General features: G+C 54.8%; 1 protein-coding gene across 2 annotated transcripts; it reads left to right on the forward strand.

The window, feature by feature from the left end:
- Positions 1 to 5,138: 5,138 nt before the first annotated feature.
- HTRA3 (HtrA serine peptidase 3) lies at positions 5,139 to 42,491 on the forward strand. Of its 2 annotated transcripts, XM_032135812.2 has the most exons (9): positions 5,139 to 5,740; positions 18,000 to 18,099; positions 22,173 to 22,395; positions 26,859 to 27,053; positions 27,825 to 27,857; positions 29,587 to 29,701; positions 37,897 to 37,945; positions 39,584 to 39,679; positions 41,369 to 42,491. In XM_032135812.2, exons 1-9 carry the CDS (start codon positions 5,356 to 5,358, stop codon positions 41,532 to 41,534), a joined length of 1,362 nt encoding a protein of 453 aa, XP_031991703.1. In that variant the 5' UTR covers positions 5,139 to 5,355; the 3' UTR covers positions 41,535 to 42,491. The 2 variants fall into 2 exon arrangements, with proteins under 2 accessions (XP_031991703.1, XP_031991704.1); XM_032135813.2 differs by lacking the exons at positions 37,897 to 37,945; positions 39,584 to 39,679; positions 41,369 to 42,491 and adding an exon at positions 31,075 to 31,857.
- Positions 42,492 to 70,299: the final 27,808 nt, after the last annotated feature.

Below are 70,299 nucleotides of genomic sequence, written 5' to 3' on the forward strand. Positions count from 1 at the left end.
GAAAGGAGGAGGCTTCGCCCCAGCAGGTAGAACAGCCCCTGTTGCCCATTTGCTCAGCAGAAAGGAGGCCCACATGGCCAGGTAGCATGGGACGGGGTGTGCTGGAAACCGGGGTCTGGGAAGGTGGAGCAGTTTCGGGTGATGCCGGAGCTGGGCGTGGGAGTCAGGACCCGGGAGGGATGGAGGAGGAAGTCCCTGCAGTGGGGGTCCTGGGAACAGGGAGGCCGGATGCACTGCTGTCCCCACCCATGGAGTCTCTAGGACGAGGGTCGGGCTGACTCCCAGGGCTTGGGAGGGAGGGGGTCAGGTTGGGTCAGGGAAGAGACGACAGTGGGTAGAGGTTTGTATATGTTTCAGATAGAGACGGCTGTGCATGGGTGTGAGCTGTTGAGGCATTTTGTCTGAGGGTGTCTTAGAGGTGGCGGCATTTAGGGATGAGGGGTGGGGTGTCGCTTCACCTCTTGGAGCATCTGCGTTCTTCCCTAGGACATGGGAATGGTCACAGTATTCAACTACACCTGGTCAGGGAGCAGCGGGAACGGGCTCAGCACTCGCACTGTGGAGGGGGCGCCTGAGGAGCACCTGTTTCCCCGCAGGAGCCCGACGGTCACCAGAGGCCTCCTTGCCCCTCAGGGCGGAAGCCCCGCCTTCCCGGCCCTCTTCAGTCCCCCAGGCCTCTGTGACCCTACAGAGGCAGCTCAAGCATCTCAACCTTACCCCACAGAGCAGTGTCCCCCCTACTCACCCCGGACAGCTTCCCTATTCCTGACACCCGGGTGGCCAGAACCACAATTTAGGCCATTACCTCACCCCAGCTCCCACTGGAGGATGGAGGCCTCAGATGACCCCTGGCCTGTGGCCCCTCAGAAGGTGGACAGAGGCCAAGCGGCCTCCAGGACAGCAGCACCGTCTGCAGGCAGGTGGGGCTGGCGGTCCTGGGAGAGCCGCCTCCCTGGACAGGACATCCCCTCCCAGGAGGCAGAGGCCATTGTGGTCCAGGGGGCTCACATTCAACCCCTCCTTGCAGGGCTGGGTGGAGTCAGGGTGATTTCCAAGAGGGGTTTGGGCTCCAGAAAGCCGAAGGAGGAGCGCCATGTGAAAAAGAAAGAGGGGACCCATGCCCAGCTGCGGGACCCTGACTCATCATTTCATTTCATCAGCCAGGGCGGGTTCCACGCCCTCGAAGCCATCTCCCCGCTCCTTCCCCCTCCTCCCAGCCTTCCTCCTGTGAGCCCCCACGTCGCTTCTGCACATGATGAGTCCCTCTGCCTGGGTTCCAATCCAGCGCTGCAGGTCACTCACTGTGTGATCTTGGACATAGCGATGAGCTGTTGAGTCTTTCTGTCCTTGCTTTTTTCATCTGTGCAAAGGGCATGGCAATAGTAAGACCTCCTTCAGAGGGTGTGGTAAGGGCTAGACACCTGCACAGTCCCTAGTACACAGTACATCGCAGAGGCTCAATCAATGCGACCTGCCAGTATCAGTTAGCCTGGTTGTCTCAGCCACCCACTTTCCCTTTGTGGGCCTCAGTTTTTCCTTCCATAAAATGGGTATGGAACAGCAGTGTGGCTCTGGGGGAAGAACATACACTTTGGGGTCAGATCCAACTTTTCCTAAGTCTGGGTCTATCACCCAAAGGCTGAGGGGCCTTGGGCAAGTCATTTAAACTCCCCTAGCTCGGCTTTCTGCACCTATAAAATGGCTGTAACTGGCATTCCCCCTTGAGGGGTTGTTCCCAGAGCTTACAGAAGCACCCGAGGACAGCAGAGCTGATGTCAGTGTTGGGAGGTGCAGAAAGGGTAGCCCCTGTCACAACCTACGCCCACCCCCCCACCCATCTGCCTGAGCAGAGCCCACCCTCTGAGTCACCCACTCACAGAGCCACCGCGTCTTATCACAGCTGACGATGGTCTTTGAGGTCCCTGGAGTGGTGTAAGTGGTGACCTCATCTGACACGAAGCCTGGACTTGGGCAGGGGTCAAGCCAAAGGGCCGGGCCTGCCCACAGCTTGGAGGGCTCCTCTGCAGGCCCAGGATGCGCACTGCTGTCCAGCTCTGGGCAGAGGTGGAGGGATGGGATGGGGCCATGGGGTCCTGGCATGGGACACGAGTACCCTGGAGAGAGGCAGACCCTGGCCCAGCCCAGGCCCAGGCTGGAGAGAGTGAATTCCATTCCACTGAGGATAAGCAACATCTCATCTTATGCTTGTTTGTAAAGAACTATCAATATTTCAGGCAGGGTGACATGGGGGAGTAAGTAGAAATGAACGAAGGAGGGGTGTACGTAAATTAAACAAGCTTCCTGGCATTGTTGAAGAACGAGCTGAGATAACACGGGCCAGAGGGCCGGCCCTGCGCCTACACACGTTGAATGTGGAGCTCTGGGCTGACGACAGAGGCGGTCCCGTGCCGGGAAGCCAGAGACTTAGAGGAACCTCCCGGGTGGGTCCCAGGCCCTTGGGGAATCCTCCCCTACTCCTGGCCCCTAAGTCAGGTGTTCAGGGTTGGGGCTGGGAGGCCCCGAGGTTTACTGAGCGAGAGGCAGTGCAGGGCGGGAGCAGCAGGGGGCGCGGCTCTCCTAAGGACAGCCCTGGGCTCCCGCCAAGCTCAAGGCAGCCACTGTGAGCCCTGCCTGCCCATTTCAGGGAAGAGCAAAGGCCACCCCAGGGAACTGCATCCCAGCTGCAGAGCAGAGAAGGGTCTTTTCACTCCGGGCCTCAGTTTCCCTCTCTGTACAAGGGGACTAAATCCCCACTGCAAGGTGGTCAAGAAGGTGACCGTTGGGGGCAGCATGGTCTCCAGGGAGGGGCAAGGACCTGACCTAAGGACAGGCCGAGATCTGAGGCCCACCTGCCAGAAGCTCTGACCTTCCACTTCCCCAGCCCCGTTCTAAGGATCCTAATGCCCACCTCTCAGGGGCCTCCTCGTGAAGACTGAGTCAAGTGTATGCAGAGCGCTCCAACAGCCTCAGGGCCTACACATCGGCATCTGTGGTTCCTTGGAAACGGTGGCAGGCTGCGCAAACTGTGAACTGCTGCAGCAGCCAGTCCTGGACCCTCTCTGAGACTCAGTTTCCCCATTGTAGATGAAAAGCTTAGGGGAAATGAGCTCTTGGACCCTTCCCAGGGACTTAGTTTTCTGCGCACTGGAGGATCCAGGGATGGAAAAGTGTTGATCTTCAGGGCCAGGTGTCTGCAGGAAAGCACAGTCCCCCCAAAAAGCCAGCTCTGGGCCATAGTACCCCATCAAGGCTTGCTCGAGAGGCAGGCATCCTGGGCATGTGAACAATTCTCCTTGCCCCTTAGGCAAGCCCACCCTGCAGAGACATGAACCGGGAGTCCTGGTCAAGGTTGAGGGAGGCTCGGCCCAGTCCTGAGGTCACCAACTCCTAGCATTCTGGGTCATTCCTAGAAATGGCCTGAAATTCTCCACATCTTCAAAGCAAAACGCACTTGAGGTTTGTAGAGGCAGAAATGCAGGTGCTATTGCCCTTTGTCAAAGGGCCTTTCAGGAGGAGAAGCCCCAGGTCCCTTCTCTCCCCATCTCCTGGGACCCTTCAACGTCTCACTCTCTCTGGGTCCTATGGAGGCTCACACTTGGGGCCCCGCCTCCTCCCACCTCGACCTCCCCAGACACCCTGTCTGATGGGGCCACTCCCTGCCCGTCGCCTCGGCAGTGCTCAGGCCTTCGAGGACCCAGGGCTCTCAGGGATCAGGCCCCTCCACCTTCCCATTCCCCGAGGCCCTTTAACCTCCAGCTCCCCCTCCCTCCTCTGGACCAGAGGTACCCCTCCCCATTCTTAACTTGGGTATCTGTGAACCTGGATGGAAAAACATTTTTATTTACCCCAACAACTCCAACTGAAGTCCAGCATTCATTCCTTTGGGGGTGCAGTCGACCCCGGCCAGCAGGGACTGTGGCTCCACGGCCAGTAGAAGCAGTGTTTTCATCCCCATGTCACTGCCCTCACTGAAGGTGTCTCCAGTGGCAGCCCTCTGCCCAGGGCTGCTGCGAAATGTTTTCATCCCCATGTCACCGCCCTCACTGAAGGTGTCTCCAGTGGCAGCCCTCTGCCCAGGGCTGCTGCGAAATGTGTTTTCATCCCCATGTCACCGCCCTCACTGAAGGTGTCTCCAGTGGCAGCCCTCTGCCCAGGGCTGCTGCGAAATGTCCACTGGTATCAGACGACAGACAGACCAGAACCTGTCATTAACATGCTGATAAAGAAGCCCACAGGCCGCACTGTCATGAATTGCTTCATGTATTTTGATAACTGTGTTTTGATAGAGTTGTTCCCCTTTGTGACCCCATGGTCTTTGTTTTACGCATTTAAATGTACTTGACGACATCTTTCTGAAAAGGACTCCCAGGCTTCGCCAGGCAGCCCAGGGGACTAGGGACACACACAGTGTGAAGACCGCAGCTCCAGGCTGTGCATGCGGGGTTGTCTCCTGCTGCCCGGACCTGCTTTTGCTTTCGAGCCTCTGCCGAGGTCACGGCCAGCTCCCCCTTCCTATCCCGCTGCTGCACGTCCAGATCCTCTCCAGGCTTGACATTCACCTCCGAGGGGGGTTCTGCCCTCTCTCCCGACTCCGCAGCCTTCACCCCATCAGCTGACACACTGTCACCAGACTCTGACTCTCGTGACGGGACCTGGGTCTGAAGGGGCCCTGCAGAGAATGCAGGAGCAATGATGAGAATGGAAACAGCTTCCTGTTCCGTGGACAGCGAGGACTGGGGAACATTGCTCAGCCCTGACCTCTGTGGTTCTTCCAAGGACCCTATGAGGTTGAGAAATGCTGTCAATTCCCCTTTCCTGGAGGAGGAAACTGAGGCACAGAGGAGACTGGACCCGGACAGACCCCTCCAGAGCGGGGAAACGCATCCCCCAAGGTTTCTGGGATAGGCTGGGCCCGGGGGTCCTCACCAGAAAGGACCCCTGCGTGTCTGTAGCCTCGGGTTTTCCCAGCCAGGCGGACCAGAGAGTCCCAAGGCCTGCCGGGTGGGTCCAGGCCGGGAAGGCCAGGCGGGGCCCTGTCGGGGCCTGGGCGGGGCTGGCGGAGGGGCCGGGCCGCCCCTTCCAGCGAGGGCGGGCTGGGCGGTCGCCTTTAAAGGCGCGGGGCCAGCCGCCCCCGGACCGTCAGGCTGGAGGGAGCTGAAGCCCGTGCGCTCTCCGCGCCCTGGGGATGCCCCTGCCGCCCCGACGCCCGCCAGCCTGAGCCACCGGCGCATGTGACCGCGCGTCCGCCCCAGTCCCATCCGTAGGCGCCCGGCGCCCGGCCCCGCAGCGGCCTCGTTGTCCCCGCCGGCCCCCGCCCGGTCTCCCGAGCTGCCACCCGCCGCCGGCCTGGCCGCCATGCAAGCGCGAGCGCTGCTCCTGGCCGCGTTGGTCGCGCTGGCGCTGGCCCGGGAGCCCCCTGCGGCACCGTGTCTCGCGCGCTGCGACGTGTCGCGGTGTCCCAGCCCCCGCTGCCCCGGCGGCTACGTGCCCGACCTCTGCAACTGCTGCCTGGTGTGCGCCGCCAGCGAAGGCGAGCCCTGTGGCGGCCCCCTGGACTCGCCTTGCGGGGAGAGCCTGGAGTGCGTGCGCGGCCTGTGCCGCTGCCGCTGGACGCACGCCGTGTGTGGCACCGACGGGCACACCTATGCCAACGTGTGCGCGCTGCAGGCGGCCAGCCGCCGCGCGCTGCAGCTCTCCGGGACGCCCGTGCGCCAGCTGCAGAAGGGCGCCTGCCCGTTGGGTAAGCCCTCGGGGGCCAGGGAGGAAGTGAAGCTTCTTTCTCTTGGGGAAACTAAGGCCGGGAGTTAGGGCCGAGCTCAAGGTCGCCCTTCCCTGGGCACCACCTGGTGGCCCTTCGGAAATCATCCCGCCAGCCCTCTGGTCTTTCAGATGAAGAAACTGATGCCCAGAAAGGTAAACCGCTGTCCCCAGGGTCACAGAGGTAGAGTCAAAAGGGAAACCCAGTGGTCTCCTGGCCACCCGAGGGGCCTCATCTAGGACTGTTTCCAGCTGTGGTCTCTTCAGAACTGTTGTCTCTTGCCCATTCCCTTGGTCCTCGGACCCCTGCTCTGTCCGGGTATTGGGTGAAGGGCACTCTTTCCAGCCTGGCTGCCCTCTTGGGTGATGCTTCTTTCCTTGGGACTGTGGTTAAGTGCATGTCTCCACAGGACTGTGTGGGAAGGGTCCGGGTGCAGGTCCCTGAACTGCTTAGGGCATCCCAGGGAGAGGCTGCTTGGGGGAGAGAATGTCGGGGTCAGACCCTAGAACAGCCTTTCCTGAGGCAATCGGCTCTGGGTTGCATCTCACCTTGCAGGTTGACTCTGTGTGTGGAGGAATATGCTGGAAAACCTGCTGTACCTTTTTCCCTGTTTGGGGTGCCTCTTAGGAAGGCAGACTCTGCTGTGACCGGACAGGGGCTCACTGAAGACCAGAGACGGGCCCCAGGTTCATGGATAGGAGTCAGGGTCCTGCGTGCCATCAGCTTGCAGGTGGCAGGGAGAGACACAGTAGCCGCCAGAACAGGCTCCGTGGAGCCTCAGGAGCACCATGGGGAGCACCAAATGCCTGGGCACCTGGGAAGCCTGCAGAGGGCTTCCTAATTCTTCTGCAGTCCGCCGAACAGAATTCCAAGTGTGTTCATGGTCTAAAAAGGTTGGGAAACTGAGCGCTCTATTCCTGTGGTGGAGACTCACAGGCTGAATCTATCAGAGGTTCTGAGAAAACCTGCAGTGTTCTCAGTTGATAAAACCCAGGGGTTCCCCAGAGAATTTCAACAGAGAGCTCTTCTTTTCTGGCAGAACACATGTGACCTCCTCCCAGCACGCTGGGGTTCCTGGGAGCCCCGTGTGGGAGGCATCACTTGGGATTAGCTAGGATTATGTGGAAGAGCCACCGCAGGGTTTGACAGGGAGTCCCAGTCCACCTCGTGCTGGTACAACACCTGAAACTGGGCAGTTTATACAGGACACAGATGTATTTCTCGCAGCTCTGGAGGCTGGGAAGTTCAAGACCAAGGTGCTAGCAGGCTCGGTTGTCTGGTGAGGGCTGCACTCTGCGGAAGGGAGGAAGCTGCATCTTCACACGGCAGAAGTGCTGGCAGGGACAAGGCAGAAGGCTGCCTGTAGCCTCTCTCATAAGGAGCTTCAACCCATGCTGGAAAGGAGGAACCCTTGTGACCTCATCACCTCCTAATGCCCCACCTTTTCATACCATCACATTGGCAACACCTCTGTTTGGGAGAGAACACATTCAAACCATCATGGGGGTGAGGGTGATGAGGTCCGGCTTGTGTTGAGACTGCCCAGGAGGCTGAGGGGTGGGAGTGTGGGGCTGCGGGGTCTCGGAGACGTTGTCATTGACTCAACGCCTGCTGCACCGTCACGGTGGCTCATCAGTTTGGGGCTTGGTGCTGGGGTACCTTTCTTGGGCCTGCCCATTGCAGCCCAGCTGTGTGGATGGGGGCCGCCTCCGCACGCCGATTCCCATCATGGAAGGCACTATGAGAACAGGGCTGCAGGCTCAGGGCTGGCAGGGAGCTGGAGGCAGCCTGGGTGTTCAGAGACACTCACTGACTCCTGGAGTCCGTGTCATGAGGCGTCTTCTCTGTGTGCCTGGCTGGCCCCAGGCTGGTGACAGGGCACAGCCATGTAGCAGACCCTGTCAGTGCCCTCAAGCCTCACAGACCATCGAGGGGACAGAAGGGAGGGTACGAGGAGGAAAATAGTCTTATCGCCAGAGACAGGTGCATGGGGAGCTCAGAAGGCCAGGAGGTGGCCGCGAGCATGGGGTCATGGGCTGAGGCCTCAGTGCTGTGGGATCTGCGGTCCCAGCGCACCTCTTCCCAGTGAGGTGACCTTAGACCACTTGCTCACCCTGAGTTTCCTCAAATGAGAAGCGGGGGCGACAGCAGCACCTGCAGGAGAGCTGCTGCCAGGCACGAAGGCACACACCCTTTGCCTGATGGGTGACCCCAGACCGCGTTGTTTCATATGTTGTTATCACTGTGGCGACCGACCCACATCTGTCTCACCCAGCAAGGTCAGGAGATGCTCTCCAGAGGAGGTGCCTCTGTGCCAAGCTGTGGAGGAGGACGGGGAGCTGCCCGGGGAAGGATGGGGTGGACGGGGAGGGCATGGGCAAGGCAGAGACCTGCACAGGACCTGAGAGCCCTGTCGCCACCAGAGCCCACGGAGCCAGGAGCCAGGTGGGGAGCTGGGGCCCGGTGGGGAGGGGAGGGGAGGCAGAGAGTTCAGGCGGGAGGCTGCTGGCCATCTCCAGGGCACCGTTCACACTGTGGGCGGTGTGCAGCCCTGCCACTGTAGCCCGGTGCACGGGGACCTTGGACAGCCAGCTTTCGGCAGGGTGACACACAGAGTCCACTCCCTGTGGAGGCCTTGGGTGCCCGGCCTCTCCCCAGCCCTGTCTCATTTCCCATGGCAACCCTGGTCCTTTCCCAGGCACCACAGATGTGCTGCCGGAGGCCAAGAAGGGTGAGGGACTGCTCTGAGGTCACATGGTCAGGAAGTGACCCGGCTGGGCCTGGCCTGGGTCTGGCTGGCTTTGAAGGCTATGCTCTGTGGGGCTCCTGGCTTTTCCTCTGCAAGGGGTGGCAGGGCCCCTGAGGCTGGGAGTCGGGTCAGGCCTGGGCCCCCGGCTCCATCAGGCTCAGCCTCCATGGACTATTCCAGCAGCGTAGCCGGCCTTCCGCCCTCCCGAGGTCCCAGCCAGAAGTTGCTGGGTGCCGGTCACACTTAGCGGTGTGCCAGGCGCTGCCGGGCGTTTCTGGGAGGAAGTCCTGCCTGGTGAGGGCAGCCGCCTGTGGCTGAGCTTCCTTGTGCGCTCCTCTCCCCTCCCCATGTCAGCTCCTCCACCTTCTCCCACCCTCTAGGCAGGAAGGTCTGCTTGATCCCTTCTCGCCTCCCTCCCCTGCCCACCCCCGCCCTGGTGACCTCATCTGCCATTAAGTCCTCCCCAGGTGCTGGGACTTCGGGCCCTATCTCCAGCCCCCGGTCTCTCCTGAGCTAGAGTCACGTGGAGATGCCTGCGGAGCTGCCTCAGGCTTCGCTCTTCCCAGCCCCACTGAAAGGAGCACCAGGATATTCAGTGGGGAGCCTCGATCCCCTCCGTCCCTGCGCCCCTCACTCCCCTCTGCCCCTCACTCCCCTCTGCCCCTCACTCCCCTCTGCCCCTCACTCCCCTCTGCCCCTCACTCCCCTCTGCCCCTCACTCCCCTCTGCCCCTCACTCCCCTCTGCCCCTCACTCCCCTCTGCCCCTCACTCCCCTCTGCCCCTCACTCCCCTCAACGCCTGCCGCACTGTCACGGTGGCTCATCAGTTTGGGGCTTGGTGCTGGGGTACCTTTCCTGGGCCTGCCCGTTGCAGCCCAGCTGTATGGATGGGGACCCTGACTCCTCTGCACCCCTCATTCCCCTCTGCCCCTCACTCCCCTCCACCCCTCATTCTCCTGTGCACCAGGAGTCCTCTCAGCTCATCCACAAAACATCTCCTGGGACGCTCTGTCTTCCCCCCACCATCCTCCCTTCCATCACTTCTCACACAGCAGCCAGGATCACCTTGGTCAATCTGTCCTGCCCGTCACCTGCAGGCTTCCTTGCAAGGCACCCCAACACTTACTTTGACTCACAGGGCCCTGTGCTTGCCACCTGGCCCACACCACCCTCAGTGCCGCCTCCCACTGTCTCCTCATCCCTGTGCTCCGGCCTCACGGCCTCACCGGTCTCTTTCCCACCTCGAGGCCTTTGCATGCACAGTGCCCACTGCCTGGCATTTCCTTCCCTTGCCTTTGCGTGGTGGGTTCCTCATCCTGCCTTCGCCCGGATGTCCCACCGCCCTGAGCCGCCCGCCCTGGCCACTGTGCCCAGGTCATCCTTCATTGCCTGGTGAGCACACCCAGGGTCTCCGGTGGGCCCTGCACACAGCTGTGACTGTGGGTCAACTTCTCTGCACGATTCCCATCTCCTCCAAGCTCGGAGCCTCGCAGGGCAGGGGCCTGGGCCAGTGCGCGGCCTCTGTAGATGACATGAAATGAGACGAGAGCCCATGTGATGTGTGAATCTCCTATAACCCTCCGGGCCCTTGTTGCATACCTCCAGTGACGGAGGCTCACCACTTCTCAAGGGAGCCCTCGCATCTTCTCGGGTCCATGTTAAGGCAGCGCAGTTGCGCAGAGCGGATAAATGTCCATCCACGGGGTGGTAAAAGCGGGGATAAATGCGTTTCTGAGGGCCTGTGTGGAGAAGGGTTTCCCTTTGCGCATGACCAGAGCTCTGAGGCCATGCAGCCTCTCCTCTGGCTGCAGATAAACAGGCCTTGGAACCTGCCATGCGCTCAGAATGTACAGCCCCGGAGCAGTTTACAAGGTGGCATTTAATCACCGGCTTTTATTGTGCAACCCCAAGCAGGTTCTGACGGCATCTCCCGGTTGTATTTATTGAAGAACTTGGGTTGGCTTTTGATTTGTAATCCTCTTAGCAGCTTCCTGGGGCTGCACATGCCTTGGAGTTCAGCATCTGGGACCACTCAGGCAAGATGACGCCTCCCCTCCTGCCCCGCCCACTCCCGCTGGGGCTGCAGGGCTGAGCCACAGCATCTGGCGGCACTGGAGGACTTGGAACTGCCGGCAGAGCTGCTTGGCCAAGAGCCTTCGCCAAGGCCGCCAGGAGCCAGGAGTCCAGCCGGACTGGAGCTGAGACCAGGGCGCTGTGCAGCTGCCCTTCCTGCCAGGGCTTGGCCTACCAAATGCACCCTCACTCCATCTGCCAGCCTGCGGTCTTCCCCCGACAGGCCTCTGCCCTCCCATGCAGCCCCACACAGCGGCCTGAAGGGACTTGGCGAGACCCGGACCTTCCCTGCCGAAAGCTGGGCCATGGCTCCCACGGCCACAGGACTAAGCATAGCCTCCTGGCAGGCTCGCAGGCTTAGTGTCCCGGACCACTGCCTCCTGCCCACATCACCACAGCCACAGACCCCTGTGAAACCCCCATCCTGCATTGTGAGGGACCAATGACAATGCATGGAGCCCAGAAGAGGAAGAAACCACCTTCAGAGTGGAGGGAGGGCTAGATCAGGAGGGCTTTCTGGAAATGGGGGCATCTAGTGGTGGAGAGGCAGGTACAAGGGGGCCTGTGCACCCTTGGCCTCCCACAGGCTCACCAGGGCCTGCCAGGTGGTCTGAATGCCTTCCGCCCAGGCTTGCTTTGAGGGAGGGAGGCCACCAGGTTTTACAAGGTCAAGGGTGTGACACTGGGCTGTGTTCCGGGCCCACAAAGCCTTCAACACATCACTGGGGTATTGATGTCCTGGTTCTGTATGAGAAAGGGTTCAGGGAGCTGTAGGAAGCCGCCCTCTGTCACTCAGGTAGGGTTGGATGGCTCTGCCTTGAGCCCAGGTCCCCCGGTTCCCCAGCCAGTGCTCTGAATACCAGGCAGGCCCCTAGCACCTCGAAGTGTCTGCCTTGCTTCGTTTTGATGAGGGTGTTTGTGGACTAGTGGGTGAGACAGGGATTAAAATCACAGACGCCTGTCCTTGGTGCAGCAAAGACATGGCGAGGACACGTCCATACGTTCCCCAAGCTGAAAGCCAGGTCTAGTGCAGGGGTAGCAGGTGACTCCCTGGAACTGTGCAATGTACAGCCTGCCCCCCTGTTGCATTACCCCGCTCCAGCATGTGATGGGCAGAGCACCAGGACTGGGACCCAGTTCTGTCCCTCATGTCTGGCTGCTCAGGGTGGAGTCCCAGCTCTGCCCCAGAAGTCTCTGAAGCTCTTTGCACTTCAGTTTCTTCATTTGTGAAATGGATAACAGTGGGGCCCTCCTCACTGGTCACTGCACAAACAAGATGATGGACTGAGTGTGCTTTGGACGGTGCGGGACTCATGGAAGTTGATGTGAAGGAAGGATGGCAGGTGGACATGCCTTACAGAAGTGGAGTTAGTGAGAGTGAGGGAGAGGGGTCGAGGAAGGGGAGGAGCTGGAGGGCAGTGTTTGTGGAGGTGCCGCCATGTGCTGGCCCTGCCGGAGGGAGTTTCGTTGGCCCTGGTCAAGGCAGGGAGGGCTTCCTGTAAGAGGAGGGCCAGGGCTGTCTTCCTTGCCTTCAGTGGCATGGATGCTCAGAGGCCTGCCTGACCCATGGCACTGTGCACAAGGACCAGCCTTCTTGGTAACCACAGGCAGGCCGGCGGCAGCGCCTCCTCCTCCTCCCAGGGGCTGGCCGCGGCCCAGCTGGGTGTGGAGTTTCACAGCCAGAGGAGCCAGGCTGGCCCCACATTGAGCTCGGGTCTAGGTTGAGCTCTCCTGGGGCTGGACAGGCTGTCACATTTGCCAAGGGCCAGCACGGAGCAGGGGAAGCACGCAGGTCAGGGCTTGCGGGGCCTGGCTGTGCACCTTGCGCACGTCCCATGACCTCTCTAAGCCTTGTTTCCTTGCCTGTAAAATGGACTCAGTTCCTGTCTTGCAGAATTGCTGCAAGAATTCAATGAGATCACAAACTTCGGAGCCCAGCCTGACGTCCCATGCCCAAATCGGGTCCCGCCTGCGAGGTGTGGCCCATGGAGGGGGAGGCAGCGGGTTGCTCTGAGCCTGGGCTGCAGCCCTCATCCCGCCTGCGTTCCACATGAACAGATCTCTGGGCTTGAGGGTGGCAGATGGCAGCATCCACCCCACGGGGAGCCACAGCTGGACCTGAGGCTTGTGGGGGCACGGTTCACTTGGGGACATGGCTGGGGGGGGGCACAGTTCACTAGGCGACAGGCAAGTTTTCCAGAGGAGGAAAAACAAAGGAAGCTGCCCTGGGAACTAATTAGACCCAGGAGGCAGCCCCTTTAGTGGTAGGCGGGGCTGGGGGCTGTCGAGGGGCCACTGGAATGGCTCCTCTGTCTCTGAAGAGCATTCATTCGCTCCCTCATTCGCTTCCTGCCCACTGCTGCGGGCCAGGTCCAGCCCAGGTGCAGGGGTGCAGGCCACAGGCACACTCCCAAGGGACCAGCTTTGGGAAGGGTACGAGGTGTTGGTGCTGTTGGGCCCAGAAGGAGAGGGGGATCACCGCACTTGCAGAGCCAGGGTAGGCTCCCCAGAGGAGGCACTGCTGGCCTGGGCCCTGAGGAATGACAGGAAGGGCATATTCCTGGAGGAGGGAACCACATGTGCAAAGGCGCAGTGACACTTAGGAGCCTGCATGCGAAGGAACCAGAGCCGAGGTCCACAGGGGAGAGTGGCAGCACGTGAGGCTGCAGATGTCAATGGGACCAGGATACCCCAGGCCTGGAATGCCCTGCTAAGAGGTTGCCATCTGGTCTGTAGACCATGGTCACCATTATGGACAGATGGGCACAGCCTGGGACCCATGGCTATCCACTCATGGCTCCTCCATCCCCAGCTCACAGCTGACCACTGGGTGGCAGAGGGGTCTGCTAATTGCAGAGGGCAATAAAAGAAGGAGCAGGGACCTTAGAGATGGAGGAACAGAACTGGGTGTCGGTCCCACCTCTGCACATTATGTGCTAGAGGGACTGATGCATACAGTTGGGCAGGTTGTACACTGCACAACTGCAGGGAAGCTGGCCACTCTGATATTTGTCAGTAAGGGCCTGGAGTTACGCAGTGTACAAACACAAGGTATCGCCACGGGGTATCTGGGCCTCAGCGTCGCCATCCATTCCACGGCATTTATGACTGTCCAGAGCCAGCACGTGGTCCTCTCTCAGAGTCGGCCACAGTCCCCCAGGACTCCTGGGAGCTCCATCAGGCAGGGCTGTTGGAGCTGGAGCCCTGGCACCCTACTTGTCTCCCCTGCCCTGCTGCGCCCCTTCCTCTCCTGGGAGGTGACACTGGACACCTAGCCTTGGGCCTTGATTGCTTCGCTCTGTGTCAGGGTCTTCCTGACTGAAACTTCCAGGGCCTTTAGATTCCAGTTTATTAAGGGGAAAAAAAAAAAAAAAAGGCTAACGGCTGAATCTGGTTGAGACTGACTGTTGACTTCAGAACTTTGGCTCGAGGATGGGGTGGGGGTGGAGGTTGTCAAAAACCCCCAAATAAACAGAGTCTGCTTCCCAGCCATGGGGCCCACGGTTTTCCTGTGGAAAGAGGCAGTGGGAACCGCGTCCTCCCTTCCCCCTGATTCATGGCTGATTCATCTGCGTGTTGGGAGGAGGAGCTGGGGCACGGGGGCCCCTGCCCCCACCCCACCACCCACCGAGGTCCGCTTAAAGGGACAGGACCTGGTGGGGCCCTGCAGGGGTGCCCCAGGCTCTGGGGTTGCCTAGACCCTGAAATCCAGCAGACCTGGGCCAGTGCCAGGCCTGCCCTCCCTCAGTGATTGATCTTTGCCTCTGAACCTCAGTCTCCTGGGCCATAAAGTGGGCCAGTGCTGCTGCTTTTGTGAGGCTGCTTGGAGACTTGGTTAATCAGCTGACCCACATTCTTTCTTCAGGGTGCTCTTTGCAGATCTACGGTGTGCTGGCTCAGAGAGCATCAAGAAGGGTCCCCTTGAACTTCTCTCCCTTCTCTCTGTCTTCCTCCCCTCCTCTCTCCATCCCTCCTCCCCCTCCATCCCTTCCTTCTGAAATGTCTCAGCGGCTGTCTCACCCTGTGCTGGTTACCACTGGGGTGTGGAGGTGAACCAGATGGTCTCTGTCCCAAAGGAGCCTGGGGTGTGGGGTGGGCACGTGCGGGCTTCTCTTTGGAGACTCTGTGGGAAACAGGCCACCTCCCAGCCCCGCCCCATGGCCCTTCTGTCTCAGGCCTTGCTCTCCCTCCCTGTTTTATTTTCTCTTTGAAAAATGAAAAAAGTCACTGTAACTGTACCCCAACCCCAAATAACCATCATGTAGTAGAATTTTGATGTTTCCTGCAAGGCTTTTCCTTAACGAATATTTTACAGAGGGTTTAAAAACAAATCATCCCGTATAAAATGGAGTGTCACCTACTTTAAGTGACCTCTGGGAGACCACATCGGGGAGAAAGTCCTTCCAGTGGAGGCCGCAGGGCGGTGCAGATCTTCAGGCTGCTGTCTCCGAGCTCAGGGGCCCAGCAGCCCAGGTGCTTGAGGGGGTCCAGGGGCTGGGCTTTGGCCCCAGCTCTGCCACTCCCCGTGGTGAGACCTGGGCCAGGTCAAGCAGGGGGTGGACAGGTTGGGGCCCAGAGAGCTTTCTGGCCCTGGGTGTTGGAGTGTCTGAGTCCAGGATGGAGACACACAGGAAGGCAGCCTTTTCTAATCACCTGCGGGAGGAGAGGCCCTGCCATTCCTCCTTCTGCTGTGTTCACACTGGGCCCAGGTCCCTGTCTGCCGTGGCTGCCTGCACAGGCAATGCGGGCTCAGCCTATGGCTTTCCATGTGCTGTGCCCCTGCCTGTGGGCTCTTCCAGGCCTGGGTCAGGGCACCTCTGCGTTCACCCACCCCACGCCGGGCTCCTCTCTGCCTCATCCCTGATGATGCTGTGCTGTCTCTGGTCAGTCACTGACTTGACCCTTGCCCCCAGCTGAACCACTGTCTCCAGTAGCCGTCACGGGTGGGCACACAGGAGGCACCCTGAACGCATGGCTTGAATAAGGCTGTGAGTAGTGGCAGATTCGGTCCAACTGGGGCTGCTGGGGGGCTGCCTGGAGGGGGCAGGATTAGGGCCGGGCCCAGGACCAACCAGAGCATCTTGGTAGGGAGAGTAGAGATAGGTCGTGCAGGGGGAGATGTAGAGAGGTGGATGATGAGCAGAAACTGGAGTCGGCGGCCCGACAAAGGCCACTCGGTGGGAGAGGTGATACGGTCCCAACTGGGGGCTGTGCCCATGCCCTGGCGCTTCTCCTCAGGCGAGGCACATGGGGCGCCAGCCTCAGGCCCCAGGGCACACAGGGGAGCAGCAGATCCGCTGAGTCTCCTTCCTGGAGGGAGGAGGGCCTGGGCCTGGGGGTTGCCCTGGGATCCCTCTGGGTCGTGGAAATTGTTGGTCTAAGGGCATCTTGTGAGAGCTCCGAACCAGCTCCAAACCTCACCAGGGAAGCAGGCTGTGTGGCTGGTGTCCTTCCTCTCTACTTGGGGGCTAGAAAATGAACTCAGGTTCCCAGGGGCAGGGAGGAGGAGCGGACAGGCCTGGGCTGCCCACTCGGGCCGCACGGCAGCTTCACCTCACCAAGGCAGCCGCCCGCTTTGTAGGTGTTGAGCAGGGCAGCGCATCCCTCATGGAAGCAAACGTGGGCACACAGACAGCCCTGGGCCCACAGCAGGCCCTGCCCCTGGGGTGCTTGTTAATGTGACCTCTGAAGCTGAGACCCCGCTCTGCCACAGTAGTTTGATCTATGAGGAGCCTCGCAGTGGCCGAAGTCTCCCAGCCTGGCTCTAGCCACCCCAGACAGGCGGCCTTTGATTCAGGCTGACTGAAGTGGACGAGGGCTGGTGTGGTTGGTGCCTGCGGGCCGGTTGAGAGGCAGACATCGGAAGTCTGGGAGACCCAACACCAGAGCTCGAGCCAACCCCCCAGGTCCCAGCTCAGGCTAAAGGGCTCTTCAGGGCCTTGGGGAGCCGCAGGTCAGAGGTGGGGGCACCCAGGGAAAGGAGCCCCGCGGCCTGCGTTCAGATCCTGGTTCTCCCCTCCCAGCCGTGAGTCCTTGGGCGGGGGGTTCTTCTTAAGAGCCTCAGTGTCCCCACCTTTGAAATAGAGGAAAAGTTTCCTCCCCCCAGCTGCCCCTGGAGAGTGGGGGGAATGAATTGGGATGTGACTGGGGATTGCGTTTGCCCCGTGATGATTCCTGGAGCACGGGCCGCGGCCCGGGCCCTGCCCCCACAGTGGCATCCACCGTGGTACCTTCGTGCCTTTGGACAGATTTTCCCTCTGTCCCCATGCTCGGCCACTTCCCAGAGATCAAGAGGAACGTGGGCTGCAAAGCTGGACATTATGGACTGAGCCCTCTGCTCCCCATCGCCAAGGTGGCTGGGTGGGTGGGTAGCCCCCCGGGCAGGGATCGAAGTTTGCAGTCCCCCACTGCTCAGTTCCCACAGATGTGGTAGAAGGGCATATTCAGTCCCATTTTTCAGATGAGGAGTTGAGGCCCAGAGAACGTAAGTAATCTGTCTGAGGCTACACAGCTAGAAAGCAGCCAGGCCCAGCCGAACTCCTGGTGTGTGCAGCCCCCAGCCCAGTTGCTCATTGCGGGGCCCGGGAGCCACGAGCGAGGCTGAACGGCGTGGGTTCCAGATGGTGGGAACTGGAGAGATCCCGGCACAGGCCCGTGCAGGAAACCCCGAGAGCTGTGGGCCCCGTGCCACTGCATGCCTCAGGCCTGTGGTCCTGGCAGCCACAGCCCCCACTGCTGACGGCAGCAGGAATCTGAGCCCGGGAAGGGTCCAGGGAAGTTTGTGAACCGTCTAGCAAGTCGGGCTGGGGTGTGGCCAAGTTAGACACAGATGTAGGGCCCTGTGTACTCAGAAATTGGCAGCTCTTTTGGCCGAGAGGGGCCACACTGTGTCCGGGCCTGGGTAGCTCAGAAGGGTCACCTGGGGGTCTTCCACTACACCCCCGCCTGGACACTGCTGTAGCCCCAGGGCCTGGAGGGACCGGCTGGAGCCCGTGAGGAGAGGGCCAGTTCTCTCCTGTAAGGGTATTGCTGTAGCACGAGGGAACAGACAAGGCCCAGGGGGACTGACCCGAGATCCGGCCCCAGCCTCACTCCCGTGTGGCCCAGGGCAATGTCCTAACCTCTCTCTGAGCCTCCTGGCCAGCCTGGCAGGGTCCAGTGAGGGGGGCGGGGAAGCCCAGCACATGGAAGCCTTTTTACCCATTCTCGGGGTGAGCGAGCCCCTTCCCAAATGCCTGGTGTCACTGCACTGCTGTGGGGTACGGGGTCCCCAGCGGGCTCAGCGTGGGCCGAGGCTGGCTCTGAACCGGGACAGGGGTCTCAGGAAGAGCCTCCTCCTCCTGCCCGCCGGGCATAGGCCTCTGGGAGCTGGCAACATCGGGGTCTCACAGACGTACCTGGCCCTTCCCGCCAGCGCAGGTCTCCACCAGCTGAGCAGCCCGCGCTACAAGTTCAACTTCATTGCCGACGTGGTGGAGAAGATCGCGCCAGCCGTGGTCCACATAGAGCTCTTCCTGAGGTGGGTGAAGACCCCTCGCCCCTCTCTGCCTCCCGGTGACCCCCGGCACACTGGCCAGCTGCTGGGGCCCAAACCAGGCTTGATTCTGCAGCCTGGGCCACAGAAACTGGAGTGGCCTGGGGTCAGGCTGACCTCAGTCACATCTCCCGGCTGCCTGTGTGCCCCTGGGGAAGGACATCCCCGCTAAAGTGACTCCACACCTGCTGGAGCTGTAGGCACCAAGAACGTGCACAGCTGTGGGTCGTTGTCCCTTCACGCTGCCGCCCATGCTATTGGGTACCTGCAATGCGTTGGTCGTCCTGAGGGGCTGTGCAGTAAAGCAGACACAGACAGAGCCCAGTGGAGGAGATGCCAGGAGACAGCAGGTGTGTGTGCAAGGAGCAGAGGCACCGCAGGCAGAGAGCAGGGCTCGGAGCAGTGGGAACCGGGGGCTCGGGAGGCCTCACAAGCTAAGCCTGAAGTAGGCACCCCGAGAGCTGGGCCAGTGGATGCAGGGCAGTGGGGGCAGCTCAGCAAGCACCGAGGCGCATGTGGCCGGAGCAGGGAGGAATGAGGGATGGGTGAGTGAACGCACGAATCAGTGCACAGATGAGTGAGGGGAGGAATGAGTGAGTGAGGAAGTGGCAGAATGAATGAGTGAGGGAGGGAATGAGTGAGTGTACAATGGATGAGTAAAAGAATGAATGGATGAGTAAAAGAATGAATGAATGAGTAAAAGAATGAATGAATGAGTAAAAGAATGAATGAATGAATGGAGTCGGTCAATAGGGAAGCAGGATGTCCCAGCCCCGTAGAGGAAGTGGTGTGTACCGTGTGGCCTCACCCCCCGAGCAAGACCTCTCCTTGCAGATGCACAGGCAAAGCCTCCTCCCCTTCTTCCCTCAGGGCCTGCCCCGGTCCCTGCCACCATCCCCAACCTCTCCCACCTCCTCCATCACAGGGACCCTCTGAGCTGGTTTGGGGGAACCCTGCCTTCAGAACCTCCCACTGTGCAAAGTGCCCAATGTCTGATCGCTCACACCGAATCCTGAGGGCTCGTCCCAGATTGACTTATATCCCGCAGAAGCAGACTGAATGACTCTTCTGAGGTTTGGGGTGCTTCTCCCATCCACCCTTCCTGGCCCTTTGGCCCCTGGGTGTGGACAGAGCCGGCAAACAGCCTGATGAGGAGGCCCCGGAACCAAGCTTCATTCACCCTGATAGGGATCAGACAGCGGGGCCAGGCGGACAAGGAGCCGGCAGTGAGCAGTCACCAGAGGCCACAGGCCAGGGCTCCAGGGACTTGCTTGTTTTCGCGGCACTTTCCCTGAGGCCTCCAGCCTCCCTGTGACGAGGCTCCACTGCCCTAGGCCTGGCCCTGGGCACTGAGCATCTGGTGGCTCATCGGGAGATCCCAGGAGTGATTCCTGCTCCAGCACCGCCTCCCTGCTGGCTGGCTCGGCCCTTGTTTGGTCCAGGCCCCTGTCACTAGGTGTCACGGCCCCTCTGCCCTCCCCATCTCAGGCTCTCCAGCAGAGGCCGTGCTCCTTGAACGGGGGTGTGAGAGCGCATGGCGGGCACATAGCACCTCAGCGTCACATCCTCCACACCTGCTGGGAGCTCCCTGGGCTGGGGGCTGTGTAGCCCATGTTTCTCAAAACAGCCCTGGAGGCACACCCATGCAGGACCCACAGCCCCAGTGCCCCATGCTGACGGACCTCTCACTGCCCCCTTGGCAGCACACTGACCCCTCACTGCCCTTCCCTCGGGCCCCGGGCCCTGAGACGTGTCATTGAGGAAATTATAACTGGATGGGCTAAGTGGCACGTTGCTGGCCTTCCAGGAGGTAGGGATGGGGGCAGCATCTTTCTGGAAGGCCCCAGACACCAGGCTCTGAACCAGCTAATTACTGACTCCAGCCCAGCTGGGAGGCCGTTTCCACCCTCAGAGCCTCCGGTGGCTGATTCCCTGAGTGGGTGGGTGAGACCCAGCAGACAAGATGAGACAGATGCTCGTCCGGCACAGGCCTCCCGGCTGTGACCCCTGACCTGAGGTCTGAGTGTGGGCAGGGAGGCCAGTGGGCAGCCGTGGGCATTTTCCACAGACCCCGCAGGTGCCTGGCCCTGGAAGGCACCTTGGGGCTTCCGCAGGCAAAACAGGTGCAGGTCCTACTCTGGGGCACACACGGAGTGGGTGTGGCAGAAGCTGGCTGCGGATGTGAGTGGACAGAGGCTGGGGTGACCGTGCGGGGTGGCTGAGTGGCCAGATGCCCAGGCTGCCTGGGGCAGACCCCTGCTTTGCCCTTTGCCCGCCCGCCTGACCTAGGCAAGTAGTTCAGCGTCTCAGGGCTCAGTTTTCCCACCATGAAGACCTGAGAGTTAGGGACGACAGTAGTTTCTTGTGGCTGCCATAACAAAGCACCACAGACTACTTGGCTTAAAATGACAGAGATGTTAGCTCCCAGGGTTCTGGAGGCCGGAAGTCCTAATCAAGGTGTGAAGGTCCTAATCAAGCAGGGCTGCCTTCTTCTGGGGGATGTTGGGGGAGTGTCCCAGGCCCCTCTACTGGCTCTAGTGTTTTCCACAGTCCTTGGTACTCCTCAGCCCTTAGACCCCTCTCTCTGCTGTCTGTCTCCATCATCTCATGGCCTTCCCTTCTGTGAGTCTGGACTTCCCTCCCTTAAAGACACCGCAGACCCGCTGTGATGTCACCATAACTTCCTGACACCTGCAAAGACCCTGTTTCCAAATGAAGTCACATTCACGGGTCTATGGGGTTAGGACTTGGCGGTATCTCTTGGCAGAGACACAGCTCACCACAGCACCCCCCTTGCAGGGTGCCCATGAGCATTCAATGACCTGCCTGCCTCAGAAGGAGCACAGGGTGGCATTCACTGCCATCCCTAGTCCTGTGGGTCACAGCGAAGCTCCTGTACTTTGCAGAGACTGTCACCTCCCTGCATGTGCCGGATGCTCCCATCCCTCCATGCTTTGTCTCTTGCTGTCACCTGCCTGCACCTGCATGTGCCAGACGTTCCCATCCCTCCACGCTTTGTCTCGCACATTTTCCTTGCTCATCTCTACTAAGCAGCCTCAGGGAGTGAGTACCTGCTCTGGGCTGGGCCCCACGCTGGGGTCCTGAAGGCTCCCACCCTGGAGAAGGTCCCAGGCTGTGTCTGGCATTCAGCCTCCTCCCCTGCTGGACGTGGGGCTGTGGTTTCTACTCGGAGAGCTCTGGTGAGAACTGGGGATTGTTGCCCATCGGTGAACGCCAATGCAGACCCAGGCCAGCTCCACTCCGTTCACAGAGGGCAGGGCCCAGGCTGGCCTCATCTGTGCCTGTGCACCCCTGCCCTCGGGGTGTCTAGGGCTCGGGTCCTGCATCTGCCTGCTGCCAGCACTGCCACATTTGGGGCTTTAGGCAGCTAGCCTGGGGGTAGGGGTGGAGGGAGGTGGGAATAAGCCTTCCCAGCCCTCCTAGCGCTCACCCGGTCGGGATGATGAGGAATCTGCCCCAGCCTCTGGGGAGCCTCCTTTCCTGGGTACCTCCTGCAGCCCCGGAGGATGCTGTGTGTGCAGTGGGGCTTTTCCCCTAGGGCCAATTGTCCTGTTTGTTGAGAGGCGTTTTAGAGCCCAGGCATCACCACTCGGCGGAGGAGGTGTTGTTGTCCTATTTCCCAAATGGGGAGACCAAGGCTCAGAGAGCTTCACTGACCTGCCCACGGTCAGGCAGATAATAAGTGGGGCCTGGACTTGGGATTAGCATCCTGGTCTGTCTGGCTCCATGCTCCGTAGTCAGGATGGCGAGTGCAAGCTGGGAGTCATCCGACACGTCGCAGGCAGCCCGTCTCATCTCAGCAAATTGCAGCCAGAGGTGATCATCATCACCTCTTTATGGCTGTGACTGGGTGCAGGCGCCGGTGACTTGGCCAGGTCACAGGGCCAGGATTCAAAAGGGAGCTTGAGGGACTCTAGACCTGTGTTCTGTCAGCCGCACACTGGCTCTGCTCCTCGCTGACCAGCCCCGCCACTGCGCCTGACTCCCCCGTGTCCCAGCCCCACCCTAAATGCCCGCCTGTGTCTCCCTGGCTGCAGACACCCGCTGTTCGGCCGCAACGTGCCCCTGTCCAGCGGCTCTGGCTTCATCATGTCAGAGGCCGGCCTGATCATCACCAATGCCCACGTGGTGTCCAGCAAAAGTGCTGCCCCGGGCAGGCAGCAGCTCAAGGTGCAGCTACAGAATGGGGACTCCTATGAGGCCACCATCAAAGACATCGACAAGAAGTCGGACATCGCCACCATCAAGATCCATCCCAAGGTAGGTGGCCGTGGGCGGAGGGGCGGAAGCACCTGGGGCTGGGCGTGGCGGCCTCTTCCCAGACGCCGGACCACAGAGGCGAGCTAGCCCCACTTTCCATCGGCCAGGGGGAGGACTGGCACCTGGCCCAGGGTCACGGCTCAGAAAAGACCAGGAGCCCAGGTCTTTGGACTCCTTGCCCTGTGCTCCCCAAGCCACTAGGTGCAAGGCAGAGAGCCAGGAAGTGTGTGGCCCACAGTGTGTGGGCTGTGGTCCTGTATCACACCCCACGGAGGCTCTTCACTGTCCCACCTGGGCCCACTACTGGGGATGCACCTGCCCTGTGGGATGGCGTCTGGGTGTGGGCGTGGAGGCCAGTGGGCTGCCGTGGGGAATACTTGGGATGAGGACCCTATCCCTCCACCTTCACGTCTGTACCTCCCACCAGCTGACCCAGAAGAGGGCTGCACTGAGGCCCCCAGAATCCTCTTGTTCCTCCACCGGCTGTTTCTGGAAGGCCTGCTCTCAGCCGGGCACTGACTGCACTCCTCTAATTCTCACCACAGGCCTGGGAGGAAGGGGCCTGTGTGAGTCCGTTTTCACACTGCTGTAAAGAACTACCTGAGACTGGGTCATTGATGAAGAAAAGAGGGTTCATTGACTCACAGTTCTGTAGGCTATACAGGAAGCATGACCGGGAGGCCTCAGGAGACTTACAATCATGACGGAAGGCAAAGGGGAAGCAGGCACATCTTCTCATGGCAGAGCCGGAGAGAGAGAGAGAGTGAAGGAGCACATGCCACACATTTTTTAACCATCAGATCTCGTGAGAACTCACCACCACGAGAACAGCATGGGGGAAGTCTGCCCCCATGATCCCATCACCTCCCACCAGGCCCCTCCCCCAACACGTGGGGATTACAATTGGACATGAGATTTGGGTGGAGACACAGAGCCAAACCATATCAGGGACCTCGTTATCTTGGGATTTCAGACGGGGAAACTGAGGCTTGGAAGTTAGGTAACTCGCCCCAAATCACAGCGCACTGCAGCAGGGCCAGCCCGCTCAGCTAGGACCCCGGCCTCCCTCCAGCTTGTTCTTGTCTTGCCCAATGCCATGGTTATATGACCCTGGGGACCACAGTTGAGTTACCTGCGGCTCCCCATGCTGTGAGGTCACTGAGTCCCATGTCTCACACCAGCACTGGACCCGGAGCTTCCCTCGGGCTGGGCAGTTCACCTTGGCTGGTTTGAATTTGGCTTCCTCTCTTCCTGGATGAACGTTGACAGCGTTTGTGATGAAGTCTTCTGCAAGGTGGTTTCCTCTTGCCCCATCAAGGGAGAGGAGATTTAATGGTTCCAAGGAGTTCCCCTAATGGGGGACCCTTCCCTGCTTTTCAGTCCTCTCACGGTCGCGGTTGAGTCTGGGGGCATCACCTCCATTTTAAAGACAAGGAAACCCACTGAGGGGTGTGCTCACGGACAGGAGTTGGCAGATTTTCTTTTCTTTTTTTTGAAACGGAGTTTCGCCCTTATTGCCCAGGCTGGAGTGCAATGGCGCGATCTCGGCTCATCACAACCTCCGCCTTCCGGGTTCAAGCGATTCTCCTGCCTCAGCCTCCCGAGTAGCTGGGATTACAGGTGTTTGGTAGGCCGGCTTGAATCCGACCAGGTGATCCACCTTTCCCAAATCTGGATATGGGATGACTGCTCCACCTTTTTTTGAGATGGGTTCTTGCTCTGTCACCCAGGCTGGAGTGCAGTAGCAGGATCTCGGCTCACTGCAACGTCCACCTCCCAGGTTCAAGTAATTCCCCTGTCTCAGTCTCCCAAGTAGCTGTGACTACAGGTGCATGCCAACACCCTCAGCTAATTTTTCTATTTTTAGTAGAGATGGGTTTCACCATGTTGGCCAGGCTGGTCTTGAACTCCTGACCTCAGGTGATCCCCTGCCTTGGCCTCCCAAAGTGCTAGGATTACAGGAATGAGCTACTGCACCCCACCCCCAAATTTTTTTTCCTTCCTTCCTTCCTTCCTTCCTTCCTTCCTTCCTTCCTTCCTTCCTTCCTTCCTTCCTTCCTCCTTCCCTCCCCCCCGCCTCTCTCTCTCTCTTTTTTTTTTCAGGGTCTCGCTCTGTTGCCCAGGCTGGAGTGCAGTGGCATGATCACAGCTCACTGCAGCCTCAAACTCCTGGGCTCAAGGGATCTTCCCACCTCGGCCTTCCGAATAGCTGGGACTACAGGCACGCATCACCACACCTGGCTAATTTTTAAATTTTTGGTAGAGACAGGGTCTCGCTGTATTGCCCAGGCTGGTCTAGAACTCCTGGGCTCAAGCAATCCTCCTGCCTCGGCCTCCCAAAGTGTTGGGATTACAGGCATGAGCCATGGTGCCCAGCCAACAAATTTTCCATGAAGCCAAATGGTAAATATTTTATCTTTGCAAGCCCTGTGGTCTCTGTCACAACCACGCATCTCTGCTGTGGCAAGAGTGCAGCCTTAGGCTGCACAGGTGGGTGTGGCTGTGTTCCAGTAAAGCTTGATTCACAAAACAGGCAATGGGCGGTGTTTGGGCCTTGGGCCAGTTTGCAACCCCCACTCAAGGACCCCCATGGGAAGAGGAGGCAGGTCTGTCTCTCCCACTCTGGCAGCTGTGGCAGAATGCTGGCAGGACTGGTGGGGTGGTGTCCAGGTGGGGCTGAGCAGGACGCCCCACCAAGCACCTGTGGCAAATGGGTGCCAGCAGAGCTAGTGTGATTCATGTCCTGCAGGCCCTGGTCAGCACCTATGGCCATGAGCTGAGGTGGGAAACGCCCTCCTAGCCCCTAGGCGTTAAATCGAGCCATGGGAAAGGCTCCTGACCCTCACCTGTGCGCCCTCCTTGGGTGCAGGGAGGAAGGGCTGACCCTCCCCAGCTGTGCGCCCTCCTTGGGTGCAGGGAGGAAGGGCTGACCCTCCCCAGCTCACGGCCTCATCTGTGCGCCCTCCTTGGGTGCAGGGAGGATGGGCTGACCCTCCCCAGCTCACGGCCTCACCTGTGCACAGTCCTTGGGTGCGGAGAGGGTGGGCTAACCCTTCCCAGCTCACGGCCTCCCAAAGATTTCAGATGTTGTTATTTCTGCCTCCTTGGCCGGTCAGCAATGGAAAATGTCATCTCTCTGGGTCCTCGCCTTCCAATGTGCAGGCCTGGTTCCGCCACCTGGGATTCTCTCTGCCATTGACTGAAGCTTCTTGAGCACAGAGAACAGAGGAGCGGCCTGAGCCTTTCCCACACCAGTGCCCGCCCACCAAGGGCTCCTGTAATCCTGTGCGGGGCTCCACGTCGCCCCTGTTATTGACAGCTTTCTCCTCGTGTTGAAAGCTGCAAGGAGAAACTTTCTTATGTGACATGATGGTGTATAGTGAAAGGGAAGAGGACTGAAACGATGAGAAGGACCAGGGCCTGGTGGAGGGGAGCCGTCCAGAGGGTCAGAGGCATGGGGTCCTGCCCCACTGATCTCCTGAGTTGGGGCGACGCTCGTGAGACCTGGCCGATCGCAGACCCACGGGAAGCTACAGGGTAGTGCCACAAGGTCCCAGACTTTCCGCCAGCTTCCCTCAACGGTGACATCTTAGGTAATGGGTGCAAAACCAGAACCAGGAAGTTGATGTGGGTACGCGCACAGGTACCCACATCTTTATCATGTGTGTGTGTGCACTTCGGCACCTTCTGACTTCCCCGCTTTATCATGTGTGTGTGTGCACTTCGGCACCTTCTGACAAGCACCCGGGATTACCTTCTCAGAGTGTGCACCACGCAGCTTCCGGAACACAGAGCCCGGCTGCTCTCCGTGCTCCCAGGCTAGTTGCAGAGTCAGATAATCAGACAGACAGGCTCCGCTGGCCCCACGCAAAAGCAGAAGAGGAGTGTGCAGGTGTCTCAGTGTGCGCGGCGGGGGGCAGAGCTCGGCTAGTGGCTTCACCTCTCCAGGCCTCAGTCCCCCGTGTGTCTCTATTGGGAGATGAGATGGAACTGGATCAAGGATGTCAGAGTCCTTCGCTGGGCTCCAGGGGCCTGCAGATGTCTCTCCATCAAATGCATCAGTTTGTGTGTGGTGCGTACGGTGTAGTAGTTTTTACCAGGTGTCTGCAGCTTTTACCAGATTTTTAGAGGACATGTGACCATCAGATCATCGGGCTCAACGACCTTGGAGGCTGTGCTCAGCTGTACCCTGGCCCATGATGAGCGCCCATGCCTGCCCTGGGGGAACCTTTGGTCCCTGGCACAGCTGAGCCTCTGTTCCATATACTCCAACCCTGGGTCTCAGCACAGGACTGCCCTGGTCTTAGTCTGCACTGGTGACCCGCCTGAGCCTTCACAGTCCTGGTGGCTTTGCACAGATGTGCATGCCTTCCCTGGGACCCCCCTGCCAGGATCTGACTCCAGTCCCCACTGAAGGCAGACGGCTAAGCCTCCCTCTCTGCGTCTCTCCTTCTGTCTCCTAGAAAAAGCTTCCTGTGTTGTTGCTGGGTCAGTCGGCGGACCTGCGGCCTGGGGAGTTTGTGGTGGCCATCGGCAGTCCCTTCGCCCTGCAGAACACAGTGACAACGGGCATCGTCAGCACTGCCCAGCGGGAGGGCAGGGAGCTGGGCCTCCGGGACTCAGACATGGATTACATCCAGACGGACGCCATCATCAACGTGAGTCCCAGGGACAGGAGGCTGGGCACCTGCCGTCTGTGCCCAAGACCTCAACCTCGAGGTAGTCTCTGACTCGGCTTGCCCCCATCCCCAGAGCCGTTCTGGCACTCAACACATCCACTTGCTAGAGAGTTCTCTCTTTACATTCGGTGGAGCTCTAACCCTGTGACTTCCACCCCAGGGTGCCAGGCACGCTGGGAGTCAGAGGCTGCTGTCCTCGCTCGGGCAGCCTTTCAGAGAAGCAGAGGCAAGGCCACGGCCCAGAAACACCTTTGCCCAGCTTCCACACCCTGGCCAACATTGCTTTTCATTATTATTGTGATTGTGTTGGTGGCACGTTTAGCATTCACAAAGCACTTCACCCAGATGCCCCAGATCACGTCCATCCAGCTTTGCTGCAGCTCAGGCGCTTGGCTGGAATCCGAGTCTTTGTAGAGGGCCCCCCAGGCCAGTAGGATGGGAAGTAACACCCCCATTCTCCATGCACCAGGCGGTGCTGCCTGGCCTCGAGGGTGTAGATGCCGAAGCGTATGGTTTGTGCAGAGAACAGTAACAGTCACACCTCGGTCATCAGACAGCCATCCACATGGCCTTTGTGGGCCTCGGCCTTCTTATCTGTGAAATGGGGACAGCACTGAGGCCTTTCGATGCCGCTGAGGATGAGACCTGCTTATGTGTCTCTGCACTGGTTAGAGGTAGATCTGGAAGAAGGGGCTCCAGGACACCTCAGGCGGGGTCAGGCACAGCTAATGCTGTTTCCTCCCCTTGCAGTACGGGAACTCCGGGGGACCGCTGGTGAACCTGGTAAGTGTCCCCTAGAGCCAAAATCTCTCAGGTTTCTGGGGCTCTTCTCACATGGGGGCGCTCAGCCTTAAGGCAGGACAGGCCCCACGATATGGTCCTAGAACATTTACACCAACAGTCAGGAGTGCAGCTGGGCCGGAGGCCTGGAGGGAGGAAAGACCAAGGCTGCCCCAAGCGCCTCAGGGATGCTAGTGGCCACCAGGAATGAGGACTCACCCATGAGCAGCAGCTCGGTCCAGGGCTGTGTGCCTGTCAGCGGAGCTGGGGCAAGAGACGCAGGTGTGGGGTTGCTCAGCCCAGCCCTCCCTGCCCTGGGTGTACACACAGGATGACAGGGGCACCCTCATTCTACCCTTCCCAGTTGTGTCTTGAGCCTCGAAGTCAAGCTCAGCCTCATCCCGGGTGAGATTTTTCCAGAATAAACCAGCAAGCTCAGTCAGAGCTCCTAGGCCCTGAAGGATGGGACAGTCCCACCCCTGGAGCTCCTGTCCATGGCGAGGGAGGTGTCCAGATGTGAACAAGCCCCAGCACCATGTGAGCCACATGAGATGGCTCTGGAGGGACGCTGGGCAGGAAGGCCTGGCAGCTGATGTGAAATCAGGGAGGGCTTCCTGGAGGTGAGAGCATTATACAACGGCCACTGAGATTGAAGAGGACTGGGTACAGGAGGAAGAAATCCCAGGGAGAAGGCACAACATGAGCATTGGGGGAGGCCCTCAGAGGCTTCGGGAGGGGGAGATCAGGCAAGAGGACAATGAAAGGGGCCGGTGGCCCATGTCCTGCTGCCTCAGGCCTCCTGTGCAGATGGGGCTTCACCGTGTGTGCCCAAGATGTCTCCCAGGCTTTTGGCAGGGCTGAGGGCAATGCCCTGGTTTCAAGGAAGCTCATGTGTGTGGTTTAGGCTGGAGGCCAGAAAGCCAGGCCCAGGAGGCTGCTCCACGTGGTCCAGGCAGTAGAGATGGGCACAGAGGGCCGAGGGTGGACACAGAACTCAATCTACTGGATCTCACACTCGGATGCTCTTCCTGCCTCCTGAGCTTCCAGGGACCAGGAGGACAAAGGGTGCCTTGACCCAAAGCTCTGCCCCAGGCCACAGAGGGTTCCCTGGTGAGCTGTCCAGGCCCTGACAGCTGTGTATGCCAAGGGGTGTATGCCAAGCTGTGGAGTGGGGCTCCCTTCCAGGAGCGTGCCTGAGTGTGAGGTCCCCAGGGGCCAGGTCAGATCCTGCCCAAGTGGCACCAGCCTCATGGGGGGCAGGGCAGGTTTGGAGGGGCTCCGAAGAGAGGGATGGGGGGTCAAGGAGCTCCCCTGGCCCCACCTGCCAGCCCCCCACTTCCGGAAGGAAGGGATAGACAGGGTCTCTGTCCCCAACAGGCCTTACCATGTTCCTCCCTCTCTCGGTCCCTCCAAACATGGCTTGGCAGTGTCCTTGGCCCAGTGGCCGTGCTTCTTAGAGGCAGAGTGGCCAGAGCCTGGGGGCAGGCCTGAGCTGCAAGCTTCCCTGGAAATACTCTCCAGGGATGGGGAAGGGGGATCTCCAGGATTTGGAGAGGTAGGGTCACTGACTCAGGTGTGATCCTGAGAGTGACCTTTTCAGGGGAGTCGGGGGCTGTAGGGGGATTGACAGCCAGGCTCAGCCTCTAGAAACAGAGCTGTGGACACAGTGCTTTGTGGGCAGGGGTTTGCCTGGGTTCCCCCAACTAATGCCTGCTCTTACCTCCCTGCCTAGGATGGGGAGGTCATTGGCATCAACACGCTCAAGGTCACGGCTGGCATCTCCTTTGCCATCCCCTCGGACCGCATCACACAGTTCCTCACAGAGTTCCAAGACAAGCAGATCAAAGGTAAAGAGCTCACCTGGAGGGGGCCAGAGGCAGGGGGCACTCTCCCAGGGCTACAGCCCCTTAACACCCCAGCCCTGGGACCAAGGCCCACCGGAGGTGCTGGGTGAACCTTGCTCACTACTGGACAGGTCCAGTCTGCCCACCCCAAAGCTGTGAGGCCCCCAGGACAGCTTATCCTCAGCCTCTTTCAGGATCTTCCCCCTGCCTATCATCAATTCGTGGTCAGCTTCACCCCGTGCCCCTCCAAGGCTGTCTCCTTTTGGCTGGGGATCTCCGATCTCAGCTCCCACCATCAGCTTCTTGGACTCCCTGGGCTCCTCTCATTTGGGCTGCTCCTTAGTTGTCAGGTGTTTCTTTCCTTCTATCCATCCATCCATCCATCCATCCATCCATCCATCCATCCACCCACCCACCCGTCCATCTATCTATCCACTCACCCATCCATTCACTCATCCATCTGTCCATCCATCCACCCACCCACCCACCCACCCACCCATCCATCCATCCACTCACCCACCCATCCACCCACACACACACCCATCCATCCATCCATCCATCCTATATCCATCCATCCACCCAACCACTCATTTATCCTTCCATCCACCAATTCTTCCATCCATCATCCATTAATCCACCCATCCATCCATCCATCCACCATCCATCCATTTATCCATCCATCCATCCATCTACTCATCCATTCATCCACTCATCCACCCACCTATCCACCCATTCACCCACCTGGCCACCATTTCTTCTTTCCTTTATTTTTTCCTTTCTTTTTTCCTTCACTCCTTCCTTCCAACCATCCACCCACCCACTCATTCACCTGTCTACATATCCACCCATTCATCCATCCATCTGTCTACCCACCTGTCCCTCTATCCCTATCCATCTATTCTTCCATCCATCTACCTGCTCCTGAGTACTCCCTCTTCCAGCCTGTGGCCCATGCAGATCACATGGTATCCTCTATGCCAGGGGAGCAAAGTCCAATACCCTGTCTTTGGAAGTCACCCTCCTCCAAGACCCCATTTCCTCAGCCCCATCCAAAAGAGATGCCCAACCCACCCTGCCCACTCCTAGATTGCCATGAGCTCTCCATTTGGGAGAGGTGTCGCCAGGGCACTAGGCAACTCTCCCAAGTGAGAGCATGCCCATTGTCTTCTTAAGTGGGCAGTCACAGTCACCTTCCAGAGTAAGGCCATGCTTCTGATCGCAAGGCCTTTCCTGGGGGCCTCCACCTCCCCACCTTCTCTTCAGCCCTAGTGAGCTTCTCCCTCCTGCCATTGTGTCTCCCATGCCCCCCTCCTGGCCAACGCCCAGGCCCGACTCAGCAACTCACACTTCCACGTTGCTTTGCTGTCTCCTCCCAGCCCCCTCACTGGCAGTTCATTGAGAGCAGGGAGCTTCCTCATGTTTGCCCCCTCCTCCAAGACCCCGTCAGCCAAGCACATGGACCCCAGTGCAGCCAAGGCCGGTGCCATGAGGGCTGGTCACATGAAGAGCTGCTGTTGAGGATGCCGCCATTGTTCTTCTGTGTCCGTTATGGGAAGACAATCTGGAGCCAGGCAGAGCCTGTCTTTCCCAAAGAAACTGAAGTCTTCTTCTCTTGAACAGTGGGGACCATCTAATCTCTTGAGCCCTTTTCCTGTTGGCTTCTAGGAAGCTCAGAACTAGATTCAGGTGTGCACCCAGACCTGTCCTAGCGTGCTCCTTTCCCTAATGACCGAGTCTTTCCTGTTGAATTATCCCATTCTCCACGGGTGCCTTTGACTTCGGCCTCCTTACTGGAAATTAGCGGAGCTGCTCTTTGCACACACTGAGCTGTGAGGTGACTTTCCTGGAAGTGGATGATAGTGTCCTCTTCCCTTCTTGCCTCTCTCTTTCTCCTGAGACAGGATACCCCCGGGGCCTGGGTTTGCTCCTTTGTTGTACAGGGGCTGTCCCAGTTAGTGCTGACCTCATCCCAGACCCCCTGGGAAATATCCCCTGTCCTCAGAGCTGTGTCCCCTCCCCAAGGACAGCGCAGACTAACTGAGGAGCCTGATAAACCTGAGCTGCATGGCACACTTGCAATTTTAAAATCCTTCTGAAGTTGACTGGTGTTTGTACTTGCTTTTCTTTTTTATTTAATAAAATCCAATGATCCAAACCCAGTTAATCTAAAGTTCTTTGAAATGAACCATCTTTTTATTAAATCAAGGAGATGTTAAGTGCATTTATTATTCTCGTCTGGAGGTGGGGTGCAGAGGCCTCTGAGGGGCTTTCACGGTAAAGAGTGGCCACCATGCATGTTGGGGGAGTCCCAGGAGGGCTTGGGGTCCAGCCAGCCTTAGGACCAGAGTGTAGCCCGACATGGGGTGGTGTGGGGTGTTTGATTCATGGAGTGGGGCCGTTTGTGGGCATCTGCCCCTCTGTGGACTGTGGGGGACAGTGCAGTTCACAGATGGGAGACCTCCGGCCTGGGGGGTAAACCCCTCGTTTATCCTGTGGCCCACAAGCCAAGGGAGAGCTGTAGGGAGGGGAGGGGACAGGGACAAGGGCATGCGCTTTCCCTGGTCTCAGACATCACAGAGTTCCCAGATCTCTGACATCACAGGATTCCCCGATCTCAGAGGCCACAGGGTTCCTCAGTCTCAGAAGTCACAGGGTCCCCTGTGGGCTCAAAAACCGTGTTTCCCTGGTCTCAGAGTTCACATGGTTCCCCAGCCTCAGAGGTCACAGGGTCCCTTGATCTCAGAAGCCAAAATGTTCCCTGGTCTCAGAAGCCATAAGGTCCCCTGGCCTCAGGCCCCTGTCCTGGGTAGAGTCCTGAGTCCTTCCCAATAGTGGAAAAGGCTGGTGAAGGCAGCCCAGCCACCTGGCAGGAGCAGGGCCGGGAGCAGGACGGGCAGGGAGCCTGGTGGCCCCTTACTTGGTGTGTGTTCTGCTCACCTCTCAAGTTCAAGGAGAAGAGGCTTCAGAGTCCCCTATCCTGAGCACAGCGAGTCATGCTTTCCCCACCTCTGGCCCAGGGGCGTTGCTAGGCCTCTGCTTTCCCGCCCGCACAGGGGGTCTAAGTCAGAAGGGACCACAGCCATTGTTCAAGTCCCGGCTCTGTGTCTTGGACTCCTGTGAGCCAGAGGTCCTGCCCTCCCACTTTCCTTATAGCAGGGAGCCGGGCCACAAAAACGCCCCCAGATGCCACAGATCAGAGTGAGAGGTGCTGAGAGGAGGCTGGGGCAGGTCTGGGGCCTTGAGGGTGAGGGCTGCACGATGGGGCAGGAGACCTCTCTGAGGAGGTGACCCACCTCCAGCAGAGACTGTGGGAAGGGAGCAGGGCAGGCTCTGGAGATTGCAGGGGACTCCCAGGCAGTGGGAGCGGGAAAGGCTGATGTCCCAGGTGGGCTGTGCAGGGCCTGTTGAGGATCCCATCCCTTGGATTTAGAAGCCACCTAGAGAGTGATCCCCTGGATTTAGGCCTCCAGCCTGGCTCCTCCCGCTCCAGGCTCAGATGCGCAGCTGCTTGTGGGACGGACCCACCAATGTCCACAGGCAGTTCCCACTCACAGCACCTGACAAGACCCCCCTGCTCCTGCAGCTCTACCTGCCGTCCCCACTCAGTTATGTCAGCCTTGTCCCTCTGTCCCTCTGGACTTCCCACATGCCTCATCCACTGTCAGCGAGTCCATTGGCCCAGCCTTCAGGACGCATCCACCCCGGGCCTTGTCGCCGCTCTGCCTCCACCTCCACCTCCGGGTCCAGCACCGGGGCACTCGCTGCCCTGGATCATTACCTCTCTGGGCTCCTCTGGATGCTGCCCCGTCCCCCACAGACCCTCCCACAGCCAGAGAGGCCCTTTCAAAACTAGTGGCAGATCACGTCTGGTGATTCAAGGTCAAATCCAAAGCCTTCCAGGGCCCACTGGACCCATGGGTCAGGCCAGCTCTGACCCTATCTCCCACATGGCCTATTCGTCAGCTGTTCATCTTTGGTGTGTTTAAATATTTGGCCCATTAAAACCATTTAGGTTATTTGTGTTCTTACTAGTAGGTTGTGAGAGTTCTTTCTACATTCTGATTAGGAGGCCTTTATCAGATAAGCAAATTGCAAATATTTTCTCCCAGTCTGTGGCTTGTCTTTTTCATTCTCTGAACAGTGTCTTTAAAGAGCAGAAGTTTTGTAAATTTTGATGAAGTCTGTTTTTCTTTAATTTGTCATGCATTTGGTGTTGTATCTAAGACGTCTTTGCTAACCTAAGATCAGAAAGATTTTTCTCCTACAATTTCTTCTAGAAGTTTTACTTTTTGAGGTTTCAGATTTAGGACTATGATGCATTTTGAACTGGTATATTTTTAAATAGTGCAAAGTATAGATCGAGGTTTGGGGGTTTTTGTTATTTTTGCCTTGAAAATTCAATTGTTCTAGCGCCATTTGTTGAAAGACAGTTCTCTACTGAAGTGCCTTCGCACCGTTGTTCAAAAGAGAATGACCATGTGCCATTCCAGCTATCTGTCTTTAGGCCAATATTCAGTACTGCACTGGCTCGATTACTGTGGCCTCGCAGTAGGTCTAAAAGGCAGGCAGTGTGAGTCCCCTGACTTTATTCTTCCTTTTCCAAGTTGCCTGGGCTCCTCAGACCCTTTGAATTTCTATATGAATTTCAGAATAAGCTTGCCAATTTCTACAGGAAGAAAAATAAAGCCTGCTGATGATCTGATTGGGATTGCATTGAATTTACAGATCAATCTGGGGGAAATTTGGCATTTTAACAACGGTAACTCTTCTGATCCATGAATACAGACTACCTCTCCATTTATTTATATCTTCTTTAACTTCTCTCTGCAATGTTTTATAGTTTTCAGTGTACTGGTTTTTGGGCATTTTTCATCAGATTTATTCTTAAGTATTTCTTAATTTTGATGCTATTGTAAATGATGTATTCTTTTAAATTTCAGTTTCTGGTGGTTGGTTAAGAGAATATTCAAATTAAAATGATTTTTGGATGTTCACCATAAGATATCCTGTAAGCTCGATAACTCACTTACTGCTTCTAGAAACTTTTTTTGTAGATTCCATCAGATTTACTACATAGATGGCTATGCCATAGAAGACAGTTTTACTTCTTCCTTTCCAATCTGAATGCCTTTTTTTTTCTTGCCTGGCTAGAACTTCCAGTAAAATATTGAATGAAAGGGGTAAGAGTGGACATCCTTGTCCCGTTCCTGATCCTGGGGAGAAAACACTCTGTCTTTCACCATGAAGTACGATGTTAGCTAAAAATGTGCATGGGTATCCTTTATCAGGTTGAAAAGTTCCCTTCTATTTCTGGTTTTTATTGGGAATAGATGTTACGTTTTGTCAGAGGCTTTTTGTGCATCTCTGGAGATGATCATATGGTTTTCCTTTCTAGTCTGTTAATGTGGTAAATTGCATTGGTTGATTTTTTAAATGTTAAACCAAGTTTGCATTCCTGGATTCCTGGGATGAACCTCACTTATCACTTATTTGTGATGTATTATCCTTTTTTTTTTTTTTGGAGATGGAGTCTCACTCTGTCGCCCAGGCTGGAGTGCAGTGGTATGATCTTGGCTCACTGCAACCTCCACCTCCCAGACTCAAGTGATTCTTCTGCCTCAGCCTCCCATGTAGCTGGGATTATAGGTGTCCACCATCATGCCCAGCTAATTTTTGTATTTTTAGTAGAGATGGGGTTTCACCATGTTGGCCAGGCTGGTCTCAAACTCCTGACTTCAGGTGATCCACCTGCCTTGGTGTCCCAAAGTGCTGGGATTACAGGCATGAGCCACTATGCCCGGCTGTATTGCCCTTTTAAATGTATTTATGGATTTGATTTGTTTAAAGAATTTTTGTATCTGTTTTCATGAGGGATATTGGTCTGGTTTTCTCTTCTGGTTTTTGTATCCAGATAATGAGGTTAGAAGTAGCCACTCATTTTCAGTTTTCTGGAGGAGTTTGTATAGAATTAGTACTATTTCTTCCTTAAACATCTGGTAGAATTCTCCACTGAGATCTTTTGGGCTTGAAGTTTTTTTTGTAGGAAGATTTTTAACTCCAAATTCAATTCCTTTAATAGATGTAGTGCTATTTGCGTTATCTATTTCTTCTTGAATGAGCTTTGGTGGTTTGGAAATTTCAAGAAATTTGCTTCTTTTGTCTAAGTGATTAAATTCATTGACATCAAGTTATTCACAATATCTCTTATTATTCTTTTAATGTCTGTAGAATCTGTAGTGATGTCACCTCTGTAACTCATGATATTGATAACGGTGTCTTTTTGTCATGATCAATCTTGCTAAAGATTTATCTTAAAGAATCAGCTTTATTTTTTATTTTCACTATTGTATTTCTTTGATTTACATTCTTATCCTTATTTCATTGATTTATACTCTTGATTTCATTGATTCACACTCTTGTCTTTATTTTTGATTCACACCCATCTTTATTGTTGATTCACTCAGCTTTATTATTGATTCACACTCTTATTAGACTCACACTTTTTATTATTGACTCACACTCTTACCTTTATTATTGATTCACACCCATCTTTATTATTGATTCACACTCTCAACTTTATTATTCATTCACACCTCAGCTTTATTGATTCACACTCATCTTTATTATTGATTCACACTCAGCTTTATTATTGATTCACACTCAGCTTTATTATTGATTCACAGTCTCAGCTTTATTGATTCACACCCATCTTTATTATTGATTCACACTCTCAGCTTTATTATTGACTCACACTCAGCTTTATTATTGATTCACGCTCATCTTTATTATTGATTCACACTCTCAGCTTTATTGATTCACACTCATCTTTATTATTGATTCACACTCTCAGCTTTATTATTGACTCACACTCAGCTTTATTACTGATTCACACTCATCTTTATTATTGAGTCACATTCTCAGCTTTATTATTGATTCACACTCAGCTTTATTATTGATTCACACTCAGCTTTATTATTGAGTCACATTCTCAGCTTTATTATTGATTCACACTCATCTCTATTATTGAGTCACTCATCTTTATTATTGATTCACACTCATCTTTATTATTGAGTCACACTCTCAGCTTTATTATTGATTCACACTCAGCTTTATTATTGATTTGCACTATCAGGTTTATTATTGATTCACACTATCAGCTTTATTATTGACTCACACTCAGCTTTGAGTCACACTCTCAGCTTTATTGATTCACACTCTTACCTTTATTATTGAGTCACACTCTCAGCTTTATTATTAATTCACACCCAACTTCATTATTGATTCAGACTCAATTATTTTTTTCTTCTGGTTATTCTAGGTTTTATTTGCTCTTTTTATAGTTTTTAAGATGGAGACTGAGGTTATTGATTTGAGACTTTTCTTATTTTCTAATATAGACACTTTAATACTATTAATTTCCCTCTACCTCTACAACCTACAAATTTTAATATATTATACATTCATTTTTATTCGGCTGAACATAATTTCTAATTTCTCTTTTTACTTATTTGAAGATGAGTAATTTAGAGTGTATTATTTAGTTTCCAAGTATTTGGGAATTTTCTAGATACATATTATTGATTTCTAATTGTGGTCAGAACTCTTATATAAAATGAAAATTCTAAATTTATTGACTCTTGTTTATTTCTGGGTCTGAGACACCTGCTAAGTCACAGATTGGAGTAGCTCGAGGGACAGAGACACTACCTCAGTGAGTTGCGTGTGCAGTGCCCCAGCCACAGGGCCTGGCACATGGTTAGTACTCACTGGACATTAGCAGCGAGTATTGTTTTGGGGAAGACCAGTGAGAGGTGATGAGTTCAGTTCCAAGCAGGGAACATTTGGGGAAGCAGCAGTATGGAAGCCAGAAAGGAGAGCCCCACTGGCCACTGGGGTTGGGTTGGAGCTCAGCTGGGAGAGCAGATGTCGGAGCTCACGTGGTTGGATGCAGGATGCGGTGGACATGAAGCCACCTGAGGGGCGAGCCACACTAGAGCTAGAATACCCCTCAGCTCCATAATGACGGTCAGGAGAGGGCAGCTTTGCCTGACCTCAGGGGGACTGGGCCAGCTCAAGCAGAATGACACCTGCTGCTTCCTGGTCCTGCAGGGGAACTTCTGTCCTCTGCCTGTCCCCTGAGGGAGGGTGGTGGCTTTTCACAGCAGCCCTAACGGAGTCTCATCGTGTTTCGTTTCCAGACTGGAAGAAGCGCTTCATTGGCATACGGATGCGGACGATCACACCAAGGTGAGTGTCTGAAGAGTGCCATCCCCTGCTACCCCTTCATCTCGTCCCTCACCCTGACCCTCCCTCCAGACCCTGGCCAGCTGTGTTTGGCTCCTTGCAGGTGCCCAGACGGGCTGATGCACTCAGGCCTCTGACCGTTGCTCAGGCCAGTCCTTCTGCTTGGACCTTTCCCTCTTTGCCTTATAGATTCTTTCTGCTCTTTCAGGACACCATCTCTTTCCATGGCTGCTATAACACATTACTATAAGCCTGGTGGCTTAAAACAGCAGAAATGTGTTCTCTCTCAGTTCTGGAGGTCGGGGGTCTGAAGTCAAGGGGTCGGCAGGGCTGCACTCTGCCTCTGAGGCTCCAGGGAAAGCTACTTCCTTGCCCCTTCCAGCTTCTGCTTGCTCCAGGCATCCTTGGCTTGTGGCTGTCTCCCTGCAGTCTCTGCCTCTGTCTTCACTTGACCTTCTTTCTCTCTGAGTATCTGTGTGCACATCTCTCTCTTGTTTCTCTTATGAAAACATCCATCATTGGAGTTAGGGCCCACTCTAAACCAAGGTCTCATCTCAAGATCTTCAACTAATGACATCTATAAAGGTCCTATTTCCAAACAAGGTCACATTCAGAGGCTCTGGGTGTACACGAATTTGGGGGAACACCATTCTGCATTCCCAGGACACTCAAGTGGCAGAAGGTGCCTCCTCATAGCACACAGAGCCCTGGCCTCCCTCTCCAGCCTTGAACTCACCCTGCTGTGTCGGAATCACCTGTGGCGGGACCGCCCCACCCCATCCTGCCTCCTTGGCCATCAGCTCCTTGGGAGCAAGGACTGTGACCTACTCATTCCTCCACTCTGCCCCAAAAGCAGGTCCACTGCAGAGCAGGTGCCTGGAAACGCTGAATGAGTGCAAGAAAGAAGGGGCTGGGGGAGAGGAAGCGGGGGCAGGATAGAAGGGAGGCTGGAAATGCAAACTTGAGCTTCGAGGTTTGAAGAAGGGAGAGGTCACTGCATGGGGAGCCTAGGAAGAACTCAAGAATGCTCAAGTGACCATTTCCTCAAACCACACGGTCCCTAAAGCTGTCATTCCTTCTGTGTCGCCAATTCTGCTAATCTAGGGGTGACATTTGAAAAAAATTATCAATGTCCAGTATGCCAATTTATCTTTTGTTTTCTTTCTGTCTCTTTTATCTGTCTGTCCATCCCACCTCTGTCCAGTCTTCTGTCTGTCTGTTCCATGACTCAGCATTGTCTGCCCATTCCATGACTCAGCATTGTCTGTCCGTTCCATGACTCAGCATTGTCTGTCCATTCCATGACTCAGCATTGCCTGTCTGTCCATTTCTCCTTCTATCCACCCATCCAGCATCATTCCTTCATCCATCCATCCATCCATCCATCCTCCCGACCCTCCTCCCACCTGTCCACCCACTCTCTCTCCTCTCTCACGCTTCTAACCAGCTATTGCTACCACGTTTCTCTTGAGAAGCACATCTGGCAGGGGACACAGAGTGGCCAGTGGTGGGACAGGGCAGTATGGGGGCCCAGAGGAGGCTCCTCTTCTGGCCGGGTGCTGGAGGGAGGGAGGGGCAGCTTCATACCAAGGAGCTGGGCAAAGGCTCAGAGGAGGAGCCTTGACGGCAGACTCTTTCCAGCCTGGTGGATGAGCTGAAGGCCAGCAACCCGGACTTCCCAGAGGTCAGCAGTGGAATTTATGTGCAAGAGGTTGCGCCGAATTCACCTTCTCAGAGGTAGGCTCTGCCAGAGGAGACAGGGAGATCGCTTGAGGCATGGGGCAGGTGTGAGGTCTGGGCTGGGGCTGCCCCACTGACCTCATGTGACCTTGAGCTTCCCAGCAAAGTGACCGGGAAGGGGCAGGTGGATTCTAGTGTGTCTGCTAAGCCAGAGGAGGCTGGAGAGCTGAACGGTCCCTAGAGCCCTGACCGTGTACGCCCTAAGTCCACAATGTCATTTCCTTCGAGAAGCAGAGGCTGAAGAGTCTCTGTTGGGCTAAGAACCTGCTCCAAGCCAGACTCTTTCACCAGCTGGGGACCAGCCTGGGTCCTGGGTCTTTCTGGGACTCAGCTTCCCCATTGCAAAATGGAGATAATTCAGCCTATTCTTTTTTTTTTTTTTTTTTTTTGAGACCGAGTCTCACTCTTGTTGCCCAGGCTGGAGTGCAGTGTCACGATCTCAGCTCACTGCAACCTCTGCCTCCTGGGCTCAAGCAACTCTCCTGCCTCAGCCTTCTGAGTAGCTCAGATTACAGGTGCCCACGACCATGCCTTGCTAATTGTTTTTGTATTTTTAGTAGAGACGGGGTTTCACCATGCTGGCCAGGCTGGTCTTGAACTCCTGACCTCAGGCGTTCCGCCTGCCTTGGCCTCCCAAAGTGCTGGGATTTCTACCCCCAGGAGACTTTGTAGATGAAATGGATAAAGCATTGCTTTCTTTGAAGTCTTCCAGTACTAGAGAAATGTTAAGTGTTGCAACACCATACGCTGAGGCAGGCGTGCAACGACATTACCATATGCTGGCATGGCTGACCCAACCCCGAGAAGGGCTTGAACCAGTCGCCTCCCCTCCTTAGCCTCGGTCTTCATCTGCAGTGGGAAAAATCCGCGTATAAGTGGACCCCCACAGTTTAAACCCATGTTGTTCAAGGGCCAACTGCACTGTGCATCCTCAGAGGCTGGGTTTGAGGGTGGGAGGCCCCGCATGACCTTCTGTGATGAGCACAGATGGCACACTTGTCCTGCCCGCAGCAGGCCTGCAGTAAAAATTGTTGAAATTGGGTGAAATTTTCCACACACATCTCAGTTAATCCTCACTGCAGCCAGGGATGTGCAGGCTCCTGCCCTCACCCATTTTACAGATGGAGGGACTGAGGTTTAGAGAAGTTACTCTTCCAGGTCACACAGCTGGCATGTGTGGGTCCTGATGCTGGCGCCCACGCAGCTGAGCACAGTACCATCACCTTCCTTCCCGGCAGTGGGGAGGTCTCAGTGAGCCTCATGCAGAGAGAAGGCTGGCCCCGCGAGCTCTGCCTCTCACATAGACGTCTTTGTAACTGCAGTAACAGCAGAACCTACTCCTGGGCCTTTATAATTTGCAAAGTGTGTTTCCACATAGGACTGTAGACATGAAAACTGAGGCACAAGGGGACGGAGTGCCTGGCCCAGCTAGGAGGGCTGCAGCGAGAGCTTGAACCCACCCTTCTGATGCATGGGAGAAGCAGTTTGAAAGGTCGTTTGCCTGTCGTGTGACGTTGGTTTTCTTCCGGTGTGAGAGCTCTGGGGCCAGGGTACTGTTCTTTCCCATCAAAATGACTTTTGTTGAAATGCTGTCATTGACCCTGACTGTGCCTCGCCCTGGGCCGGGCCTGGGAAGGGTGTGCCTGGGGAGGCTGTGGGTGGTGACCCCATCTCTCCTATTGGCAGAGGCGGTATCCAAGATGGTGACATCATCGTCAAGGTCAACGGGCGTCCTCTAGTGGACTCGAGTGAGCTGCAGGAGGCCGTGCTGACCGAGTCTCCTCTCCTGCTGGAGGTGCGGCGGGGGAACGATGACCTTCTTTTCAGCATCGCACCCGAGGTGGTCATGTGAGGGGCGCACTCCTCCAGCGCCAAGCGCCAGAGCCTGCAGACGACGGAGGGCACCGCTCCCCGAGATCAGGACGAAGGACCACCGTCGGTCCTCAGCAGGGCGGCAGCCTCCTCCTGGCTGTCCGGGGCAGAGCGGAGGCTGGGCTTGGCCAGGGGCCCGAATTTCTGCCTGGGGAGTGTTGGATCCGCATCCCAGTGCCAGGGAGGGAAGCCCAACGTCCCCTTGTACAGATGCTCCTGAAAGTCACTTCCAAGTTCTCGGGATATTCACAAAACTGTCTTCCATGGAGGTCCCCTCCTCTCCTAGCTCCCCACCTCTGCCCCTGTGAACACGCGTCTGCAGTATCCCTGGCTCCTGCCCCTCCTACTGCAGGTCTGGGCTGCCAAGCTTCTTTCCCTCTGACAAACGCCCACCTGACCTGAGGCCCCAGCTTCCCTCTGCCCCGGGACTTACCAAGCTGTAGGGCCAGGGCTGCTGCCTGCCAGCCTGGGGTCCCTGGAGGACAGGTCACATCTGATCCCTTCGGGGTGGGGGGGTCCAGCCCGGAGCAGGCACTGAGTGAATGCCCCCTGGCTGCGGAGCTGAGCCCCGCCCTGCCGTGAGGTTTTCCTCCCCAGGCAGGCAGGAGGCCGCGGGGAGCACGTGGAAAGTTGGCTGCTGCCTTGGGAAGCTTCTCCTCCCCAAGGCGGCCATGGGGTGGCATGCAGAGGACAGTGGACGTGGAGCTGCGGGGCGTGAGGACTGAGCCAGCTTCCCCTTCCCGCGCAGCTCTGGGATGCAGCAGCCGCTTGCGTGGAAGTGCCGCCCAGAGGCAAGCGGGCTCCTGGGCATCACCCCCTCATCCAGGGAACAAGTGTGTCTCAAGGGGCATTTGTGAGCTTTGCTGTAAAACTGATTCCCAGGGTTGCTTGTGCTGTATGTTTCTCTACTGTATGGAAAGTAAAGTTTACGAGCACACGGTTCTCAGCCAGCAGGGCACTGGGGCAGCCTACCCACCACTGGCCAGGGTTCTTCCTGGGGATGCATACCCGCAAAGACACGGGCCTTTAAAGGGTTTCTATGACAGCCGAGCATTGGGGCACACCAGGTCTCGGGGTCATGTGGCGCTGTGGAGGGCTGGCTCCGAGTCAGGCAGCCCGGCTCAAGTCCTGGCTCCTCCACTTACTTCCAGCTTCATGGTCTTGGGCAAGAGATGTCCCCCTCCCTGCCTTGGCCTCTGCCTCTGTACAGCAGGAAGGCTGGCTCTGCTGCGCTGACCTGGATGCCCTGGGACGCAAGGTGACGGGTGGGGCACTTGGGAAGCCACCTGGCTTACGGGGAGCTGCCACTAAGCCCCACTGTGCATGTCTGGTCACATGAAGAACCTTTCTCACATCTATTTCACCCTCCCAGCAATGGGGAAACTGAGGCAGAGAGCAATTTCAACAAGCAGGAGGTCCAGGGACACCACCCAGAGTAGCTGGAAGCGGAGCACTGGGAGCCGTGAACTTGCCCCCAACCCTCTGCTCCACCCAGTGGGCCACCCCCGCCAGGCCCCCAGTCACTCTGGTCTCCTCTAGGCTTCCATCCACCTGCCAGGCTCAGGCAGCCATGTCCACCCTCCAGGCCCTGCTCTCACTCCCGCCTGTGGCCTGGGCTCTCCACACACACAGTGGCCCCAGAGAGTAGGCCGTTGTCCCTCAGTCTTTGGGCCCTGGCTGAGAGAAGCCTATTGGGTGTTGGGGGGCTGAGGTCGGGAAGAGGGCATGGAGAGCTGTGACTTTACCAATTATTGGAGAGGTGAGCACTTGGGGGAGTGTTGAGGGCCACCAGGGAAACCACGACCCCCATTCCCACAGCTTTCCCAAATCTGAAGGGTCAGCGGTCACTGTAGTGATTTCTGGGGTCCTGTGGGTTCTGGGGGAACTGGGTCTGGAGATTCTGCCCATTCACACTGTCCCTGCATCGCTGTCCATCACATGAAGCCACTTCTCCCTTGACGACTGTTCCCACCTTGCGGGGGACAAGCCTTGACACCCCAGCCCAGACCACCTTCTCATCCCCCTGTGTCTGCCCTGCAAATGCCTCAGGGGAGAGCGGATCACAAATCACAAACCCACCCGCTCACTCACAGATGGGCCGTGCTCTGCCTCAGGGGAGAGCGGATCACAAACCCACCCGCTCACTCACAGATGGGCCGTGCTCTCCTGGCTCTGTCTGGGTCGCGTTCACCTTGCAGCCTGGCTTCGGAGTCCCAAGATCCCTCGCAGGGGCCTGAGGAGCACAGCGGGGCTGTGAGGTCAAGAGGCTGAGCTCAGATGACCCTCTGAGCCTCTGAGCCTCGGTTCCTCCACCTGTCAAATGGAGATACTGTTGTTTTTTGTTTTTTTTTTGAGATGGAGTTTCACTCTGTCACCCAGTGGTGTGATCTCTGCTCACTGCAACCTCCGCCTCCCGGGTTCGAGCAATTCTCCTGCCTCAGCCTCCCAAGTAGCTGGACTACAGGTGCCCGCCACCACGCCCAGCTAATTTTTGCATTTTTAGTAGGGATGGGGTTTTATCATATTGCCAGGTGACCTTGTGATCCGCCTGCCTTGGCCTCCCAAAGTGCTGGGATTACGGGTGTGAGCCAACGTGCCTGGCCGATAATGTTGATTCCTTAACAGTTTGGGTTCCACTGAAGGAGGTAAACTGGCTGTGTGAGCACTGAATTAAACAGTGTGAGGAGGACCCTACTCACACTCCAGGCCAGAATGTGCCCCCGAGATGTTGCCTCCCACCACCCTCCTTCTCCCTGCCCCTGGCCCCAAATGACCATGGCCTCCGGATGCCCATCTGTGCAGCGGGGAGGTGGGATGGGGGTCTCTGAGCTTGGGAGTGAGTGGGCCCGGCCTGTGGTCCCAGTTCTGACACCCTTGAACTGACCTCTGTGGGGGCCTTCAGCTCTGGGCTTCTGCATCCAGGAGGCCTGTGGCTGCCACCTCCAGAGGAAGAGGGACAGTGGCACTCAGACAGCCCTCCCCTGAGGGGGGTCACCCTCTCGCCCACCCCGGCTGGCCCTGTCGTAGTGGGAGGTTAAGACCTCTGTCCTCCCAGCCCCCGAGACCTGACTGTTCCCTCTGGGCAGAGCCGCCTCCCTGGCTGCCCTTCCAGCTGCACTCGGTAAAAAAACAACCTTTGCAGAGCCTGCCGGCTGCTGCCCCGCCATTGTGCAACCCTCTGGCTCCTGTGAAGCCCCAGCTGCTGGGCCGCCACCCACCCCTCCACGTGTCCCGTGAAGATGTAAACGGTGCTCACAAGGCCAGCGCCCGCCAGGAGGAGCGCCCTGCCCCAGGCTGGGTCCTCAGTGAACACCTGGAATCTCACAGACACAGGTCCCCATGTCCCAACACCCCATGTGACAGAGGCAGAAACTGAGGCCTGCAGAGGGCAAGGACCTGTTCCAGGTCACACGTGAGCCAGTGGCTGGGCCCCAGGTGACCAGCACCAGGCTCCTGTCTGTCCCCTCAGGCAGCCGTGGTGCAGCTGCTGCAGGACAGACCTCCACTGCCCTGACATGGGGCTCAGACGGTGCCTCTAGGAGGGTAGCCCCTGCCTCCCACAGCTCACCCACGGGTCACACATATTCCTTCCAGAGTCCCTGCCTGCTCCCTCTGGAGTGAGTGGGTTCTGAACAGACAAGCACAGTTGGAAATTTCAGAATGGGTCAGAGCTGAAGGAGAAGAGGAGTGCCCGGGGCTGTCACCTACACCTGCCTAATTCCTACTGACCATTCCCTCTGTGATGGCCATGTCATGACCCTCGGAGCCCTGGAATGTCTTATATGGCAAAAGGGTCTTAGTGCATGTGATCAAGGCAGACTCTGAAGTGGGGACATGATCCTGATTGTAGGGTGGGCCTGATGTGACACAAGGGTCCTTATAAGAGGGACGCAGAAAGGGTCAGCAGAAGTTAGAAAGTGGGATGATGGAGCGACAGGTGGGGGCTCTGTGGGGAGAGGCTGAGAATGCAGAGGACTTCCAGAAGCTGGAAAGGCGAGGAAAGCAAGGAAATGGTCCCTTCAGAGCCCCCAGAAGGAGCCACCCCACTGACTCCTTGACTTTAGCCCGGACAGACTGATTGCAGACTCTGGCTTCCAGGACTGTGAGAGAAGGAGTGTGTGCTGTGTTAGTCGGCGAGGTTCATGGTCATTTGTTACAGCAGCTGCAGGAACCGCACCCGCTCTTCAAGCTGGCCTCCAACTTCACTCCCTCTGGGAAGCCCCACCCTGCCCACACTGAGGGCCTGGGGACGCTTTAGAGCCCTCGTGGTCTCTGGTTTCTGGCTTATTTCCTTGTTCCTCTGGATGTTGACTGCTCCTTGCTTCGCCACCCCCTAGAAACATTGGCTGCAGGAGCTCAGGAACTTCGCTGAAACCACAGCCATGTCCCCAGAGCCAACCCCAGTGCCGGGGCAGAGCAGGTGCTCAGTGAATGGGTCTTAGTTCGAACGGGACTCGTGGGCTTGAAAGTTCATCTCAGCTCTATAACTCTGGGGCCCATGTTGCCGTGTCACTCCAAGCAAACCCCAAAATCCAGTATCCAGGAAGGCCAGGATGTCAGAGATGGGAAGATGCAGGGAGAAGAGGTGGGGGTGGGAGGAAAATGGCCCCATTCTCCTCATAGCTACTGATCCTCTGAGCCTCAGGATCCTCTCTGAAAGTGGAGGAGCAATCTTCACTCTGCAGATATCCCCTCCAAAGGAGCAGCCCACGTGCTGCCCCGCACCCACGCAGCCATCACTGAGCCCTGCACCCATGCGGCTGCCACTGAGCCCCTGCACCCACGCAGCCACCACTGAGCCCCTGCACCCATGCAGCCACCACTGAGCCCCTCTCCCTGGACCTCTCTAGGCTCCAGGGACACCCCAGGCAGGCGAGCCTCCAAGGGGAAATCCCTTCTCCTCCTCACCTCACCAGTTCCTGCCTCTGTCCCACTCCCTCCTCTCACTTCAGAAGAAGGGACCCCTCCTGCCTGGGCTTTGGGGCCACCGTCCATGGCTCCTTAGAGGAGAGGAGCCCTTATCTCACCTCTCACCAGCTGAGAGCTGTCCTCTCTCTGAGCTGCCCAAATCCTCTGCTCTGATGTTTTATCATCACCCCACACAGTGGCCACAATCCACACTCACCTTCCTGTCCCCAAAGAGCTCCCTTTTGCCTTCTGGGATCCAGAGGAGAGTTTGGAGGCCGACCATCTGCAAAACACTCCCTAACCCACTGTTCTCCTTTGACAACTGTTCACACTTTGCAGGGGACGGGCCCTGACACCTGAGCTCAGATCACCTTCTTGACCTGTGTCTGCCCGAAAATGCCAGGGAAGGAGGCGATCACCTCAACAGGCACGACGTCAGTGATCTTTGGGGAGAGGGCTGCTGATGGGATGGGCTGGAGGGAGGTTCTGGGGAGTCAAGACTTGGGTGCTGGTCATCTGGGGTTTGCTTTGTGATAGTGCATTGGACTGTTAGGTTTCTCTGCAAATCCTCCCAGACCAGCAAGCCCGGCCCTTCAAACCCAGGCCAGGCAAACATCAGAAGGATGTCCACAGCACACATGAGTATGTGCACTCACAGCTCACGTGTGTGCACACTCAGATGCATGTATGCATGGCACAGTATGTGTGAGTGTGCAAACACAGCTCACACGAGTACACACACTCAGATACATGTGCATGGCATAGCACATATAAGTGTGTACACTTCCAGCTCACATGAATTTGCACACACAGATGCATGTATGTGTGCCACTGCACACGTGAGTATGTACACTCACAGCTCACATGAGTTCATGCATGTGTGCACGGGCACAGCACACATGGGGTGGGCTTTCTGGGAGCTGACAGACATGCTTGAAACACTTTTATTTTTTCAAAATCATATTTTACTGTCAAGTGTGGCACATATAACAATGTGCCACAAACCTAAACAGTTCAATGCACTATCACAAAGCAAACCCCCCATGACCAAGTCCTGACTCCCCAGAACCTCCCTCCAGCCCATCCCATCAACAGCCCTCTTCCCACAAAGGTCACTGATGTCCTGCCTCTTGAGGTGATTGCCTCCTTCCCTTTATAGTTTTGCCACCTAAGCATGCATTGCTAAGCACAGTTGCACACTGCCTGCATTTTTCACATGAAATTACACTGATGTACTCACTTGCATCTGGCTTCTGCTCAACATTACATTTATGAGATTCATCCATGTTGATGTGTGCAGCTGAAGGCTACCAATGTCCACCATTGTCTAGTATCTGCTCTGGGAACATATGGCAATTCCTTTACCTGGTCTCCCATTGATGGCCACTTGGGGTATTTCTAACTTGGGGCTGTGGCACATCATGACATAACATCCTCATACATGTGTCTTGTGACTTGTGGAAGCATCTCTGTTGGGCGTATTTCTAGGACTGAAGCTGCTGGGCCATATAGTATACATATATTCAGTTTTGGTAGAAATGCAAACTTTTCAAAGTAGTTTAACTACCTTGCACTCCCAACAGCAGCGTGTGAGTTCCTGTTGCTCCACATCCTCACCAACACCTGATGTTGTCACTCTTGGATGTGAGGCATTTTGTGGGCATGCAGTGGTAACTCATGGATTTCAATTTGCAATTCCATGATTCGTAATGAGGGAGGTCTGGCAACTTCTCAAGTACTGTATTTATTGGTAATTTAGATGTCCTCTCTGGAGCAATACCTGTTTGAGTCTTGCCCATTATTCTCTTGAGTTGCCTTTTTCCTACTGTGTGGCAGGAGTTCTTTTATATACTGTAGAAATGAACTCTTTGTTTTATGTATATAAAATTCCTTCTCTTGTGGATATATCTGGAAAACATTATGCTAAGTGAAACAAGTCAGCCATAGAAGGACAAATACTGCATGCTTCCTCTTATATGAGGCATCTAAAACAGTTAAAAGTACAGAAGTAGACAATATAATGGTGGTTACCATGGGATGGGAAGAGAGAGATATGAGGAATTGCTGTTTAATGGTTATAAAATTACAGTTACACAAGATGAGTAAGTTCTAGTGATCTATTGTTCAACGTGGTTTCTATAGTCAGCTATATGGCATTGTATACTTAAAATTTTGTTAAGAGGGTAGATTTATTTTCTGTTCTGTGGGAGAGTTTGTGTAAGTTTGGCATTCTTTTGCTCTTAAATGGCAATAGAATTGATATCTGTTCTTGGAATCTTCTTTGTGGAATGGTTTAAATTATGGATTTAATTGTTTGAATAGTTATAGGACTATTTAGATTTTCCATTTCTTCTTGTGTCTGTTTAGGTAAGATGTATTTCTCTGGGAATGTGTTTATTTCATCTAAAATGTCAAATGTAGGCTGGATGCAGTGGCTCACACCTGTAATCCCAGCACTTTGAGAGGCCGAGGTGGGCAGATCACAAGTTCAGGAGATCGAGACCATCCTGGCTAACACAGTGAAAGCCCGTCTCTACTAAAAATACAAAAAAATTAGCCGGGCGTGGTGGCGGGCGCCTGTAGTCCCAGCTACTTGGGAGGCTGAGGCAGGAGAATGGCGTGAACCCAGGAGGTGGAGCTTGCAGTGAGCCAAGATCGTGCCACTGCACTCCAGCCTGGGCGACAAAGCAAGACTCCATCTAATTTCCTCTTTTTATTTCTTTGATGTCTTCAGTTTCTCCAATTGTGTCTCTATTTTCATTTTTGACTTTGCTGTTTGTTCTGTCTCTCTCAAGCTTCTTCAGGAGGTTATAAGTTTTATTGCTCTTTAAAGAATCAAATTTGGCTGTGTTGATCCTTTTCAGTGTATATTTGCTTTCTATTTCATTAACTTCTGCTCTTACCTTTATTATTTCTTATCTTCTACTTTTTACGTTGGGTTTAATATTCCTCTCAAGAAGAACTTTAATACATATGCTGAAAAGTATAAACTACCCTCTAGCACAGCTTCAGCGGTATCACTCATTGGGTTTTTCTGAACTTCTACTCGACAAATGTTGCCCTCCTAGGTTGTTCCAGAATCAATATCGTATTATGTTTAGAGCACAGAATCTGGAACCACACAGTCTACATTTGAATTTCAGCTCTGAAACTTTCTAGCTATGTGGCCATTGCCAATTTAGTTAATTTCTCTTTCCTCAGTTTTCTCATCTGTGAAATGGAGATCATTATAATTCTCCCTTGGAGAGTGAATGATTAAACAGTATAGATACCCACTCAAAATATGCTGTTAGCTATTACCATTTTATTACTCTGAGTTTTCTACCTCATTTTCTTTGGCTATATAAATTCAGAAAGATTACCTTGACTTTTCCTTCTATTTTATTTTTTTCATGAACTCCTTCTTATTCTCAGATTGCTTCTTTCTTTATAGTAGCCTATTCTCATTTTATGGATGCAAAATCTGAAATCTCTCTGTGGATAGTAATTAATATGTTTTTAATACAACTTGCCAGAAAGCACGGTGGGCTGTGTTTTCTCTACAGCTCTTGTCCACCCCAGACTGCCTCCTGACCACTGGTCTCACTCTAGGGTCTGCTGGTCCTATGTGTCTGTTTGAACATATGGCTGGAGGACCTGGCGAATTCAGCTAAGCACCTGTGTGGGTTTTCTTGGACATCTCCAGTCTCTGTCCTGAAGGAGAAGCTGGCCTTGACCTGTGGGTGCTGGGCAGGTGTGTCTATCAGCAGGCTTCACTTGAGGGGGCACCGAGGGGAGAGGGCAGGGAGGCTGCCTTCCAGTTCCCGATGAGGAGTGCCTTCCTTTGGAATGCCGACCCCTGCCTTGAGACCTGGCATCTCCAGGATTGCTGGAGAGCTTCTTGCCACCACCCAGTTCAGCTCATCTGCAAACAAGTCTCAAATCCACCTTTGGGTTTTCTTTCCCTCTTCCCACTCCATGCTCCAAACCTGTAAACCCCAGGAGGCCCTGCTGTGGTGCTGGTCTCCCGGCGCCTCTACAGCCTTCTTTCCCCCGTCCTTCAGCTGCGGCTCCCGCACTCCCAGCTGAGATGCATCTCACAGAAATTGTCAGAATCTTCAGTTGGTGTAAGCCCCCGTTCAGAGCCAAACCCTGGCTCTGTCGAGTTTGGCACTCTCTCTGAGCCTCAGTTTCCCTATCTGTAAAATGGAGTGTTTAATATGCATCTCACAGAGTTGTTACAACAATTACCTGATCCTCCTCCCCTCTGGCCTGATGCATGTCTTGGTGAAACTAGAAAAAGCCTCCTGTTCCCCAAGACACCTTCCTGCCATTGCTGAGGAGATGGCAGTGGCAGATGTACAGCACGCTCTGACCTTGAACGTGAATGGCATCGTCTAGGGAGGGCCTCCTGGATGTGACGGACGTGGACATGTCTGAGGACCCAGCCACAGCAGGCACTGCAGAGCTGCTGTCCCCACTCCTGCTTCAGGAGAGAAACCCTTTCCAAACAGACCCGTTCTGCTCCTCCACTCTCCTCTGGCTGACAGCATTCCCGGGGACTCCTGGCTCTTAAGCAAGGGTGCAGGGGACACCGTGCTCCGTGTTTGATTGGCCACACCTGAGTCTCTGGGTGGCAGCGTGTAGGCACGGCAAGTTCCCGCCACACACGTGCAGAGAGAATGTGCCCCTGCAGGGCCTCCTCGCCACCTGCAAGGCTGGGCTCTGTGCCAGCGCCCAGCAATGTGAGAAGCTCAGGAAGCTGGGGGCGACTCCGGCCAAGGGTGGCCAGCAAGGCCCTTTGTGTATTTTCGCATTCACCGACATGAAGCAAAGCCTGCTTTTAGAGAGTTCGTGACCCGAAACGTGATTGCAAGGTTACCGAGTCTTTCCAAACACTTCCCTTTGCGTCTGTGCTGTGGCTCCGCCTTCCCTCCAGTTCAGCCCTGCTCTGATGCTGACTCAGAGACCAAGGAATGCTCCTTGCTGTGCGTGCCCCCACCCCCCACCTCCAGATGCAGCCTTCCTCACCCTGCCTCAGGCCCACCGGAGCCCCGGAGACAGTGAGGGGCTTGAGACACTTTGGGTAAATTTCTTCCTCGGCTCAGCTTCATGGGCCGGCTAATTTTAGAGTCCCCTCTACAGTCAGTGCCCAGGATTCGTGCATCCCCAGCGAGGCCTCATCCGGCCCAGTCACCTGCCCAGCTCCTTCTCCTCATGCCTGGCTTTCTTCTGTCATTCCAGGACCAGGCCCCACTGTGACCAGAACTCCTGCAACCACGCCCTGCTGTAGCCAGCACCTCTGCAACCAAGACACCTGAGACGGCCCCCTCCCTGCAACCAGGCCTCCTGTGACACCCCCCGACCCCTGCTGCAACCAGGCCCCCTGCAATGCCCCGCTCTGCAACCAGGCCCGCCTGGGACGAGGCCTCCCACCCCCGGCCGTGACCAGGCCCCCTGCATTCTTCTCAGCCCCTTCGCCATCTCTCCTCGCGCCCACCATCATCGGCTTTCCCTGCGGGTTATATCACCACCCGGGACCCTCTTCCTCCTTATGCTCAACGCTAGTCTTGTTGTGGGCCGACAGGTGTGCGGAATAAATGCCATGTTGTGGAATCTTGGGGAAAGAAGACCTGGCGGGAGCGGAGGGCCAGGCACACACGTGTGAGCATTTGTACGCACGCTGTCTAGGGCCGGGGCCCCAAGCCGGGCCTGAATCAAGGATGCAGGTGTGAGTGGTTCGTTGGGAGGTGATCCCTGGGAGCCCCAGTGGGACAGCGGGGAAGCAAGACAGGGAGGGAAAGGAGCCCAGGAGCCTCCTTCAGGCTGCCCTGGTGGGTGCCCAGGCACCATCCTTCTGCGACCTCTGCAGTGGCGTGTGGGACACACGGCAGCCTCGCCCACGAAGGGGAGAGGGAGCTGGGTGTTCCTCCTCCACTCCTGTCGTCCCTGGCCGCGGGCTGCTCTAGAAGACGTGGCCGGCTGGGCCCCTCCAGCAGGCCCTGGGTGAGCGCAGAGGGGAGGACTCAGGCAAAGAGCTACCGGCACTTACAATAAGACACGGTCAGCAGGGTGGGGTGATGGGGGGCGTGGAAACCCCACAGGCAGCATCTGCAGCATAGGACACACCCATGGGGACGCACACCTGAGATGCTTCAGTGCATTAGGTGTTGTGCAGCCCTCAGAGCCCACGGTTTAACCTCTTTTTGCCTTGTTTATATTTTAGATAAGAACATTTTAAGCTCATGAAATATTTCAAGCACATAGCAAATAGAAAATGTAGTTAACCTATGAATCTATCATCCGGCCTGTCACACTGTTGCATTCTGATAGTGAAATATCTAAAATACACCACAGCCTCGGTTCTGATTTCTGTCGCCTGCCATTGGTTCAGCCAGCGGGTTCTATTGTGGTGGGGTCAGAAGCATGCCAAAGTATAACTGTCAGCCTTTTAGGCAAATGGTCTTTTCTCTCTAGCAGCTTTTACAGTTCTCTCATTAGGCTGGCACAGTGGCTCACGCCTATAATCCAAGCACTTTGGGAGGCCGAGGCAAGAGGATCACCTGAGCCCAGGAGTTGGAGACCAGTCTGGATAATATAGGGAGATCTCGTCTCTACAAAAAGATTTAAAAATTAGGCATGAGCCTGTAGTCCCAGCTACTTGGCTCATAGCCTTTGGGTTTAATAGATTTGAATTCAAATTCCAAACCACCTACTTACCAACTAGTAGGACAAATTACTTACCCCTTTTGAGCCTCAATACTCTCATCCATGAAATGGAATAATAAATTATCCATCCCATGGTGGTTATGTGGGGACAATGCCTAAAATGCAGGTGTTCAGTGCAGTATCTGCACGTGGTGAGCTCATGATAAGTAACTTGGGGCTGTGATAATTTGTGTATCGCTAAGATGGTCCAAAAAGTCTTCCCAGGCCTTAGATCTAGTGGCTTTCAACTTAGTAATAATTACAATAACAAACTCTCTTGAGCATACTCCCTGTAGCAAGTAGGATCTCTGCTTCCTCTCTGAGGTCAGCCTGCTCACACACGCCTGGCACCGTGGTCTGCCCCAGGAGGAAGCTGCCTTTTTATGAGATGAACTGCAACGCCTTTCTGCACGCATTTTTATGCTGTATTTGGTAGGAAGCACTGATGCGCCCAGGTCATCCAAGGGCTGGGTCGTGATCTGGCCTCCGTCCACTGGAAGTCAAAGCCTCTGCCAGAAGTCCATGTCATCCACAAAGAGAGCAATTTTCTTCTATTTTGGTGTAGCAAAGAGGGCCTGTTCATGGAAGGGATCCAAGTTGGCCACTATCTTGACAATGTGTTTGGTTTTAATGCTCAATTGCATCTAAAAATAGGTCTAGGAGAGGTGACTGCCGAGGCGGCCATCCTGCTTGGCCAACTGAAGGTTTGAGACTCAGGATGGGGTCATGGCTGAGACTATGAGGGCTGCTCATACATGACCCTGCCTGCTGGCCCCCATGGGCCCACTATCTGAATGTGGTTCCCCTTCTCCCCAGGACCAGGTGCCACCTCCTCTGGGAAGCTTTCCCTGCCCCTCTGAAGGGTATGCCTCCTTGTTCCTCTCCTGCCACCAGTTTATGTGCCTGTCTCCATTAACAGACCAGGAACTCCTGAGGACAGGGACTGAGTCTGTCTGATTCATCTCTGCATTCCTAGCACTTACCTTGGTGCTTAGTGAAAGCTCGAACCTGCCTGGGTTCCCACCTTGTCTTTGCTACCCCCAGCTCTGTGAACTCAGGCGAGCTTCTCTCCCTCTCTGGGCCTTGGCTTCTATGCATAGGAAGCAGAAGAGCCGTCCCTCCTCATGGGGGTGGTAGTGAGCCTCAGAATTTCCAGACATTCCCTTCCTTGCTGCCCCTGGACTCCTGTGCTCACATGAGCAGATCTTTCACCTGGCGCAACCTGTACATGGAACTCAACAATAGTGGTGCACACCTCAAAGGGGTTCTGTTAGGATGAAATGGGATAATCTTGGCAAAGTTAAACTAAAACTAAAACTCCCCTCCCCAATATTAGCAACCATTGGCATTGTATGGGTCTGTTCTCACACATGCTATGAAGAAATACCCGAGACTGGGTAATTTATAAAGAAAAGAAGTTTAATTGATTCACAGTTCTGCATGGCTCGGGAGGCCTCAAGAAACTTACAATCATGGCAGAAGTCACCTCTTCACAGGGCAGCAGTAGAGAGAATGAGAGCAAGCAGGGGAAATGCCAGATGCTTATAAAACCATGAGATCTCAGGAGACTCCCTCATTATCACGAGAACAGCATGGGAGAAACCACCCCCATGATTCAATTACCTCCACCTGGTCCCACCCTTGACACATGGGGATTATGGGGATTATAACTGAAGGTGAAATTTGGATGAGGACACAGAGCCAAACCATATCAGGCATCATCATTATCACCATCATCATCGCCATCATCAAAACCAGCATCATTACCATCACCATCATCATCACCATCACCATCACCATAAGCCTCATCCTCAGCATTACCACCATCAACACCAGCATCATCACCATCACCATCATTATCACCATCATCATCATTATCATCATCACCATCACCCTCATCATCATTATTAGCACCATCAACACCATCACCATTACCATCATCACCATCACCATCATCATCAGCATCATTATCATTATCATCATCACCATCACCACCATCACCATCATGATCAACATTACCCTCATTCTCATCATTACCACCATCAACACCATCATCATCACCATCATCACCATCACCACCATCATCATCACCATCACCCTTATCTTCATTATCGTCACAATTACTGCCACCACCATCACCACTATCTTCACCATCACCATCATCATCGTCACCATCAACATCAGTGTTTCCCAAGAAGAATCCACTTGCATAACTATATAAGAGAGAAATATTAACTTTACTGAAAATTTCCTGGGGCACAAGGGAAGGAAGGCACAGCTCAGCCTCTCAGCAAATGACATGAAGATTTTTCAAGATCCCCACAGTAGGATTTGCTCCCCTTGGAACCCTAGTCATCACTGGAGGGCTGTTTTCCCCTCCAACCTGTCCCACCTGCTCTTTCACTTTCCTCTCTTCCCCTCCCAGGTCTCCCTGAGTAACACTGAGTCCCTTGAACTGTTTTGCAGAGTCATTTTTCTCTCCCCGAGTGGCATCACGCTCAGCGGACACTCTGGCCATGAAGGCGTCTTCTGGGTCAAGCAGGTCTAGATGTCTTCCCCCAAGGAATCCCAGAACAGTCGATCTCTTCTTATTTTTTTTGAGATGGAGTTTTGCTCTTGTTGCCCAGGCTGGAGGGCAATGGTGTGATCTCGGCTCACCGCAACCTCCGCCTCCCAGGTTCAAGCAATTCTCCTGCTTCAGCCTCCCGAGTAGCTGGGATTATAGGCATGCACCACCACGCCCAGCTAATTTTGTATTTTACTAGAGATGGGGTTTCTCCATGTTGAGGCTGGTCTCGAACTCCTGACCTCAGGTGATCCGCCCGCCTCAGCCTCCCAAAGGGCTGGGATTACAGGCTTGAGCCACCGTGCCTGGCCCAGTCGATCTCTTCTATAACGTTTGTTCCGTGGTGTTCTGTAGAATGTGTATCCAGCCTTGTGCTAAGCCCTGGTGCACTGCATCTTATCCAGTCTTTCCAGGAGAAACTGTAGCTTAGAGATGTTGGAGAACTTACTCTTGCAGCACAACCCATAAGTGGTGGTTTCAGGAAGAAGATGCTTGGCACAGCACCAGCTAGGGAATTACCCAAGTGTCAGCTGTTAAGTCATCAGTGCCGCTAGTTCAGTGAAACTAACATGAGACCTGAGACTAGCTGTGTGGCCTTGGAGGAGTGATCTCTTTCTAAGCCTCAGTTTCCTCACCTGTAAAAGAAGGATGATAACAGCTACCCCTGGGGTTTTGGAAGGTTACAGAGCAGTGGGTGGTAGATGCACCTGAGAGCAACAGCGTAACTGAAGCACGCCCAGAGAATGACCCCATGGTCTGAGAAGAATATGTGCTCAGAGTTCTGAGCTAAGGAACCTGGGAGTGGCCAACCCAGAGATTCATTCCTTATCTGAGGAACATCTGAGCCCTTGGCCCCATCCTATGGAATGCGGGCCGTACGGCAGATTGAAACTCTGTGTTTTGGGTTATGTGAAGGTTGCCAGGTGGAGGGAGGTTGTTAGGGAGAGGCTCCAAGGAAAGATGCTACATAAACCACATGCTTTTTGCAAGCAATTGAGGTTCTTCTGTCCATCCAACCAACACTGGTCCATCCAACCACCACTTGTCCATCCCTGTAAGTTTCCCTCTAATGGAGCCCTAGGTCTCGATGCTGTCTCTGGATCTCTTCTTCAGCCTCTTGAATCTGGTGCCATCCCTATTGAAATCAACAGGGCCTGACGGGCAGGCTGAAGAACATGTCCAGGAAGGTCCTCTGACAAAAGGGGTTCCAACAGAGTTTTTCAATAAAGGTCCCAGGATAGTCACAGCTGTGCAGTCCAGGGGGCAGTGGGTCTTGGTCACCGAGTGCAGTGGGGCAGGCCTGGAAGCAGCCTGAGGCAAACCCTGGTCACAGTGTGCCACACACATGGAAAAGGACACCCAACCCAGCCAAAGCCTCCTCTCTTTTGGGAAGACAGTTGCTGTGCCTCCAGAGGGACACACGTTTGGATGAAGGTGGCTGTCCTGCCCACCTTCTTCTCTGGTTCTCTTTGAATCAGGAACAGCTGAGGACTTAGGGTGGCTCAGCCGATGAGGGCACTCAAGTGGTCTCCACCAGACACAATGGTGTGCATCACTTCCCCTCTCCAAGTTTATTGTCATCATATTGGTAGCTTGAAATTGGCTATAGTGAGAGCATTTACACCATGGAAATTGGCAGACACAAGTCTGGAGTTTGTTCTTTTGTTTTTTTCAGAGCCAACTACTAAGCCTGTAGCAGCCTCCCAAACTGCCCAGTCTTGTTCAGATGCACCTCCAGAAACACAGGGGTCCAAAATGCCTCTTCCCAGACACCCTGAGGAGTAGAACAGGGCCAGCAGGCTCCAGGGATGAGGGACTAGCTACCACATTCCCTTTCCCAAGCCTCAGTTTCCCCACCTGTAAGATGACGGATGTGGGCTCTGACTTTCTGAGTTCAGAAAATAAAGTGCTCCCCAAACTGGGCTGCTTTCTCTGCCTCAATTTTTCTTACTGGAGAGTCAAAGCCCCTGAATTACTTTCATCTAAGGGATGCTTAGGCATGGGCACACAGGACACTCACAGCCACACCCTCCCGCTGACCCTGCAGGACAGTTTGGCTCTGTCCGTCTATTCAAGAGGTAAATGCTCATCCCCTTTGACCCAGCAATTCTGCTCCTAGAAGCTCATTCCAGAGAATCACATACATGTGTGTGCCAAGAAGCACTTGCTCATAGGAATGTCCATCCATTCAGCTGCTAACAAGCCCTCACTTGGCCAAGCTCAAATTCTATTGCGGGGGAGGGTGACCTTGAGTGGCCTTAGGAAAACAAATTGTCGCTTCCCCAGCTCCTGCCTCTGTGAGTCACCACCCCCTGCCCCCATTGTGCTCTGCCTGCAGCCACTTGCCCTGGCAGGAAGACCCTTGGGCAGGCCCCGCCATGGCTCCACTCTGGGATGCTGGACACTTTGCCCCACTACGCTCTACAAGGGCCTCCCTTCCTTCCAGGCAGGTGAGCAGTCTCTCTACACCCCTCACCTGGCTTTCAGGCTGCGTGCTCCTCTTTACCAACCTGAGGGTGGAAACATCCAGTCCTCTCCAAAACACCCTCACTCCAGTCTCTCAGCCATGTTTAGCAAACTGATGATGGGCCAAGGTTGATACACCCAGCACCCCTTAGTCTCCCCTTGATCCCTCCTTCAGAGAAGTTCTGGCTCCCTCTTTAGAAGGCACGGGCACCCAGTACCTTTGTTCTCAGGCACAAATTCTGGGCAAAGAGAGACCCATCTAACACGCCCATTACCATAGTGATGCCATGTTGACCATTCACCATGTGGAAGGCATCGTGCTGAGCACTTGATGTCCATGATGTCATCGAATCCTCAGGTGACCCTGTAACCTCACTTGTGGTCCACTTTTGCAGATGAGGAGATGTGCTCAGAGAGGTTAAGGGACATGCCCAGGATGCACAGCTGGAAGGTGGCAGAACTGAATGTGAGACTGGGCTTATCTGATTCCAAAGCCCAAGCTGTGCATACCACGCACGCTGCCTGTAAACACACCCCGCATCTCCAGCCTCTGCCTTCACTTGTTTTTCAAGTGACTAAGGGTCCCATTTTTGAGTCAGGATCTCTGAGCCACAACCAGCCTTTGGGACAGGCTTAAGTTCAGGGCTTGGCAGATATAGGTTGCCAATAAATATTTGTTGAATGAATGAATGCTTTGTGGCCTCTCCCGGATTGGGTTAGAGCTGGCATGGATACTCCTTACCCTCTGTTTTCTTCATCAAACCTCCCTAAGTACCTGCTTTGGGCCAGAGGAGACAGGGACTCAGAGAAGAGGCAGGTGGTCTCACTGTTCAACTCCCCTGGGCCCTCGGCACAGGCTAATCATCAAATGCCGCTCCTGTGCAGGACAAGGGTGCAGTCTCAGAGGTCCTCAGGTTGCCGGAGGACACAGAAGCAGGCTCCAACGATGCTCTGTCCCCACACTCTTGGCAAGCTCACCTGCAGATGGCTTCCATCATTCCAGCTAAGGGCCACTTCTGTCTGTCTGCCTGTGGCAACCTCAGGCCACAGGACCAGCCTGGGAGTGTGCCAGCCTGTCCGCACTGCAGGCCAGACATGCTGGGGAGGCAATGTCTACAGTTGCCCTCTACCAGGAGGGACAGCAGTTTATGGGTGAAATCAGTTTTCTCATGCCTCAGTGGGGTGTGCTCCACAGTCTCCCAGAAAGCCCCACTAGGAGTGAGCCCCAGTTGCCCACAGCTGTGACCTGTGTGTTGATGCATCCTCCTTTCCCTGACTCACTTGCCCACACCCCTACCGAGGCTTCCTGGGATTAACAACTACTTACTCCCAAAATCTTGCTCCCTGATCAGCTTTTGGGGAAGCCAAACTATGCCTATTAATGCAGTCAGGAAGTGGCAGAGAGGGGACATGGCCCCTTCCCCAGCCTGATTCCCTTTACCAGGTTCCATTGCAAGGGTAAAAAAGCTCAGTGAACCATCATGGGGCTGGTCAAGTGCTTTAAGCAAAGGAGCAAGCTCTATGGGCCCAGGAAATCAGAGGAGGCTTCCTGGAGGAAGTAGCACTGGATTCTAGCCTTGAAGGCTTAGCAGAGTATGAGGGGCAAATCCCTAAGTGCCTTTAGGCCTCCTTGAGGCCTTCCCACTGTGGGTTCTGTAAACAGAGAGACTCGACTGTGAACTGCAGTTGAATTTTTTGACAATATCCACTCCATCACTTATTATAAAGGCCTTTTAAAGTAAAAGACCCCAGCTGGAAGAATAATCCCCTCTTGGATGGGATCTAAGCCACGGAAAATTGGATGCTTCCCAGGTGTTCCATCTCTGCAGATATAAAACACAGAGGGACCCAGATCTCAGGCCAGCCTGAACTGAGCTTCTCTGCAGGATGATCTCCCCACCAGAACCCCTGGACAGGAGGGTCTGCCAGATCCCAGGGAGGAGATGTGTGACAGCCAGCCTTGGTGACACTCCTGGGCCCCATCCAGTCAGTTATGAAAAGGCTCTGCTGCTAAACTCATCTGCCTCAGTCTGTCTCTGGCCTGTCTTCTTTCTTTCTGCATTTCTTCCTTTTAAAAAAGTTTATTGCTCTTTTCTAATGTTAAAAGTAACACATATTCATTGCAGAAAATCCAGAAAAGCACAAAGAAAATAATTAAAAGCACTCATAAAGTCAACATGCAGTGACATCTACTGATGTTTGAGTGTGTGTCCATGCAGTCTTTTTTTTAAGTCCTGGACAGAGCAAGCAAGCAGTCTTTTTTGATATCCACAGAATAACTTGCTAGGGTCTTGATTGGAATGGCATTGGGTCTATAAAGAATTGACATCTTGATGATATTGAATCTTCCTATCCATGAACATGGGATATCTCTCCATTTATTTAGTTCTTTGATTTTCCAGTCTTTTTTCTATGTCTGAATTTTGTTGACTGCAAACACCCTCTAAGTAGGTTTCAGTCCTGCTTTCTCCCTTAATGTCATGTCATGTTAAGTCTCTCTCTAAGCAGAGCTGTTAATTACTGCCTCATTTTCCAATATGTGGAGACATAAAAATGTGCCTAACCATTCACCATTATTGTACCTCTAGGTTGTTTTCAGGTTTGTCACTAATTATAAAAGCAATAATAAAATCATGCTTGACTTTTGTTCATTAAAATTTCAAAGCAGTTCAGCAAAAAGCTCAGAAAACAGCTCATGCACACTCAGCCAGCCATCTATATTACTGTGCAATCTGCACGCACCCAGTGTCATTGCTGAGACCTACTGTATGTCAGGCCCTGGGAGAATCAGAGCCCAGGAAGCTCCTAAAAGTATGGGATCAGCCAGGCACCGTGGCTCGCGCCTGTAATCCCAGCACTTTTGGAGGCCGGGGCAGGCGGATCACAAGGTAAGGAGATCGTGACCATCCTGGCTAACATGGTGAAACCCCGTCTCTACTAAAAATACAAAAAATTAGCCAGGCATGGTGGCGGGCACCTGTAGTCCCAGCTACTCGGGAGGCTGAGGCAGGAGAATGGCGTGAACCTGGGAAGCGAGCTTGCAGTGAGCTGAGATTGTGCCACTGCACTCCAGCCTGGGTGACAGAGCGAGACTCCATCTCAAAAAAAAAAAAAAAAAAAAGTATGGGATCAGGGCAAAGGCCCATCTGCCAATGATCAACCAGGCTAAGTGTATGGGGCTGACCACTTCCTTGAGGGACGATCTATGATTTTTCAAAAACAGCCTCAGATTGATTTCTTTGGGGGCTTTTATGAGACTATTCCACTGTTGACACCTTCAGAATTCACTGTTGCTGAAAATCCTAAAACTTTAGAACCATTCCTTCATCCTATTTTCCTGTAATTTTTTTTTTTTTAATGAACTTTTTACTGGCTGTAACCTACACGCAGAAAAGGGCTCCAATTGTAAATGTGCTGCTTGATGAATTTTCACAGTGTGAATATTCCATGTAACTAGCACCCGATCAGAAAGAGAACACTACCAGCCCCCCAGGGATTCCCAAGTAAACTCTAGTCCAGTGATTCTCAATCAGGGGCAATGTTGCCTACAGGGGCATTTGGCAATGTCTGCAGACATTTTTTATTGTCATAATTGGGAGGACTGCTGCTTGCATCCAGTGGATAGAGGCTGGGGATGCCGCTCAATATCCCACGGTGCACAGGACAGACCCACAGAAAGAATTGTCTGGCCCTAAATGTCCATAGTGCTGAGGTTAGGAAACCCTGTTCAAATCTACCCTAATTTCTAACTGCACAGACTAGTTAGACTAGTTAGACTAGTTGTGCTAGTCAGGCTGGTTTTCATTTAATCCAACAACTGGGCCTGGGTAGGTTTTGTCTGACAGAGTTGGCTTCTGATTCTCATTGGTTACTTCCTATCTTCTCCTCAACTGAATCCAAACTCTCATCAAATCCTGCCTGATTTAGGGCCAAAGCTCCCCGATGGCTCCCACCCCTCGCTCCAGCCCAGATGCAGAATGGTGCCTGACCTAGAACAGACATTCCAAGGTTATGAATGAATGAATGGGGGGATGAATAAATGATGCCACCCCTGCCTCAAAGCCTGCCAAGTCAGGACGATGCTCCCCCAGGGACCAAGGCAGCTCACCGTGGTGGGATCCCCACAGGGCCAGGGGCTCTCAGGAAACATGAAAAGCTTTCTCTCGAAGTTGAGAAGCCCTGGGAGGAGTGATGGGTGGGCATCCCTGGTGTTTCTCCCACGCTGGGGACCCAGAGATAGGCCCAGGAGGCATCGGCCAGCGCCAGGACTCCCCAGCACTGTGAATGACCTGGAAACAGGTGAGCTGCATGACAGGGATGTCTATGGCTAGAGAGGCAGGAGGAAGATAATCCCTGGAGGAGGCCAGGAGGAGGCTGGCAAAACTCAAGGGACCAGGGGGACCAGGAGGCTGGTCATATGCCCTAGAGCTCTGCCCGCTTTGACTTCCCAGGAAGGCAGGAGACTGGACTCTGGCCTGGGGAAGGCAGTGCCAGGAACAGGCCCAATAGGCACACAGGGTCACTGGGTCCCCCCTCAGCGAGGTCCCCTCATACTCACGGCTGTGCAGAGGAACTGGACCTTGGAGACAGCCCCGGCCAGGTGGCTCTGCCCTCCTCTGGGCCTCGGCGCCACAGTCTCTGGGATGCAGAGCTGCTGGGACGGCGTCAGGCCCCGCAAGATGACATCCTGCACTTCCACGGCCCTGAGAGAGGGCAGCTCCTTAAACTGGGGCCCTGGGGCCCACCCTAGTCCTAGCCCTACACAAGCCACCTAGTTTTTCAGTTAGGGCGTGGGGGCGTAGGGAGGGTGGGGTGGGCAGGAATGACTTGGGAAACAAGGACCCGCTTAGAAGGTAAGGCCTCCAGGGTAGGGCCCCTCGCCACTTGTCTGCAGAGCCCCAGCCCCAGCACAAAGATGCCGATGACACACTGCACAGAACTGGTGCAGATGTCGGGGAGTGCGTGATGGGATACTTCGCCCAGGCACCAACCAGGATGGGGCACATGGGCGTGGCCTGGTGTCCTGGCTCCCCTTCCTCCAGCTGTGAGACCTTGAATGAGTCAGTGGATCTCTCAGGCCTCAGCTTTCTCCTCTGTCGAATGGGTACAGGAGTCCCCACCTCACAGGCTCATCATGGGGAGTCTCAGATTCCCTGTGGGCAAGTGCCATGCACAGTTGCTCCGCTGAGGCTGGGCAGGCATTCGCTCTGTCCACTCTCTCCTCCCTTCTCCAGCGTGTGAGTCTGAGACGTGAACAGCAAAGAAGGCCACCTCCCAACCCCTCAGCACACACAAGTCTGTTCAAGGAAGACTTATGAATGGCTGTCCCTGCTCCTAGACTGGCCAGCTGGCCATGGCTGAGGTCCCACAGGCTGGCAGACCTGGGCAGGGTGAGGTAGTGTCTGGTGCCGGGCCCGGGTCTGGTGCCTGCATGGTGAGAGCAACGAAAGCAGGGCTGGGTGGTGCACAGGGCAGCCTCCGGGGAGGTTCTATGAAACAAGCCAGTCCCCCTGAGCCACTTCCCCACTTGGGACCCTCAACCTGTGCAATGGGAGAGAAAGCCACAAGCCGGCCTCCTTCCCAGGGGACTGAGAGGGACGCGGGTGGGAGGTCCTCAGGCCCAGTGGCACTCCTGGAGCCCTGCCAGCCAGACTATTTGAGGTCACAGGGACAGACAGCCTCACTTGGTTACAGCAAAACACCTGCAGCCAGAGATGCGGCAGAGAGTCACACACAGTCCCATGGACAGAGGCACAGACTCTCCAGGGAGCCTTCTCCAGCCACCAACTGGCACTGTGTCCCACACATGCTGTCTCTGAGCTCCAGTGTCCAGAGGAAGGAGTGAGCACATCATGTCCACGTCAGCAGGAGGTCAGGATCTGTCCTCGTAGCTCTGGACATGCAAAGCCACCTCCCCCTGGAAACCTTGTCAGAACCAAGAAGGCTGCTTCAGAAGACTCCCAGGGCTCACTGTGGTGGGCAGGAGGCCAGAGGAAGGAAGGAAGGAAGGAAGGAAGGAAGGAAGGAAGGAAGGAAGGAAGGAAAGGAAGGAAGGAAGGGAAAGGAAGGAAGGAAGGAAGGAGGGAGGGAGGGAAGGAAGAAAGGAAGGAAGGAAGGAAGGAAGGGAGGAAGGGAGGGGGCTGACAGGCCCCCAGGTACTCGCAGTGAAAGCATTCCCAAAAGCACTGCTTAAGCACCATTTGTGCACCCGGCCTACTGCTGATCACTTGAGGGCATCAGGGATCAAAATTCTCACTGCCAGCCAGGAGCTCCTGGGACCATAGAGGGGCGGCCTTTACCACAAGGCTGCCAAGAGTGGAGGAGGCTTGTCTTTGAGGTGCAGCTGTGGCCAGGGCCCTGCCAACACAGCCCTGGATCCAGCCGTGCCTGGATAAGGCATGATCTCCTGTTAGCCTTATCCATTGCTGAGTCAGTGAATGGCCCCTTTGGCTGAAGGTGATTTGAATTGTGTTTCTGCATCTTACGATCAAGAGAGTCCAAACAAACTTAGTCATTGGTGAGGGTTTTCTGTATCTGAAAGGCATGATCTGAAGACTTGGTCCCAGGATGCCAGGGAGGAAACAGGTGCCAGTGAGACAGCCTCATGTGCTTGCACCTTGCTGAGCCCTTGTGCCCCCTCTGCCCATCTGACCCAGGCCATGCGATGACTCCCATGGGTCCCAGGAGGGTTTGCTTCAGTGGACGTCTTCCTCCATTAAAACAAAAGTTAAAACTGCATTTTATAGCTGTGTTGGTACAAAGATGAACAGTATCCAGGCTGGATTCACTATTATACATGCATCATTATTATATTCACTTTTTCTTCTGACTTTGAAAGAAACTGAAACATTTCCATGTGTGTTTTCCCGGCCGGATGGGGAGTCGGCCCTGACCTAGTCAGGATCTAAGAGGGTTGGTCCCTCAGAGACTCAGATGCTATAGTCTATGGACGGAATGTCTGCGTTCCCCAGAGTTCAGGTGTTGACACCCTAATCCACAATGGGATTGTATTAGGAGGTGGGGCCTTTGGGAGGTGATAAGGTCATGAGGGTGGGGCCCTCATGCAGGGGATTCGCGCCCTTATGAGAGAGGCTTGGGAGATGCTCACACTCTTTCTACCACATGAGGATGCAGGGAGAAGGCAACTGCCTGCCAGCCAGAAAGAGGCCCTCACCAGAACCCCACCATGCCGGCACCCTGACCTCAGTCCTCCAGCCTCCAGCACTGTGAAAAAGAAATGTTGTTTGTAAGCTGCCCAGTGTATGGCACTTCGTTCTAGCAGCCAGGATGGACTAAGACACATACTTATCCTGCAGCACACTCCAAACGTAGGGCAACCGTGCTGCCGAGGCAAACTGCCCACTGGGCACACTGCACAGGAGCCCATGAAGGGGACAAGGGGTTGCTGGACACCTGCTAAAATGCCCATGGGCACTGGCACAAGGGGGGCCTGGTAGAGTGAGACCACTGGACCACACAGGAAGGAAAGTCAACAAGGATGGAGATCCGAGAGGTGTGATCAGAAAAAGGTGATGCTAGTAGCCCTGGAGATGTACAGGGAGCCCCCTGCAGAGCACCTGGCCAGGTGCCCAGTGACCCCCTCACCATCTCCACCCATCAGCCCCATCCCCGGCACCCAGAAATCACTTTGAACACCTGGCTCCCTCACCCCACACCTCCTGGAAATCCACACCCTCCACAGCCCTTATCCCAGCATTCCAGGCCCTCCACATTCTCACCCTGCCCGTCTCTGTCTCATGGCCACCTTCCCTAGCCGTGTTCAACCGCCGGCAAGAGAGAGACGTCTGGAGCAATCCTCACTGCGTCTGGAAGGCCGCAGGCTACCTGGTTCAGGTTGCTGGACAGCATCCATGGCACAGCCCTGCCTAGGGCCTGGCTCTAGCCAGTGTTCACAAGCTGGCTTTCTGAACTCCCTTTCTGGAAGGTGTGGGTTCCCTGCCTTGATCCTGGCGAGCACACAGGACTTGGCTGTGATGATGGTCCCAGGAGGACGGTGAGTGACGCTGCCCGACAGGGAGGGCAGGGGCAGGGGAGGTGCCAAGTCCTCATAAGAACCACAAGGAGCCGGCAGGCCCAGCTCTGCTTTTGCATCCCAGAATGCTGCAGCTCTGGGCTGAGGACAAGGGGGGCGCAGTCTGCATCTGGCCTCCGCTTCTTGCGGATGCACTAGAGGCCTGCTCCAAGCAGAACCTCGGGAGGTGTCCATCATGAGTACCCGGGGAAACCAAACTCCCTTGGCTCTTTTGCAGGCCACCCAACGCCTGGCAGTAAGAATAATCATAGCAAATATGGGAACCCACTGTGTGCTGCTAAGTGCTCGCCAAACTGCATCTCATTATTGTTTTGGTTCTCAAAATATCTCTCTTCTCCCCATTTTGCAGATGAGGAAACAGAGGCCCAGGGTTCCAGATCTCCTAACCTTAGTTTATGTAGCTGTAAAGGCAGCACTGTGGGCCGGGCACGGTGGCTCACGCTTGTAATCCCAGCACTTTGGGAGGCCGAGGCGGGCGGATCACGAGGTCAGGAGATCGAGACCACGGTGAAACCCCGTCTCTACTAAAAATACAAAAAAATTAGCCGGGCGTGGTGGCGGGCGCCTGTAGTCCCAGCTCCTCGGAGAGACTGAGGCAGGAGAATGGCGTGAATCCGGGAGGCGGAGCTTGCAGTGAGCCGAAATTGCGCCACTACACTCCAGCCTGGGCGACAGAGCGAGACTCCGTCTCAAAAAAAAAGAAAAAAAAAGGTAGCACTGTGATTGCAACCTTATAACCTGTGCTCTTAACCAAGACAATGCCACTTCCAATTCGAAGTAGACAGGAGGGGACAGAGTGTGTTTCCTCTCCAAGAGTTACCTGCAGCAGCGGTAGGCTCTGGAACCTCGGGTGCCCCCCAGTATCTTACAGCCACACTCCGGGTCCATTCTCAGAGAAAGGCACAAGAGACGCTGGGATGCATTTGGCAAATGCATCCTCAATGTTCCACGGGGTCAGGGTCACATCATCTCTGCTGCCCTTGACTCCCCTCCCCCTCCTGCCAAAAGAAAGCCAATGGGCGGGGACAGGAGGCTCTTTATATGGCTAAACCCTCCAGAGCCACTGGAGGTCACAATGAGTGCAGGCCTCTGGGCTGAAAGGTGAAATCTGGCATTTGCATTGCAGTTGACAAGGTTTGTCCCCGGACCAAACTGGGTTTGTTTGCCTATGTGCAAGGGAAAGCTGAACACAGAAGCACCAGGTTTTTGCAGTGACAAAGGCTTATTGCCAGTCAGCTGAACAAGGGGACAGGAGTTGAACTCAAATCTGTCTCCCCCTGTACTGGCCTTGCCACCATGGATTTAAGGGAGAGATTCTGAGGTTGGAGTTTCGTGGCTGGGCAGTGACTGACTAGAAGGAAGGGAGTCTGGGGGGTCCCTGGGGCTTGGGCTGTTGCCCTAGCATGCTTCTTCATGGGTTGCACGTTCAGAAAATGGCAACATCTAATCTGGAGGTGGAGTTTCTGGCCCTCTGACGTCAAAAAGCCACTCATGGGGTGCGCAAGTCTATTCTGCGCAGACTCCAGTCAGCCATGTTGGTTCCCGCCAGTCTCAGCTTATGGGTGAATTTTGTTGCAGATGGAAGGCACTGTAACAAACTTTTCTTTCTTGCTCTCCTGCAAGACCAGCTCAGAAAATTTTGCTAGTGAGCAAATTCTCTTAACCCCTTGGGGCTGGGTTTCAGGTGCTTACATTGTTTCTCCTCTTGACTTCACCTGGGAAGTCAGGTTTTTACCCCCATTTTATAGATGAGAAAGGGAAGCTCAGAGCACAAAGCAACGTGCCTGACTCCCAGCAGGACATCTGTTCATTGACTCTACAGACACTGTGTGCTAGGTCCTGGGTGCTGGTGAGGCTGGGACCCAGCCTGGGTCTTCTGACCCCATAAGAAGAAGGTTTCCTGGGGTAACAGCTGCAGCCTCCGAAGAGGAAAGATCCTTCTCCAAGTTCCTGGAAACTTTGGAATGCAGGGCGTACTCCTCCCGGGGACCCTCCTGGCTTCTCTGGAGCCTTGGGCAAGTGGTCAGTGCTCACCTGCCCCTGGGATTGTGGCACTATACGATTGGGTCTTTCCCAGTCGGCGTTCCTTCTGGAACCCACCACCCTCCCCACTCCTCCCCTACAGTGATCGTCCTGGTGCTGTGCTCAGTGTCCACTGAACAGCCAACACTCGCTTTGTGAGTCCTACTCCACGCCACGGGCAATGTGAGCCTTGGGGATATGGACACAGACATGCTGGGTTGAGACACTCAGCTGTTGTCCCAAGTGGTGCCGTGCTGGTAAACGTTTAACAACTGGCTCTTGATTGGGGCAGTGTGACGTGCAGCATTCGCCAGTTTCCACAGTGTGAATACTCCCCCTACGTTGCCAACACAAGGTCGCTCGTGCAGAGCTGGGAGGAGATGCACACAGTTGGCTCTGCTAGCTGAGCAGGGTGAAGCCGGCACCAGGACACCATTGACTAAGGGCCATGGAGACCCAAGAGGCAGCTGTTGTAGGAGAGGGCCAGGGCCAGGTATGTTTTAGGTGTCTCAGGAAAACCCCCTGCTCCAGGCGGGTGGATGGGGAGACAGCAGTGCTGCGGTGCAGAAGATAGTTCTGGAAGCACCACCTGCCATGGGCCTACTTCACAACAGGCACTGTGTTCAGTGTGCCAGATACCACCTCAGCCAGTTCTCACAGCTGACAGGTGAGATAGTTGTGACAATAATAAATTGATTGTACTTTTCATTCCCTTACATTGCAACGCCCCAGTGGCTCCACATTAGATGAATTTGAGGGAAAAAACAAAGCCACTATTTCAGCCTTGAATTATTCCCAGTTTTTTTTTAGTCTAGTTTCCATGACCATATGTAAAACCAAGACTTAACTTTTTTTCTATCCAAAGAACACATGAATGAGGGCCTAATAAGACTTTTCTAAAAACCAGTCATTTATTTGTTCATTTAAATTTTGTATAGGCAACAGAAGAGGGAAAGTTCACATATAAAGAATTAGGAATCAGAACAGCTTCAGACTTAATGATAGCTATACTGACAACTAGAATATGATGAGGCAATTCCTGCAAAATTGGCCTCTGCCTGCCTTTTTCTGAAGGAAAGTGATCTCCAAACTAGAATTCTATACCCAGCCAAACTATCAATCAAGCCTGCAGATCTGATAAGGTCATTTTCAGGCATTTAGGATTGCAATAATTTTTACTTCCCCAGAACCCTCATTAGAAAGTCAATAGAGCATGAGCTGCACAAAAATAATGGAGATATGGAATAGCTGATGTGTCCCAAGGTCTAGAGAGGAGATTTAGACAACAGGCAGAGAGTTTGGGGTTAAATTAGCATTAGGCATGCGTGCACACACACACACACACACACACACACACCCAATATCTTTATGGGGAAAAGTTAAGAAGGAAAAAGTAATCATAGTATATTACACAGCTCTGCTCTGAGTTACATTTATATAATCATGCATATCTATATGGTGAGTTCTTATAATTTTATGTTGCCTCAACATTGATTTTGAATATAAATTGGACTTTCTCATACAGAAGCAGGGCTCAATCACCATCAACACGGTTTCCAGTTCTCCACTTCCTCCCAGTTCCTTGATATGTCAATCCAGATATCTGGCATATACAACTTCCTCCTGGTGAACACCTCCGTATGGAACATCCAGATAAGACCTTCTTGACTCACCCCACTGACTCACCCCACATGGACTGTGCAGATATGCCACAGTAGCCACCTCTCAGTCACAGCATGACTCCTGGAACTTGTGCCTGCTTGCTTCAAACCCACCGATTAAAACTCCCTGCAGGAAATCTGTATAGAGAATGCCCTAGACTCCAATAAAGGCAAGGGTCCCTCTGTCTCTCTCCTTCACATGCTCCCTGACTTCTGTGTGTGTGGCCTCTGGGCATGCCATGTACCCCCAGGACCTGTAAGTAATAAAACCTTTATTTCCATCTTGTGTTTCTCCTAATCATTGAAAGGCTGCTTTCCATCTCAAAGATCTTAAACTAAAACAATCTGACATGAATCACACTCTCTTTGTGCTTGGGGGTAG

This window comes from Hylobates moloch, unplaced genomic scaffold (assembly GCF_009828535.3).
Source record: "Hylobates moloch isolate HMO894 unplaced genomic scaffold, HMol_V3 SCAFFOLD_17, whole genome shotgun sequence".
In the NCBI taxonomy this organism is placed as follows: Eukaryota; Metazoa; Chordata; class Mammalia; order Primates; family Hylobatidae; genus Hylobates; species Hylobates moloch.

Coding starts and splice junctions, on each gene's coding strand:
- HTRA3 (XM_032135812.2), top strand. CDS start 5,356: ATGCAAGCGCGAGCGCTGCTCCTGGCCGCGTTGGTCGCGCTGGCGCTG. Junction 5,741..17,999: donor GAAGGGCGCCTGCCCGTTGG/GTAAGCCCTCGG, acceptor CCGCCAGCGCAG/GTCTCCACCAGCTGAGCAGC. Junction 22,396..26,858: donor CCATCAAGATCCATCCCAAG/GTAGGTGGCCGT, acceptor TCTGTCTCCTAG/AAAAAGCTTCCTGTGTTGTT.